This window comes from Saccostrea echinata, unplaced genomic scaffold (assembly GCF_033153115.1).
Source record: "Saccostrea echinata isolate AGI-Se365-2 ecotype Australia unplaced genomic scaffold, CSIRO_AGI_Sech_v1 ptg000010l, whole genome shotgun sequence".
Taxonomy (NCBI): Eukaryota; Metazoa; Mollusca; class Bivalvia; order Ostreida; family Ostreidae; genus Saccostrea; species Saccostrea echinata.
This window is the reverse complement of record NW_026889759.1, coordinates 6,770,619-6,842,707: the sequence shown is the minus strand read 5'-3', so window position 1 is coordinate 6,842,707 and position 72,089 is coordinate 6,770,619. Positions and strand designations below refer to the sequence as shown.

Here is a 72,089-nt window from a genome sequence, read left to right as displayed (position 1 = left end):
CAAAAGAATAAGTAGTTAATGAATGCCATTCCCCCTTAAGTTGTGGTGCTTATAAGCTTTGACAAAGTAACATGCAATATTTCTTGTACGTCACCCACCTATTCTTAAGCACTTAGAAATACAATGTAACCTGCTAATATTAAAGCAACTTGGTAAATAAAAATTTTGCTATCTTTAGAAAAATAAAACAGTACAAGTTTTGTACTTAATTTTTATATGAGAAAGGAAATGGACAAAGATCAAACAAAATTGATTATTTTAAGGTTTGTTAATTGCATATTTTACAGAACTACAAACAGTTTCCTCTTGCTGAGCGAAACTGGTGTTCGATAGATGTAGGATGTATTTCCCTCGAAAATTGATCCGGAGACTCGAAGAAAAAAAATCTCAACCCTCCTTAGAAACTTGAATTTAGGTATATGTATCTGATTAAAATTTTGATTTGATAGTCACCTAATATTCTTTTTTTTTTTTTTTTTTTTTTTTACGATTTTTACAGTCGGTATGGGAATTCCATGGGGTACAATTTTACAAAATATCTATATATATATATTTTATTCTGTTTTGAAACTAAAGACTGTTTTTAAAATATTTACACAATAGAGGACCATATTTGTAGGCTAACGGATAAATATTTCTTATCAAACTCGGCAGTGCTTAAATCTTTGATTCTCTTATCATATTTTAGTGGCAAAAGTGATAGATTGTCCTCAAATAGACAAGACTTTCAAGAAATCACAAAAAAGGTTGAGATTAAACGGGGGCTTTGCTGGACGCTGACATACGAGTGAGGGTAACGTACATCCCCTCGGAATTTTTTTTTACTTCGCTTTATTCATCATTAATAAATGCAGTCGAAGGTTTTCATTTCGATAATAACTTTTTGCTGTGGAAGATTTTTTAATGAAATGTTGAGAGGATGGTTACCTATCTGCTCTGAGGGTTGTGTTACAAATACTCTAACGCAATGCATAAAAAAGACAATTCATATGAATGGTTGGTGTAATAAGTAAAATTTCACATTCAAAAAAAAATAAAAAATAAAATAAAATAAAATAAAACCGTGTCCATTCAACAATAGTCGTCATTGAAAATTTAAAGTGATTCTTTCAACCTCGTCAAATTATGAATTACTTACGATATATATACCTAGAAATATATAAAGAATTAGCCAATCGCAAAATCACCTTGTTTGTCGTCACACTTGATCCATTTGTGGTCACTGAGCTGAAAGCGCCCTCTTTTGGTGTAGATCTCCACTCCGTCCGTGCTTTGGACCTCTTCCATGCTTTCCCTCAGCAGACGTTTAGTGAGGCTTGATTTTCCCGCGCCATGATGACCAACAACCATCACGCGTACATGATGATAGTTTTCAAACCCTTCCTCTAGTGCATCACGAAATATTTTGATAGCTGACTCATCCATTGTTTTAATGCTGTGTGGAAGATGGTGCTCCAAAACATCTATTTATCAATTATTAATTAACAATATTTTTTACGTATCATTCAATATTATGATGATTATTTTTATCATGTACATTATTTTATTTTTTTATACAATCATCTAAATCGTCCATACAGTATATAACTGGGCTTAAATTACTATCGTGGACGACAGAACTTTACACAGCGACACAGGTCCAAATGGTGGGAGTTGCAGGCCTTGTTAATTTTGTAATATAAGGGTACATCTTTATGTTTTATTTACTGATTAAGATGGAGCGCCTATGGGTAAACAGTTACTTTATACTATCTACTGACCTGTGTCAACACCATTGTATCCTTCTCTGTTCAGAACCTTAAAAAACAGTAAAAAACAAATACTGATGATATCTCTGACAGGTCATACATAAGAAATGATTAGACAGGTTTAGAGACTATATGAAAAGTACTACAGTGTATGTACTAACTGTAAAACACTCATTCTAATGTCAATCTTGAACTCTCTCGTCAAAAACGGAATTAATAATACATGACAATTGAGGATAATGGAACTGCTGGGCAAAAGTAACAATGTAAATACGAATATCATAGAAAATCTCGTTAATTGTACTGTGGTATTTTTACCTTAAGGTCCATTAAGTCTCCATGATTTCTATACTTTTCCTCGATGCTTTTTGCAAGGGCCATAAGTTTTGGTTCTTTACACTCCAAAGCCTCAAACATATTATTCTACAAGGAACAAAATTAATATTTAAACTTAAAGAAATAAAAGCCAGCTCCTAAGACATATCCAGAGAAAAAATCTTTGGAGCAGACTCTTATAGTGTAAAATGCTAAATGGCATTCGGAAAATTAGTGTTAAATACATGTCTGTGTATACGTTAAAAAGTCAACGAACACTCTTGGTAGCTTCTAAATTCATTTCATGATTCGATACTTTTTTGAAGAAGAAAAATATATAAAATATATTGAAACCTCATCATGATCGACAATGCATGCAAACACCCGAATTCAAACAATTCCTTTCATGCAGCATACCGTATATCCGGATTTTTTTTCGCGATGATCTATTTTTCGCATCTTTGCGATCATTTTTAATTCGCAAAAAATAAAACACGCAGAAATTATGTCGGTTATTGTGTGCCATAAAAACATTACCATTTTTTAATCGTAAAAATTGACTTACGGTAAATAAAAACTGTACAAATCTACCCTTTTTTCGCAAAATTTCAAACACGCGAAAAAAAACCGGCTATACGGTATTTGATGTTGCTGTTGTGACCTAAATCCTCTGGTCACCATTTTTTCACCAACCTTGAAGTCGATTAGCCTATGGTCGAATCTGTTGGTGCTGTCTGATTTTTTCACAAACATACTCGATATAATCAATGTTCCTGGTTGCGAATTACTATCTCTGATCAGGAAGGGACTGTAGCTATTCCTTTTCTGAAAACCCTCCCGAAGAACTCTCTCTGCATCGGTACGACCAAGCAATCCATGGTAACAACTAGTGAAGAGTAATTTGTGAATTATAAGATAAATCAAGAAGGGATAACTGATAAAGATCTCTTGCTAATAAAACGTCTTCCACCGACGATGATCACATAACTCTTGATAGAATATGCTAGGAAGTTAACTTCTAAAATATGTATATATCACATATTTAAAAATCCCCCTCCCCCTTAAAAAACGAACAAATGAACAAAAACAAAGAAAAACAAAACCAACCAACCAACAAAACGAACAAAATGAAATAAAATAAAACTAAACGAAACAAAGCAAAAAGGAACAAGCGAACAAACAAAGAACCGAACACGGACGAACAAAACAATGCTTCAAGCGTTGAGGGAACTTTTCTTACCAATAGTGATCCAAATGCATGGTTGACAATTGTTGATACTATTAAAGACTTTAGGTTACAGAAATTTACGAAATCTATGAATAGTTAGATCTTATTGACCACATGATAAAAAGCTTCTAAAAATGAATGTTACCGATCCTTGTACTTGCGGGGCCATGGTATGGGATACATAAGGTGGGAGAGGGCCGTCTCCTTAGTATATACGGATCTAATGCCGTCTTTCCCTACAGCCGTTAGTCGATACTGTTCTACGAGGTCCAGGAGACTGTTAGCCTTGGCACTTCGGACAGTGTATACTTCTTCATCCTCTTTATAGCGAACACGGTACTGGTATATTTCCATCTTCCACCTTTAATGTTAGCACAGTACGCAATATAAAAAAAGTAAAGGCAAAATATTTTAAGTAACCGTAGGTTCACGTAGAAGAATATGAACATTCGTTACCATTATCATCTGAATGGTTAAAAACAATACTTTTATACAAATATAGATTAACAATAACTAAAAAACAAGAGGTCCATAGGCCACATCGCTCACCCGAGCAAATTGGATAGGAAAAAGCAGAAATCAGTGTAGCATTGAAAAGATTCAATATAGAAGTAATATTAAATACCCCCTCCTCCCCCGAGGAAAAGGGGGCATGATTTGTTCACAAATGAATCTACACTAACTGAAGGTGCTTCAATAATTCTTTGACTAATCATGGCTTTAGAACTCTTTATGCCCCTGTATCGAAGATAGTTTTTGCCATGTGCGTCTATCTGTCTACAAAAACTTTGACATTGTCCATAACTTTTGATTGGTTGGAGCTATAGCTTTCATATTTCACATGTGTATTCCTTTCTTTGGGTACCGCAATATTTAACCTTTTGACCTTGACCTTGGTGTTTGACTCAGTTTTGCAAAATTTTACTGAACTTTAACCTTGGCCATAACTTTTGAACGGTTGGAGCTAGGGCTTTCATACTTCACATATGTAATCCTTGTGACAAAACCTTCCTTTGGATACCAACAACTCTGACCCTTTGACCTTGACCTTGGAGTTTGACCTACTTTTGGAAAACGTTAAGTCTTGGCCATAACTTTTGAACGGTTGGTGCTAGGGCTTTTATACTTCACATATGTAATTCTTGTGACAAGACCTTTCTTTGGAAACCAACAAACTTTACCCTTTGACCTTGACCTTGGAATTCGACCTACTTTTGAAAACCTTTAACCTTGGCCATAACTTTTGAACGGTTGGTGCTAGGGCTTTCATACTTCACATATGTAATTCTTGTGACAAGACCTTTCTTTGGATACCCAAAATTGTAATCCATTGACCTTGACTTTGACGTTTGACCTATTTTTGGAAAACTTTAACCTTGGCCATAACATTTGAACAGTTGGTGCTAAGGCTTTCATACTTAACATGTCCATTCCTTGTGACAAGATCTTCCTTTGGATGCCAACAATTGTAATCCATTGACCTTGACCTTGGATTTTGACCTACTTTTGGAAAACGTTAACCTTGGTCATAACTATTGAACGATTGGTGCTTCAGCTTTCATATTTCTCCTGTATATTTCTTGTGAAAAGGCCTTTTCTTACGCACTATTAATTTTGACCATTTTGAACTTTTGAACGATTTGTGCTACGGCTTTCATATTTCACATGTGTATTTCTTGTGAGAAGATCTTTCCTTGGGCACCATTAATTTTGACCATTTGACCTTGACCTTGATGTTTGACTTACTTTTGAAAAAACTTCAACTTTTTCCATATCTATTCAATGGTTGCTGCTAGGGCATTCATATTTCACAGGTATATTTCTCGAGAATTTACTTTGGGTGGCAACATGTTTTATTTGCATTTGAGAAAGTTTTGCCTTTGCTATAAGTTGTCTTACGGGGGCATCAGTGTTTCACAAACACATCTTGTTTTCTATATGTTTGATCTTCTATTGTGACCCTGCCTACCCCCGGGAAACATGATTTGAACAAACTTGAATCTACACTTCCCGAGGATGCTTCTGAATTAATATGACTAATCATGGATTTGCTGTTCTTGGGAAGAAGATTTTTAAAGATATTTCCTATATATTCCAATGTAAAAACCCCATTGTGGTCCCACCCTACATCCAGCAGTCATGATTTGAACAAACTTCAATCTACACTACCTTTCATACAGATATGACTATTCATGGCTTTGCTGTTCATGAGATGAAGATTTTAACGATTATCCTATGTATTCGCATGTAAAACCTTGATCACCCATTGTGGCCGCTCCCTTCCCCTGAGGGTCACGATATAAACAATTTGAATGTAAACTACCTTAGGATGCTTCATCATATAATAATATGACTAATCATGGCTTTGTTATTCTTGAGAAGATTTTTCCTATGTATACTTACAGAGGTATGTTAAACTTGATCGCCCATTGTAGCCCCTCCCTATTCCCTTGGGTCATGATTTGAACAAACTACTACTACTACTCTACCTGAGAATGTTTCTATATAAATATTACCAATCATGGCTTTGCTGTTCTTGAGAAGATGATTTTTAAAGATTTTTTATATACATTCCTAATTTAAACTTTGTTCGCCCATTGTGACACCACTCTAGTCCTAGGGATCATGATTTGAACAAACTTGAATCTACACTACCCAAGGATGCTTCCACATAAATATCACTAATCATGGCTTTGCTGTTTATCAAGACCTTAAACGATAACTTTCCATATTAAGATAATAATTCTATTTCTCGAGACAAGGAAATCCTGTCTATTCAGGGAATTCCTGTTATTGAAAAATTAAAAGCCAATAGATATAAAGAAAAAGTATAATCTGATAAATGTCATGATTTGAAACATTCCGTTTATTCATAGGATAAAAATACCCAACAGAGTAATACTATACAATTATTGCTGTTTTTGAGGCCAATATGAGGATTTAGCCACCTGAGGAGTACAATATTGTACTTCGAATCGTATTGACCTAAAAAACAGCAATCATTTTTTTTTAATTATATGATTCATTGATTATATGATACAGTCTCATTAAGTAATCCATTTTTAAATCTGTTTTAGATGCAATGTAAATAAATTAATGTCAGGCACATAAAAAGAATCGATTTTGAAAGGGGGCATTATAAGGAAAAAAATGCCAAGTTACCCGAAAAAAATCTTTGACCACACCCCCCCCCAAAAAAAAGAGGATAATTCTCCCAATTTATTTTACATTTTATTTCGGGGGAGGGGTATTTAGGTCCATTAGCAGGAGGGGGACCAGCCTTTCAATGAACATGTTTATACTAAACTAAAAGTAAAACAAGATGTGTTTGTGAAACACTGATGCCCCCATATGGCAGCTTATGGCAAAGGTTAAAGTTTCTCAAATGCAAGTCAAAATACAGGCCAAAAGATAAAAAAATATTGGTACCCAAAGAAAGGTCTTGTCTCGAGAAATATACCTGTGAAATTTGAAAGCCCTAGCTGCAACTGTTCAAAAGTTATGGCGAAGGTTAAAGGTTTTTAAAAGTAAGTAAAACGTCAAGGTCAAGGTCAAAGTTGTTGGTATTGAAAGAAAGGTCTTGTCACAAGGATTGCATATGTGAAGTATGAAAGCCCTAGCACCAACCATTCAAAAGTTATGACCAAGGTTAAAGTTTTCGAAAGTAGGTCAAACTCCTATGTCAAGGTCAAAGGGTGAAAGATGTTGGTATCCAAACGAAGGCCTTGTCACAAAGAATACACAAGTGAATTTTAAGACCCCAGGCATGAACTGTTCAGAAGTTATGGTCAAGATTAAAGTCTCATAAAATTTTGCAAAAGTGGGTCAAACTCCAAGGTCAAGGTCAAAAGGTCAAATATGATTGTACCCAAAGAAAGGTCTTGTCACAAGGAATATACATGTGAAATATGAATGTCATAGCTTCAACCAATCAAAAGTTATGGGCAAGGTTAAAGTTGACAACAGACAGACAGACAAACGGACAAACAGACAGGACAAAAACAACGATCTCGGGGGCATAAAAATATGTTCAGATAAAAAGTGTGGGAAGGGAGGCAGGCCCTCTGCCCCCCACACCCACCCCAGATTCTATATGCCTCAATGTTATGTTCGCCTAAGTGGAAGTCAGGTGCAAGTAAAATAACTTTCCAAAACTGTTTGTATCAATTTAGTATTTACAATCTTTTTTGGTCCAGTGTAGAAAAATAAATCCAAACGTTCATCTGGAAGGTCATGTGCAGGTGAACATAACGTATTACCTTTAAAAATTGTTTCCTATATAAATCTATACTAAACAAGATGTGTTTGAGAAACACTGATGCCCCCGTATGGCAGCTTATGGCGATGTTAAATTTGAAAGCCCTAGCTGCAACTGTTCAAAAGTTATGGCGAAGGTTAAAGTTTTTTTTAAAAGTAGGTCAAACTCCTAGGTCAAGGCCAAAGGGTCAAAGTGGTTGGTATCCAAAGGAAGGTCTTGTCACAAGGATTGCATATGTGAAGAATGAAAGCCCTAGCAAAAACCATTCAAAAATTATGGCCAAGGTTAAAGTTTTTCAAAAGTAGGTCAAACTCTTATTTCAAGGTCAAAGGGTCAAAGATGTTGGTATCCAAAGGAAGGTCCTGTCACAAGGATTACACATGTGAAGTATGATAGCCTTAGCTCTAACCGTTCAAAAGTTATGGCCAATGTTAAAGGTTTTCAAAAGTAGGCCAAACTCCTAGGTCAAGGTCAAAGGGTCAAAGAGGTTGATATCCAGAGGAAGGTCTTGTCACAAGAATACATATGTGAAGTTTGAAACCCCAATCACCAACTGTTCAAAAGTTATGGCCAAGGTTAAAGTTTTTCAAAAGTAGGTCGAACTCTAAGGTCAAGGTCAAAGTTGTTGGTATCTAAAGGAAGGCCTTGTCACAAAGAATACACAAGTGAAGTTTGTAACCCCAAGCACCAACTGTTCAGAAGTTATGGCCAAGGTTGAAGTCTCATAAAATTTTGCAAATGGGTCAAACTCCAAGGTCAAATATGATGGTACCCAAAGAAAGGTCTTGTCACAAGGAATACACATGTGAAATATGAAAGTCATAGCTCCAACCAATCAAAAGTTATGGGAAAGGTTAAAGTTGACAACAGACAGACAGACAAACAGATAAACAGACAAACAGGCAGGCAGGACAAAGACAATATACCCCCGGGATCTTTCGATCTGGGGGCATAAAAAGCTAACATTTCCAATGTTTAACTGATCGGTTTATAAAAAATCGATGATGTTTGACCGCAGAGTGAGATATTGGACCTGTCGATGAGATGTTGGATCGCTTACGTCACACGATGGGCGGGATCAGTTAAATCTTATTTGCATTCGTTGGTGTGCGAATGTGACAAAATTGACCAAGTTTTAGTGCAGGTAAGGGAAATTTACATCATGGAAGCCAACACAAGGTACATGTTTGTCAATAATAATAATAATAATAATAATAATAATAATAAAAGGTACATTTATTGACTGTTTTCTGGTTAAATGCTTTTTGTCGACCCCTCGAACCAAACTGTTGCGTGAGGCCGTTAGGCCGAAAGCAAACAGTTTGGATCTTGGGTCCGACAAAACGCATGTTGTCCACGAACTGAGTCATTAAATGTATGGTATTTTTTCTACAGTGTCGGATCTCAGCCAGTCAGAGAAATAAATATTACTAGTATTCAATCATACATTAAATGTATATTTTACATGTTTATATGGCATATGAACATATTTGCAAAGGAAGGCACTAATTGTGTTAATATTGATAAAATCACCAGATCCCCAGAAAGCGAATTCTGTTATAATATCAAAAAGTGTATCAGCTTCAGGAGTTGTTCCACCCTTACTTGCAGGAAATGACGTATTTGATGTCCTCCCTGTGCTTCCCGTACGGGTGCACCAAAAAGAGAGATCCACTATCCATTGGTTCGTATGGATACTCTTTCAGGAACGTCTTAGCTGAATCTTCTGTTTGGTCAGGATGATACCAGTCATAAATACTTATAAAAGGAGAATAAAGAAGTTAAATTCCTTCAATAAAATTGGGTAAAAAGCCATTTATTAGATATTCTGTTAAAAAAAATGTGAACACACAGGCACCTGACGGTACTTATTTTTCTTTTAAGAAAAAAAATATACCCCTACCTATATAATCAACAAGGGTTGATTATATAGGTAGGGGGTATATTTTTTATTTTAAGAAAAAATAAGTAACATAAGGTGTCTGTGTTTGAACACTATACAGAGTGGTCATTATCTTGAATTAATAAATAAAAACATCACCATTATTACATGTACATCTATCATAATGACACTTCAATAATAATAATAATAATTTTCATTTTCATTATTTTACTGCAAAGGAAATATTTAATGTTGTTGATCAGGACACTTTAAAAAATTAACAAGATTCTTTTTCAAACAGTTTTTGCATTAGATTAGACATACTGTAATTTGTTATGTTTGTTAGTTTTCTCAGACCAATAATGGCTTAATATTCATGTGGAAATTGAAAGTAAATCTAAACGCTGGAAGACAGATGAGCTTGTCAAACAGCAATGATATCTTTGACTGTATAGACATTGATTACCGTAATAATTTTTAAATTTAACAGATGCTTATTTATGGTATACACGACTGACATTGTTGATTCATGTATACATAGAAATGAAGTGGATAGCCTATTTTACTCTCACCGTTGGAAATGCGATGTTCATGTTCTTCATGGGCAAATCATCACAAATGGATATAAGTTTGCTTAAAATTCGTGTCCCTTTGAACTCGAAATAAAGACAGCAAAAAGACACATTTTTTTCATTTTTTTGGTTAAACTAAAAAATCCTTAGTTTGATGGCAAACTAACAAATGAACTTTATTATAAAAGTTATGACTTCAGCTTTTCTAGTCATATTCCCTTACTTATATAGTAATAAACCATTATCACCTGCATATGTTTTTTAGCCTACCAGTTGATTCGATACGCAAGACTGTGTTCTACTTTTGAACAATTTCTAACCCAAGGCAGGCTACTGATAATTACATTAATGATACAAGGATATCAACAATATCGTTTGAAGTCAACATTTCGCAAATTCTAGGGTAAACACAATGACCTGGTTTGCATACAATCTGTCGTTGGTCAAATGTTATCAGATGTTTTTAATACAAATTGTTAGGTCATAATTTTCATACTGAATTAACACAGGTTATTCCGTTTACCTGATCATGACAAGGAGTTCATGGTGGGAATGACCGGTCGACAGAGGATGCTTTCTCCTCCATGGTACTTGATTCCATCTATGATGTTTGCTCTGCTCTCAGGTCGTATTGTTTAATAGGACCTTTGAGCATGATTACCGTTTCTTAACCTTGCATTTCTTTCAAAAGCAAAATTCAAATTTATCCACCTTTTAAGGTAGGTTGCGGGGTTGGTGACCTTTTAAAATTGCTCGAAAACATACCATGGAAATTACATCTATGAATTTACTCGGCACTCATGCCCTGAGTCTTAGGGCCATTGAGCAGTGAGGGTTCTTTATCGTGCCAACGCCTACCGTGACATGGGGCCTCGGTTTTTAAAATCTCATCCGAAGGACCTGCAACTTTCACTTCAAAGTGCCGAGCGCTTGGAGAAGGAATAGTTGCTATTTATCGACTTAGGTCAGTCGCGGCCGTGATTCGAACACACGACCTTCCGATCACGAAGCGATATAATATTGATCACTGTTCGTAAGCTTCACATTTTCGTTCGATATTTTTTTCTCTCCATGTGGTGAGAAGATGATGTTTCATTTTTATTATTTCCCCCTTTATGTATATGCAGTTGAGAATACAAAAAGCAGGAAATGATTTAGGATGTCACAACTTTTTATTGACACGGAAATCAAATCCGGAGAAACTACACGTTTCTGTCATACACAAACATATCAATTATGCAAACATTCATATGTAGATTAAAGTTATTTCCTACATAATAATTTTCCTTTCAAGATTGAATTTGATGGGGAAAAGGTGTTTTTTATCAGCAGAAAAGGAACAGGATGAAAGTTTGTTCACCATGTATATATACCAAATATTTTTTTTCGGAAGAACTGAACTATCCCCGACTCTGGAAATTGTGTACATTCATTCTATTTACTCCTACATGTACCACCCATTGCCGTTGAATATTAAGATTAAATTTGTTTATAAAATACTAACATACCTTTGTATTTCCCTGTATTTCATTTTATCTTCTTCTTCATTACTGCCAGTCTTCGGTACGGTGCCTCCACGTTTTTTGTGGAAGGGAACGTATAAGTTTGACATCTTTACACAACTGCTGGAATGTTATCATTGAACGATATTATTATAAAATGAAGTGCCGGATATGTGATATGAAAGCTTAGAGGAAGTTTATTGAATGAGGAAGTTTTGGGAAAAACTTTTTTTTTCTTTTGGTTGTTAACAAATTTTAATATTTGAAATGTTCTGGGTGGAGGTACAAGTTGACATGATAACTTATAAACTTTATTTTTATCTCTGACTTAAGAAAATACAAAATTGACAAAATGATAATAGCATCATTTGTTTATATACAGGCCCGTGGCAACGGTTTCAAAAGGGGGGGGGGGCGACCTTCCAAAAATTCTGTCAAAATAGTGAAGGGGGGGGGATTCCAAAAATAATGATAATCTTACAATTTAAAGAAACAACCCCTTTACTGTCCAAATTCTGGAATTTGTCAGTTCTCGACCTTACAGCAACAAAAGAAGAAGGGGGGGGGGGGGGGAACCAGCATCTAACATCTAAATGAAAATTTACTAATTCAAAAATATTATACTCAGAAAAATGTGTGTACAGAAAAGCACTATACTACAAAAGTATTATAATACTTGCATTATAATACAAATCTTGCTGTGTGAACTAGGCTTTAAATTCTATTGTCAAAAGTCGGTACTCTCTAGTGTTTATCTCCAAAATTGTAGCATTCCTTAATCTAATTTAGCTCCTTAATTGCTATTATGTTATGATTATTTATACATGTATATACTCTTTCATCTCAAATATTTTCAAGAAAAGGTTTTTGTTTTCTGATCCTAGCTCCTTAATTACTATTATGGCCGCGACTATTATGCTATGACTTTATATATATATATATATATATATATATATATATATATATATATATATATATATATATATATATATATATATATATATATATATATATATATACTCTTTCCTCTCAAATAATTTAAAGAATGTTTAATGTTAGCAAAATAAAATCGAGATTTTCTGATCCAAGCCCACTAATCGATACTATATGTGTTATGATAATACATTGTATACACCAATTTCTCTCAAATATTATTAAGAAAACTTTATGTTTACTATGGTAAAAAAAAGTTTTCCTGATCCTGGTTCACTATTTGCACTTTGTTATAATCATATATATACTCTTTCAAATATTGTTAAGATTTTTTGTCTGATCCTAACTCACTCATTCAAATATAAATATTTAAACCAATTTTGTAATATTTCGATAAAATTGCTTTGAAATGTATAGTATCAAATGTGACGACTTTAGTTTCATTTTTGCTAAGAGAGAATTTGCGAATAAGCCCAGTTAGGTCTTACGGTTTTGCCAGACACAGTTGATATTAATGTTCTTGTTAAACCCTAGCAAGCAACATTGTTTTCATGATGCAGAACATTCTGTAATGTCAATAGACAAGGTTTTGAAATGGAAACTCCTCATAATAAATTAAGGTTAACTTTATAAATTACAATAATTATTTCTAATCACGGGAAGTTTGATTTATTCCTGATGTTAGGGTTATATTTAGTTTATTGACGACAATTATCTTTAGGATAGTCATTGGAAAGAAATACTTTATTCCAAAACCTTGTGTTTCCACTTCTGGCACGTTAATGATAAAGCAATGATTTGGACATATTCTCTCCCTTATTCTTATATGACAGTAAACGGCGTTAATGCTCAAGGGAAACATGATGAACAAACATAGTTTATAATGTTTCTTTAATATAGTGATAACAAAACAGATTTTTCATTTCTAACATGAAAATTTATCATTAAAATACAATATTTGTTTTAACAAGACGTGTTTGTGAAACACTGATGCCCCCGTATGGCAACTTATAGCAAACTTTAAACTTTCTCAAATACAAATCAAATATGTTGGTACCCAAAGTAAGGTCTTGTCTCGAGGAATATACCTGAGAAATATGAAAGCCCTAGAAGCAACCATTGAATAGATATGGAAAAGGTTAAAGTTTTTCAAAAGTAATTCAAACATCAAGGTCAAATGGTCAAAATTAATAGTGCGTAAGAAAAGGCCTTTTCACAAGAAATATACAGGTGAAATATGAAAGCTGAAGCACCAATCGTTCAATAGTTATGACCAAGGTTAAAGTGTTTCAAAAGTAGGTCAAACTCCAAGGTCAAGGTCAATGGATTACAATTGTTGGTATCCAAAGGAAGGTCTTGTCACAAGGAAAAACATCTTAAATATGAAAGCCCTAGCAACAACTTTTCAAAAGTTGTGTCCAAGGTTAAAGTTTTCTAAAAGTAGGTCAAAGTTCAAGGACAAAGGGTCAAAGTTGTTGGTATCCAAAGGAAGGTCTTGTCACAAGGATTATATATGTGAAGTATGAAAGTCCTAGCACCAACGGTTCAAAAGTTATGGCCAAGGTTAAAGTTTTCCAAAAGTAAGTCAAACTCCAAGGTCAAAGTTGTTGGTATCCAAAGAAAGGTCTTGTCACAAAGATTACATATGTGAAGTATGAAAGCCCTAGCATAAGCGATTCAAAAGTTATGGCCAACGTTAAAGTTTTTCAAAAGTAGGTCAAACTCAAAGGTCAAGGTCAAAGGATCCAAGTTGTTGGAATCCAAAGGATGGTCGTTTCACAAGGATTACATATGTGAAGTATGAAAGCCCTAGCACCAGCCGTTCAAAAGTTATGGCCAATGTTAACGTTTTACAAAAGTAAGTCAAACTCCAAGGTCAAGGTCAAAGGGGCAAAGTTGTTGGTATCCGAAGGAAGGTCTTGTCACAAGAATTACATATGCTAAGTATAAAAGCCTTAGCACTAAGCGTTCAAAAGTTATGGCCAATGTTAAAGTTTTTCAAAAGTAGGTCAAACCCCAAGGTCAAAGTCAAAAGGTCAAACATGGTGGTACCCAAAGAAAGGTCTTGTTACAAGGAATACACATGTGAAGTATGAAAGCCCTAGCACCAATCGTTCAGAAGTTATGGCCAAGGTTAAAGTTGGGAATTTTTTTTTCAAAACTGGGTCAAACTCCAAGGTAAAAAGGTCAAATATGGTGGTACCCAAAGAAAGGTCTTGTCACAAGGAATACACATGTGAATTACAAAAGCCATAGCTCCAACCAATCAAAAGTTATGGGCAATGTTAAAGTTTTTGCGGACAAACAGACAGACGGACAGACAGATGGATGGACAGGGCAAAAACTGTATACCCCCGAATCTTCGATACGGGGGCATAAAAAGAAAATAAGTACACTGTTGTTTGCATATATGAACAAGTATTTTAATCAAGTGATCAAAGAGTCAGAGAATTTTAAAAGTATCGTGTACAAATTTTTCAGGATAAATGTATATAATCATTTTACACCTTTATCAAGTTTTCAAAATAGTCTTGTTCCATTGTTATATTTTTGCCGTTATATATATATATATATATAGAGAGAGAGAGAGAGAGAGCAACTAACTGGATCTGTGAGAAAAAATATGAGCTACAAATTCAATAAATAAATGTCAGAATTTCTCTATAATTGTCAACTTCTATTTCGGCTAAAGCCTGAAGCAAATCTTTATATGTTGGGTTTTCTTTTCGGCGCCATTGGTTTATATACTCTCTACTTCGAGCGATGGATGTTCGGAAATTCTTCTGTATCTTTTCCATGTTCTCGGGAGTCAATTCTAACTCAATGGCGAGCTGGTCACTCTTTTTACCTAGTCTGTTGCAGATGACATCGATTCCTCGATTTGACACTTTTTTGTCAAGATACTTATTATCTAAGAGCAAAAGAATAGCTATTAAAATTCTAAAATTTTTGATAATGCTAAGACCTTTATGAAATATATCCTAAAGAAGAAAAGCAATAAAATTCAGTTTGAAATTAAGGCTCAATGATATCATAACCACTGCAGTGGACTTACCTCCACACTCAATTTCCATTGTGTTCAACTGAAAAAACAAAGGGAAAAGATGCATGTTACAATGTTTGGGCATTTTCATGAAGAGAAGAGATTTATATTGTATTCGTTGTTCATTACCAGACAGATGAGAGATTGTTGATTGCTATTTACCGTCTTCAAAATGTCTCTATCAATGTCAATCTTTGTGAACACATCCTCCAATGTTTTGAGCATTCCTCGTCCCTTCGGCGATTTGTCATACCACGTCCTTAACACGTGAAAGCAGCAATCCCATTCCAGATGACAGAATTCCCTCTTAGTGGTTTCCACAAAGCTATCATCAAAGTCAATACTATGTGCTATTTTCTCCCAGTAGTTAGAAACCCTTCTAGCAAGACGACCTAGGATTTTATATGACATCTTCACTGGCTTCTCCGGGTCTGACATTGTCACTTCCAAAATAAAAATTATCATGACTTTTACAATTTGAATTTAGTTGCACGCGTGGCGCAGTGGTTAGAGCGTCTGCTAGAGTCGTGGAGTTAGGAATTGATCCTTACGTCGCGGGTTCGAATCCACTATGTGACTCGAAGACCGGTTCTTAGGATGAGACCGAATAATCGAGGTCCCGTGTTGCAGTAGGTGCTGGGACAAAAAAGATCCCTCACTACCCAAAAGCCTTAAGTGCCGGGTACAGGTCTCTCCACCGACAACTCAATGCATGAGTGAAAGATTCTCGAAGGGACATTAAACAAACAAACAATTTAAAATTAATTTTTAGTATACTAAAAAAGCTATTTTCTGTACTTACACTCTAATGATTTCTTTGGATGAACTACCTGCAAATTGAAGTATACGGATTTGAACAAAAGAATTTTGAAAAATCTAAGAACAACATTCTCCAACAATACACTCTCATCATTAAATAATTTTTGCAATATCTCAGACATACTTTTGGGCATTCCCAGAAGGCAAGAATATCGGAGGACTCAATAACATGAACCTCGTCATGGTCAGAACAAACTACACTTTCGTTTGATTTCAAGTCTCCCCATAGATGGAGCCCTTTGAATGTTGTGTCAGGAGATATGCAATGGTTACACTGAAGAACAACTCTAAATGGAAAATTTGCATTGCATTTTCTACAGTTTGCACACTTTTTGGTGAGTTTATGGTCCGGGCAAGCACTACAGCTAGCATATATCTCCAAAATAACGGTAAGACTCTCCTCCAAAAACTTTTTGATAGTGAAGTGGATGGAAGACTTTTGGTATGTGGTGTTGGGAATTCTCAACACCCAAGCTCGAATGAGAAAGTCATCATGACCAAGTAGGAGAAAGTTGAATTTATCCAGTCGGAAGACTGCAGTGTTAGCAAATACGAGAGGGACATCATTCTGCTCTACTACTGGGAACTTAGCCATACACGCTGCCAACAAGCGATAAAACACAGCCGGTGGCATGAACTCATCCTTGAAGTAAAATCCCAGAGCTGGTATATTGTTTGCAGACTTCAACCACTTAGCTCTAACCGTGGGTGAATCTAAACCCATCATACAAGGAACAAGAAAAGTAGTCATTTCTTGAACTGCCTCTCCGTCTTTCATATAACGTTTAGGTCGTGCGATTATGTCCATCCTTTCCAGAATCTTGATGATATGTTCTTTATTTTCCAAAAAAGATTTGTCTTCTCTTTCGCTCCATAATGTTTCGATGTTTTCCATACTCAAATGTCCGGTTTTCTTCATATCTTCAAGAAGGGATTGTGAGGGGGATAATCCAAGAAACTTGTCGGAGGTAATTAAACATTTGAATGCATCCACTAGCCACTGAGGATTTAAAATAATGATATCATCTAGACCCTTTTCATCGTAGTACAACACGTTGCCGATTGCATGATGAAACTGCAGAAAAACTTTAATTTCCATTTCATCTTTCAAATGTAAAGCACAAAATCTGTTCAACTGTTTTACTTCCGAAAAGTTCAGCACCTTTTTCCCCTCTTTACGAAGATCCATGATTTTTCGCTCCAGATAGATCCAGCTGGTGGGAATTTGCTGTGAGAGGATTTCTTCGTTTTCTGCAATTTCTAGAATTTTAGATCGTATTTTGTCCAAATTCTCCTCATCAGGATCATTGCAGTCCACGCAAAACATTTCAGGAACCAGATGAGGTGAAAGCATTTTCTTTTTCACCACTCTTTTTATATTTCTGTGGTGTTCTTCTATCTCTGTCTCGGCGTTCTATTTAATCGAAATCAAGAAAAAATTTAAAATGGGAACATTGTTGTTTTTTATAACAAGATTATTGAATGTTAATTGATCATTTTACCTGCAATTTATCCTTGTGTGTCGACACAACAAGAACCTTAGGGGATCCTCGCTGGGATTCAGAGGAATACGTATGAATTGTATTCAACCAAAATTTTAGAAAATCTAAAAAGAAGTAATATGTATGTAACAAAACGATAACAATTAGATTTACGTGATAATCCTCATATTTGAGACCCTTTCGAAAACGTCCTTTTTATCGCTTATGGTAGAAAAATTATGAACAGTTATAAAACGAACAACAATGGTCATTTTACAAAAGGTATTCCATCACACTTACCTTCCACGGACTTATGCCTAGAGCTGCAGCGGCAGTCATCATCGTCCATGATGGGGTCATTCATCTGTAGAGACACATCTGTCACCAGAAGGTAAACAGCTTTGGAGGACATAAAGGCCTGGTGAGTGGATTGGAAAACAGTCGGTCCAGCAAAGTCCCAAAATGTGATGGATCCCGTCTCGTTTTGAAGAAAGTTGGAGGACATTTGAAGTAACTGTAATTAGAATGCATGATCAAAAAAAAATAAACAAATCAGAAGAATACATATAAATACATGTATAAACAATATATCCATACCTCCTCTAGGTCCTCTTTCAGTGCCTGTTGTTCCTTTTCAATAGAACTTCCTCTTTTTATACTATGTCTTTTTTCACCACTAACGTAATCGCTACCCTTTACTTCCTCATCCTCTGGGGTTGGAGGAGTTTGCGATTCATTTGAGGTAGCGAATTGAATTTTCAGGTCTTGGAGAACTCTGGTCAAGTGGGTGTTGTGAATTTCAAAATCGTCGTATTCATCTTCGCTATCATCAGAGGATAAACTCTTAGAGGTACTCACACGAGGATCAGGGAACGTTTTCGGTGATGTCTTGCTTATTCTCGGTTGTAATTCGGGAGATAGAAGAGATGTATTTGGCTTCATTCCGGATATTCTCGAAGCTGGGGAGGAATTTCTGTAGGGGACTCTGTTCACACATGTATAATGATCATTTTGTGATTCTCGGTAAAGCTCTGATTTTAGCTTAAATGGTGGAGGATGATTGCGTAAAAAATCAGTTTTTCTAGAATATCTCTGTGTGTTTTCATGTTTTACTTCATTCTGCTTTGGAAAAGTCGTGGGAAATTTAGTTTGCAGGTTTGCTACATTTGAATCATATGTATAATGACTTGTCTTCTCTTCCCCAGCATTTTTCTCCGTAATTTCTCTTATTGACAAGTATGTTGGAACACCCTCTGGAAATCGCTGTGTTAAATACCTAGCGATCCTTTCAAGTTTTTCGTTCTCATTCTCTGTATAAAGCGAAAGGTTTATTTTATTTTCCAAATTTTATTATGTATAAAAACGAAATAAGTAGAAACATTACCAATTCTAATGAATTTTCTCCCTTTTGTTTTAACGTTTCTAATCCTTACATTCAAAAAGTATCAAACAGAAAAATACGAACGATTACGACATATTAGCAATTGAAAAAATATAAACATTTACCTTTTATGCCGTCATACTTGATCCACTTGTGGTCACTGAGCTGAAAGCGCCCTCTTTTATTGTAAATCTCCACTCCCTCCGTGCTTTGGACCTCTTCCATGTTTTCCCTAAGCAGACGTTTAGTGAGGCTTGATTTTCCCGCGCCATGATGGCCAACAACCATTACACGGACGTGATGATACTTTTCGTGCCCCTCCTCTAGAGCCTCACGAAATATTTTTATGGCTGACGCATCCATCTTCTTTATGCTTGGTGGAAGATGGTGTTCTAGAACATCTTCAGTTAAAAAAAAACAATTTTCTCTTATGACTCTAAATATTGTTAAGCAAGTATGCAGTAATGGTTATAAGCCGAACACTGAACCAAGTTTAACAAAAGATGACGTCACAGATGCTGGAAAGATTGATGAAAAGCCAGATGCGAAAAAAGCATTCTAGATATGAAATGTATATATATATACATTGAATGAGAGAACCGCGTACGTTGTGTAATGAACCAGATTCAAATATGTATTTGTTCGCACACTGAAAAGCTGCTTCTTACATAAAATTTACTAAAGAAAAGAAAAACAAGTAATCCTTTTAAAGGTATTAATCAGAAAGTGTAGTATTCAGATGTCAAACTTGAGGCCTACGTATTAGCCAGCAGAGAATGTACAGAATACAGAACAGTCACGAATAAACTAAAGTACGGGCTAGGCTTCTTCGAAACACCAATGAACGAATAAATTTTTACTCTAAAGGGAACGGGTGTACTTCTCTTCTGGAAGTGAATGAAATGTAATATTGTTTAACAAGGAGACGTTGACTGTCTGGATACTAGTTTATGTATGTCTAATTGACAGAAATAATTAAACAATGGAAACAAACTTACGAAGATGGCAATATTATAATTGTGAATTAATATATGTATGTTATTTGAATAAAAGTTATGGCGAGTTCATGTTGCATTCCTACATTGGTCTTTACTTGTTATTGAAACTAAAGGGACATAAAACTTCATGCGAATTCACAACAAACCAAAACACTCTGATCCAGAAATGCAAAAATAATCTTGACCAAATAAATGCTTTATAAAGTTCGAATTTTTTGCTCGTTAAAATGATTTATTTTCTTCTATTTGTTTGTACAACCTGTGTCAACGCCATGGAATCCTTCTCTGTTAAGCGCCTTAAAAATAAAGATAATTGACGATGTCATACCGAATTTCACGAGGATGAAAGGTAGGGATAGAAAATAAAACAATTTTATTTTGAACTACCCATAACAAACTCACTTTTTCTTTTAATTTTAAACTCATAGGCTTTTTAAAAATACTACAATTTGTGAAAAGTTCAAAATTAGTATGAATAATAAAAGTCTGCATGGTGGTTGAAAGAAAATCAACTGATTTTTTTAAAGATAAGAGATGTTTTCAAATTTTTATTACAAACTAATAAAAGATATATTTAACAAGTAGATTTACCTTTAAGTCCATTAGCTCGCCGCGATTTTTGTACTTTTCTTCAATGCTTTTAGCCAGAGCTAGAAGACTGTCTTCCATGCAATCCAGAGACCCAAACTTGTTGTCCTACGAGGGCCAAATTGAACAGATATAAATACAGCACAGTGCTTTTAAATAACATATACCGGGTAGACGATTAAAATCTATATATATGTACGTGCATCAGTATCTAAAATTATTTGGAACTTCGGGTATAGTCATATTTTATTTCATGAACCAATAGAAATTTATAAATCTGCAATATGAAGAGAATAAGGATATCAATTTATAATTTTAATTAAGTTACCATTAAAGCTGTTTGCTGACCTTAAAGTCGATACGCCTATGGTCGAAGGTATGAGATTTGTCCGATTTTTTCACAAACATGCTCGATAGTATCAGAACCCCTGGTTCCGAGTTACTGTCTCTGATCAGGAAGGGACTGTTGATGTCCCTAGATTCAAACCCACTCAGTAGAACTTTCTCCGACTCCTCGCGACCCAACAATCCATGGTAGCACCTATTCGGAGGAAGAATCAAATAATTAGATGGTTCAGATACACTTCTAATTTGCTGACTGTGATAATTGTTAATAGTATCTAAACATCAGTAAGCTCTTTTGCTTTTTTTCATGTTCCTTGAAATATTTTACAATAGACATTCATGGATGATGCATGCTATGGCCAGTCGTGGATAAAGAGAGATAATCATCGTGAATGCGCGAGATTTCTTCTTCGAAAGACACACTTTTCCCTCTTTGATTGACATTTTAAGTTCACCTCAACGAAGTAAGCAGAACTTATATAATACCCTCCGCGTTGGCTCCCAGGTTAATAGTTTTGGAGAATTTTTTCTCCAAATACTTTTATGTCCTGTATTGACAGAGATTCATGAATGATGCATCTAGTATGTTTCATTGTACCAGTCAGATTTTTGATGCTGTATATGTATTTTCATCCAAAGAATGACCAGATAAATGTCTTAAGAGCAGGTTCAAGTTTTTGGAGCAGATCTCATTCCCAACGAAATACATGCCATATGTTGATTAAACTTGCATAGATGATACATCTAAGGATACACAATACCAGACTTGCTTCGGATGCTGGATCTGACCTATATCTAAATTTTCCAGATGAATGACCAGGTTTAAGAGTTTGAAGCAGGTTCATTCCAGTTTAGCTTTAAGACCTACCTAGACTTACATCTAAATGCACACTACCAGACTTGGTTTGGATGCTGGATCTGATCTACATGTTCCGGATGAGTGGCCAGGTTAATATTTTGGGATCAGGTTCATTTCTAAATAACTATAAGACTTTAGGTAACTAATATTACACGGACGATGCATCTAGGGATGCAACTACCAGACTTTCTCTGGATGCTGGATCTGACCTACATTTACTAGATGAGTGACCAGATTAACATTTTTAGAGCAGTTCTATTCTCAAGTGACCGTTAGCCCTACCTCGACAAACTGTAATGGATGATTCATTTTAGGGATGAAAGCTAGCAGGTTTGCTTCGGATACTGGATCATCCCTATAATTATTCATCCATGCAAATTTGTCGAGATAGGGTTTATGGTTACTTTAATGACAACCTACTTTTTTCTGATAAGTGGCCAAATTTAAGTTTTTGAAGAGGTCAATTCCCAGGTTACTAGAAGTCCTACGTATAGATGATGCATCTAAGTATGCACAATACTAGACTCTTTCAGATGCTGAATCTTACTTACATTTTCCGGATGATTGAACAGAAAAAGTTTCTTGAGCAAGTCCATTCCCAAGTAATAAAGAATGCTACCAAGACCAAACTTGCAAAACTGTTGCATATATAGTGATCCACACTACAACAATGTTTGTTAATTGTGGGACTTTGCCTTACTTAAATATAACATTTGTTGAGATGAGCTATGAAATCTTTGAATACCTATGTTTTACATCGCTCAGATGTTTGTCTTACCGATCCTTATACTTGTGGGGCCATGGTATAGGGTACATAAGATGGTTGAGCGCACTGTCTTTAGTATAAAAGGACAAGAGGCCATCTTGCCCCACTGCTGCTAGTCGATATTGTTCTACGAGGTCCAGAAGACTGTTAGCTTTGGCACTTCGGACAGAATACACATCTTCATCCTCTTTATAGCGAACACGGTACTGGTATATTTCCAACTTCCATCTGTACAGGCAAATATATGCTTGAACATGTATTTTAGTTCTAGGTTAGTACATCAAAGCTTAAGAGATATTACCTTTCTAAAGTAAAGTCAGAGTGATTTATCAATCATAACTCATGTCAGAAATTAAAGGAAGACAGATTTGGTTTTCTTCATAAAAAAGCACTCACATATTCGGCATCTGCAGTTTGATATACAAGTATAAGGTGATGATTAAATTGGAATAATAATAAAACTTTATAATGAAATACCCTACGATAAATGTCATCAAAAATCAAAAAACTAATGAATTTGGGATGGGGGAAGGTCGTTAACAATTTTGTGTTTTCTCTAACGTATTTTATCAAAAGAAAATTTTGTTTTATAAACATGATAAAATCTATCAAGAAAAAAAAAAACGGTCATTTTGAAATACATATAAACCACGCCTTCTCACAAATAAACAGCCTCTTTTAGAACGACGAAAATTAGTAATCAGTAGAAAATTAACCAAATATATAATGTATTTTTTCACAAAATACAATAGGAGTCTGTAATGTATAATTTTAGGTACGCATTTCATTTCCGTAAATGAGATGAATTGTCGTTTGATAGACAGTCCTTACTTGCAGGAAATGACGTATTTGATGTCCTCTCTTTCTTTCCCGTACGGGTGTACCAAGAACAGAGCTTCTGCGTCCATTGGATCATAAGGATATTTTTCCAGAAAGTCCTTTGCAGACGTTTCCGTTTGATCGGGATGATACCAATCATAAATACTGTTGAATAAATGAAATATGTATGTTTATGTATAAAGCTATATATAAACACACGTTGGAAAAATATAAGTATACTCCGCAGTATAATGTGCATTTAGTGAATGACTTTGAAGTCATGAATTATATAAATAAATCCACATTAACTGTTCATGATTTAAGATCAACTAAGGATACTTTCTATTTGTAATGAATTGTAATGAAGAAAACACTTACTCAAAAAATGAAAATGTTACAGTACATGTACTTGAATAGGTATATATTTTCAGGATTCAATGGCATACATGCAGAATAAGTATTTACATGTATATAAAACCAACATTCATTATATGTGTAAAATATTGATTCATACCATATTCTATGTTCTTTATAATGACCTTTATTGGAAATAAAACCTACCGTTTTTGTCTTATATTCTTATATTATTGTTTTTTTTTAAATACAATTTTCATTACAAATTACTCAATTTCCCTGATCAATACAGAGGCCTCACGGCGGGCGGGTGTGACGGGTTGGCAGGGGGTACTTTTCCTCCTAGGCACCTGATCCCATCTCTGGGGTTTACAGGGGTCCGGTTTCCCCCCTATTTATGATTCGTATTCGTTACCTGACTTATAAGTTTGGTTACTGCTTGCTATCTTCATCCTTTTCATTAAAACATATTTTCTATTATGCTAATTTTAGAACACAATGACAAATTTTCAGAGATTCGGCACTCATCATGTTAACATTCTGTATCGTTGTTGCTGTGCCTCTTGTAAACTTCGGTTTTATGTGCGTCTCTTACTCATCAAATGTTGAACTTCGTGGTAACAAAACAAGGTATACATGCATTTAATATTTGATCTCAAAAATTTCAGCATATACCTGTGTATTTGCCTATATTTTTTCTTTTCTTCTCCTTCACTCCTTGACTTTTGTACGGGGCCATTTTGTTTCCTCATCATTGGTATATATAGGTTTGCCATCTTGTTTTATCTGTCAAAACGACACAGTTTAACCCGATTTATAACATTTGCAAATGAATTGAAGTCCGGATGTGGTAATATAAGTGTTTTTCCACTGTTCAAACAGGAAGTTTACAATCAGTAAATCAACAAACTTCCCTTTATGAAAATAAGTCATTCAAATCGTTCGTCTCAAAAATTCATTTACTTTCATATCTCTGTTTCCGGTTATCAATTTCTGTCCGATCCGGGAAGAACTGATGTAAAACATGCAGAAGGAGAGTAAATACGTAATCAAAGAATTAAAAGTCTAAACAGAAGGATTTTCAATTCAGAATCGAAGAAGTATTTTACCAAAATATTATACAGTTGTCCTATATTTTTTTTGATCATGTGTACATATCTTTTGTAGAGTTGTTAGATCTATAAAGGATGCTCGATAACTATTGATTTTTATACGAAGAATTGATTTAAATCGACTAAAATTATGATAATTTTTCAAACAAGAGTGAATAAATTTGACACTTTCTATATAGTATTAATAGTTCGTTTGAGAAATACCGCATCATCTTCTAGATCCTACTTCATTGGTTGTACATACATACAAACAAACAAACAAACAAAAATAATAAATAAGGAAATTGCTCAAGTATTTTTCTCAAACATCGGATACTTAATAACAGGTTTTTTTTTCCTGGAATGTATGGATAAAAGAATAGGACTGGTATGTAATTGTTGAACACTGACAATGGACAAAAACTACTTATTTGAATTGGAAATTCCTACCAAACACTGACAAGTTAATCAAACAAAATATTTCTTATTCGAGGAAAAAGAAAAATATCTAACAAAAACTGCTATTGGTAGACACATTGGTTGACAAATATAGTTTTCATCATTATTGTTAAGAAAGAAAGAAAGAAAGCTTCTAACGGATTATAAACGGAAAAAAAATCTATCAAATGGGCCATTCGATCGTTGTTTTGAAATAAACTGCTGTATATAATATATTTATTCATATTTGATCAAAATACATGCATCCCCTGTAATGCTTTGGTTCTTTGATAGTCGGTATCAATTCATATTAGACACTCTAAAACAGAATTCCCCAGTATTGAATTTATTTTCTTCTTCTCTTTCTACACACATCTCACTTGATGGATGAGTATAATTCAAATATTTGTGAGTATTATTGTTTGAATCAAGTGAATATCAATAAGCTAATCTGGACGGACAGATTATTTCCGGACACATCCGATTATTCTTGTCCAGCCCGTTTTCCTCGGAAACAATTTTTCGCGGGAAGCGTGTGTGTTGTCAAGTCCCATGAGGGTCGTAAACCGGTCTAATCTGGGAGATAAACGACACTGACATTGCCGCAAATCACTCTTTATGGATACATGGAAACAAGAGAAGACTGGACGTCAAATTTTACGACATTTTAATAATGGGCAAGTAACATTAGGAAATGACAAGGAAATATGAGCAGTGATTTGGTCCGGCTTTCCGGTTTTACAAGACATAATTCCACGTGACATGTCTGTCCAGTTTATTAATTTCGCCATATTTGGAGTTTTTCTATCTGCCGAATTTTGATCCATTTTCAATTATTCTTGTGCTTTGATTACAATTTAATCCTGGGTTTGATCAAAATACTAGTAAATTAATTTGATGGTCTTTCATTTTGGGTACAGAAAAAGACATATTATTTTCAGTGGATTGCACATTGTTTTGGAATCATATTTATATAGTATTGTAAATAACCATGAATTGAAATCTCTTAATGGTTTATTTTGGGTACAGAAAAAGACATATTTTTTTCAGTGGCTTGCACATTGTTTTGGAATCATATTTATACAGTATTGTAAAAACCATGAATTGAAATCTCTTAATGGTTCATGTTTAGTCGAATGTGATCTCCTTGAATAAATTCCTCGACGAACAGTTTCGTACAAATGAGGAAATAGGTACCTCATCAATATCATCTTTGTGGTCAAATATGATGCATCTTTTAAAACAAAATTAAAAATAAATTATAAAACATGTTTTATTGTGAATATGAAAGCGGATAATGTTTGAGTCAGTTGCAAGACGTCATTTTGTACATACATAAGCCTGTTTATAGTAATTTGAAAGTACTGCTAGTGTTATGTGTACTTAAAACGTAGATGTTTCTAAATATTCACGTTAAATGAAATCGGAGAAAAGTCAGGCAGTAGAAATATTGTTTTTTCTTCGGTATTTATGTTTACTTTTAATGTATCCCCTGTTTTACTTTATTAAGATGTAAGTAGCAATAATAAAAGAGTCAATTACACCGTGGATCTATCTCTATGATGTTTCTCACAATATAGGCACGTGATGAAGGTAAAGTGAGACGTACATTAAGGTTCGAAACTTAGTGGGATTAAGCCCAGGACATATATAATTCACAAAGTTATATGAGGTAATGAAGATACGAGTCTCTAGAATTTGAAGAGGGGCTTTGTTTGTGCATTCATTTGGGACGCCACCAATTGCAAGTGGAAGGCTGCAAATTTAGATCTCTACCTGGAACTATATATAGCCATTGAGCGCATCTTTTTCGTGCCAGCATCTACTACAACACTGGACCTCAGTTAATACGGTCTCATCCGAAGGACCGGGTCTCCATGTCCTAAAATAGGATTCGATCTCGCAAAGTAAAGATCAACTCCTTACTCCGCGACTCCAAAACGAGTCGCTAAAAATCACTGCTTCTCGCGGTCAACGTGACGAATGTGAGTTTGACGACGATAATTTTGTACTTATTTCACAGAAGCCGAATGTATTTTTAAAAATCTATTCAAGTTAAAGGATGAAAAGATTAGTCAATCAGTTGGTCATCTTACTCGATAAGTTTGCATTTCCTTTAGATAGCAGGGACGTATTTCCTGACTTAAATATTCTAGGTCAGGAAAATCCGATTTTGATTCATTATATCTGGGATAAAGTATATGTTCTACATATTAAATATATATTTTTTACTCTTAAAATGGGTTCTGATCTGAATAACTGGGTTATTTTTTTCATATTGTATAAGTATATTTTTCTTTTTTTAAAAAATGGAGTGTGTATGTACACTTCAACAAATCTCTAACGTACACTTCAAGAAACCTCTAACTCTGGTCATCACGTGACCTCTAAGCAATCTCATTTTTGATTCGGTAAAAATATATTTCCTTTTTGAAATTTGACAAAATTATTGTGACAACAAATGTGAGCAACAAATTGAATCTTTTGTCCCTATTCAAAACCATCAAAACCAGGAATGAAATCTCGAGTATGTCAATAGATACTAAATGTTATATCAGCTTGCAGTTTGTATTTTAAAAACAGTCATATCTTAGATGTTTAACACGATTTTACCCTTTTCTTCTCCTTTTCGTATAGCTTTGAAAATTTGCAGATGTTCCCTGTTACTACCGGTAAACATTACTTGAATTTCAAAAACTCAGAACAACACACAAGCATGCAATCTTAGAACTCAGCAGAACAGAACGACCCTGTCACTTTGGCCTCAAATACAACACGGAAATTTAGAATGATTAGAAAACCATTCGTAGTTGCTCTATATATACAACCCGAAACCCGACCTTTATCAGTCTAAATTCCATTGTCGATTTTTCACATCCTCTGTTTTGAAAATATAAAATCATGAAATGAAGATCATATGTGTCACCGAATCTTGATTTGAATATTAAAAAAAAAATAAATGTATGTATCTCTGAGGAAAGTAAAACTATAAAAAACATAGAAAGAATAAATTTTTATAAATATATTGATGTCAGAAAACATAGTAGAAGATTAAAACAGCTAATGGCAGGTTCCTATCAACCAAAGTTGGAAAAGATGGGAAATTCAGCAAGACATTTGATGTGGAATGATGTATTTTTTATACTAACAATGTAGTACATACCTGCAGCTTTGTGCACCCAAGAATTTTCAATGGTGTTATTAATGAACGTGAGACAATTCGAGTTTATCAAATTGATATTATTTATTCTATAATAAATGTGTATTACTGTATTTGATTGTTATAATTAGTTGACCCCAAAGAAAACCAAAGCGACTCAAAGATTTGATAACCTCCTGAAATTCATGCATGGTATTCTGTAATTAATTCAATGTATCTCCTGTCTAACGTGCATTCATAGCAAATGCCTAATTTTTATTATCTGTCATCAAAAATTTTCCAAAACCTTAAAATATTTTTTTGGGGAAAAATACATATGAAAATCTGTTGTCCATGTGTTGTGTCGTCATCTGCAATATTCATAAGGAAGAAAAAGTAAACGATTCATCACAAAAGTCAAACAAGCGGAACAATTCCTGTCGCTTCAATTCCAAAACCAGTTCTGGAACAATTCCTGTCGCTTTAACTCCAAAACTACTGCTGAGCAATTCCTGTCGCTTCTACTCCGAAAAAAAATAGGCTTTCAAGAATGAGCAAGAAGTATAGCAGTACGTCATGTGCAGTATTATATATTTATTGACTTGGTTCGAGAGCAACATGCGTTTTGTCGGACCCAAGAACAAAACTGTTTGCCTTCGACTGAAGACAAAATTTGGTTCGAGGGGTCAACAAAATGCAATTTGCCCAAAAACACTGTCAATAAATGTTTTGTTATTCCTTTTACCTTTTATTTTGACATACATTGTAGTTGTATCTTGCGCTGGCTTCCATGTTTGCGATAATTGACAAGATATAACTGATTTCACATACAGAGTGACGTAAAAAAAAAAACCCAAAGCGGTCCAATATCTCATTGACAGGTCCAATGTCTCACTCAGCGGTCAAACATCATTTGGGGGGGGGGGGGGGCATCAGTAAAACATTGGAAATTTTTAGACTTTTTAAAGTATAGATTAATATACGGAAGAATTTTTAAAGGTATAACAAAAGCCTTTGAATATAAATTTCAAATAAGTGACACTTCCCTAAAAAATTTTGCACGTTAGTATACTAGTATAAGATATTACTCAAGGAAAAACATTTGTATCAACATTTCCTGCCCTATTTTCCCCCTTTATAAAGATTCTCATATAGAATCCATCTTAAGGCTTTTAAATACAATGTACATGTAGTATTATAAATTATGGTGTTACAAAATACATGTATTCAAAGCCTGTAATTCGAAAACAACAAAAGTAGTTTGTTTATTTTTTATATCTCATTTTTATAATAAGTAATGTACAATTTTACAATATATCAATTTGTCACAACTTTCATTTTTCACCTTCTATATCGTAACAACAGAAATGAAAGTACTGACACATAGCGTTTATACCTCCTCATAAAAACAAAACAAAAAATACAATATTACGTCAAGACATTCATTCATACTATTGGCACTGGTTAAAACTTCTTATGAAACATGACAGTGCAATCACTGATTTCTTAACACAAAGAAAAGCATTAGATCTTTGGCTGAACAGAAAGTGGCTTTTACAAAATTAAAAATAAAACTTTTGCTACCACGAGAGGCGTTCCTGTTGAATAATTGAATACTGAAAGTTTGTGTCATATTTGATTGCAAAATACAGTATATAGGATAAATTTGTTGGGGGGGGGGGGGGGGAGACTTTTTCTAATACTGCAAAAACCCCGTTTATTTTACAAAGGCCGAGCTAACTAAGGAGTACAAAAGGACGGTAGTAAAAAAAAGGACACGATTTTTTTAAAAAATAAAACAAAAATTATTAACATGAATATTTTATCTTTGTTAGAAACATTAAGCTTTCTTATTTTCAAATAATTCGAGTTAAAATAGCAAGATATCCGAATCTTCTAGAGTGAACGTAGAACTTTCATCGAAATTTTAAGAAGGATACAATTGAACACAATTAAAAAGAATGAAATGTTCACATGCACATACAGATAACATATTAATTAACAATCATCTCATATGATTAACACATCCACTCTATACATGTACTCTATCCCTGTCATCCGTCATGAACAAATCATGATAAACAGAATTAACTCAGGGTTCTTCGTTGCAAAAAATACATGTGATATAATAATAGTTACAGAACATAATCTACTGAAGTATTTAAAGTATTATGCTTTTGGTGTAGAATAACACATTTTTTTTTCTTGTATATGAATATAATGCACAATGTTTTGCTGCTTTCTATTGCACACAAAAAAAACCATTTCAATGTCAGTATATTGTTACATACGTACAGGAATGTTGAGGTGTCAAAAACACAAGGTTAATTAGCATTCCTTTCATACTTTCAGGGAATGTAGGCAATTTTTTTTTTTATCGTTGTGTGGCAAAATATCCAGAATTATTATTTTTGTTATCTATTCCCGAGTATTATTTCAGATGAGAATTTTACTTTTACTTATAATCTCATTTAATACTTTAAGCAAATATATAGTTATATTCCAGCAAACTACATTGATAATTATGACACTGAAATGTAACAATTTAGATTGATATGGTGGGAATGACAAAAGCAGCGCTTGCAATGAATTAAAATTTACAGATCTGTATCATATAATTAATAATGAGATCCAACAAAAATAATTTTAGCACCGCGTCTTAGTACCGCCATGACTGGGACTAAAAGCACGAAAAAAAAAATAAATATATCACAATCATGTTCTTCCTTTGGACACTCGGAAATGTTCCAAGGATTCCACTTCCGGTCTTGAACCGGTAGCACTATTGGCAAGTTAATGCGGCAAGTTTGTCCATTACTAGATCTCTTTTTTTAATCGAACCTTTGAAATATATTAGGTTTCTTGTAAAGATTATGCCATTTAGTTTGCTCTATGTCCTGCCAAGAGCTCAAGGATTATGCTGTTATACGAGTATTCCTTTCTAATGTTTGCGGCTTGGAACCGACATGAAGGTAGATGATGCTGATTGGTCTGATACTTTGTATCACGTGATTTGCAATGGAATGACGTCACATCTTGTTTAGCACTTGAGCAGGAGGCAATTTTACAGAATAAAAAGAGACTTTTTTTCTCTCAACTATCACCTGACCATGAAATATAGTGTCACAAAAGATAGAAATAAAACGACGAACGATAAGGAAAGATTTACACTGGAGTTATCGGCGTTAATGATGCCTTCAGATCCCTGAATGCGATTGGTCCCCCCTCTGTCGGGAGAAATTTTCGTTCGATCTGAAGTTATTCCACTTGGACTTTCAGTGATAGACGGGTGTGTGTTTGGATTGCACTCACCTACAATAATATATCCTCATTAGTTTATAATTCTAAATAAACCCAATAAGAAACTCGATAACATCTGAAAAGATCATTAACAAAATTAAAATTTAATATCGCCCACTAAGCATGCTTATTAAGAATGCTTTGACGTATTCATTAAATCTTGGAATAAACGCGTAGGATAGAGGACGTAAACTTCAATTAGAGAGAGTAGGACAAGGGGACTTGAAAAGGAATCGTTAACAAACCTTTTGGTGTAAACAACAAGTAATTGATGGACGATCTACTGACTGTTGTTTTTCTCATGCAGTATTCATCCTCCTGTACGTCTATCCCAGCGCTTGTGACTGTGAAAGACTGGAAAATCCGAAATAAAGCATTCCCTTTACTAATTAACTTTACAAAGAGCCCTAAGAAAAGCACAGTCTAAGTGAACAGCACTTTTTTTTTCAGTTTGAAAAACCAGCAGCAATAGCATATAGCATGACTAAATACATTAAAAAAAGATGTACTGGCCATATTTGATTACTTTATTAGAAGATTACCAAAACGAACTAAAACAAGGACTTGGGGGTATTTCTGTGTTTTGTTTTCCTGATATATTGGCTTTGAGATATGGCTTTAAATAAATCCAAACTTACGAGACACATGGCTGGCTTCAGTAGTTTCGGAGACTGAACGATAACGTAGTGAGTTCGACCATCTATCCAGTCGGACAAGCATCTCCATATGTTCACTACGAAATAAAACAGGTCAACTTACTTATTTTATAGAAAAGATAAATATTCAACATTCTAAAGTAAAATTCAATCTTTTTAATTTTTATAAGTTCAAGTTATGAAATGCATAAATACTTAAACTTTGTTTATAGTTCATATAGACGAATCATGCGAAGAGAACAAACCTGATTCAAGATTAACAGGACATTTTTTCTGGATAACAATTTCTTGAGGCGTGCTACACCCTATTATGAATTGACCCCCACAGTCTGAAGTCTTGTCCGTGAACTTAAAGCTACCAACTGCATCCGCCGGGCATTTCCTTGGTTTTACGTCATCGGCTGAAACGTCAATATTATTTAATATTTAGTTTTATCAGATTTTTTAACCAGTAAGTTTCCTTTACATTCGAGTTCAGGTAAACAATGGACAACAAGTAATAAACACATCTGTGTGGTATATATAAAATATGTTGCGTTTGTTACCTTGCAAAACACAATAGCAAGACAAAATATCACTCACCAATCAATATTCGTTTTTCTCCTGTTGTGAAAGTTTTGTCATCACAGGCATTGAATTCGTCATTAAATGGTTGTCCTTTAACAAATGAAAAAAAATAAATAAAACATGGAATACATTAATTTTCTTGACAGTTTTCATCTAAAACTGATGTCAACATTTTCTAATTGCTTAAAATTTTACTTTCGCATTTCAGAACATATTCACTTTATTTTTTACAGTATAAGTATCTACCTAGCTCCATTTCCAAAACTTTGCCATCGGAATCCCTCTGCTTTATTCGTAAACATCTGTATTTTGATTCACTGTAATATTACGAGAAGAGTTATTTTATGTGAGCATGTGGTTCTTCTGACATTTCAATTCCATTTTTTGCAAAGTTGGAACGTCCTAAAATATTAGTATATACGCCAGAAAACTGTTAATTTTATCATGAACACGTCAAAATCATAGATTTATTGCAGTTCGGGCTCCGTACATAAAATTGAGATAGCGGCAAAAAAGTTTCCATTATCCTCTATGTGCAATTTAATTCTTCTGTAAAATGTATGGATAAAGATATTCAAATTCAAAAATTACTTCATAAGTTTAGATTTGTATCACTGAACCTTAAGTATTTTTTAATCAACTTTGACCTTTTGGGCTAATTTACATATTGTTCGACTCTGTAAAAGTTTTACCATATTGAAATATTTCTATAAGAAAAAATAGTCCATTTTTGATAAGTACCATTCGCTAGTCGTTGTGTATACAACATATTTGTGAACATCTCCGATTCCACTATGAGATGTCCTACAGCGCATGACAAGTTTGACCTCGTTACTTCCGCTTTCGTCTGCGTTCAGCGAGTAGCTTGGGTATGTGTCCTTAATTCTGATCACTTGCATCTGATCATCTACAACTAACTGTGTCCTTCCTGATAGGTCTCTCCAAACTTTTCTAAACTCAAATATGGCTGGAAATCGACATTGCATGGGGGGAGTTGGGAATCGTTCTGTAAAAAGCAGATATCAGAGTATGTCGAGCTTTATGAAAGTGAAATGATGAAATGCAAATGAAAAGTTGGTAAAAATATTGAAATGTATGGATATGAATGTTTCAGAAAAAGTTAGCACGCAACGTTACAATATTTTACAAAAAAATCCCTCAGTTATGTATGAACTTGGCTCCAATGCGACAAAACCATAAAGAAAACGTTTAGCGATGCTTCCATTTGAATATCGCCATCGGAGGAATCTAGACAAAAACATTTATTTTCCTCTACGAGATAGAGGTCCCGCATGGCGTGGCATGCGTAGCATAAAACAGATGCAGCATCAGAAAGCATCAAACGGTTAAGGCAAAAAGAAGAGTCCCTCCCAAATTGATGTGGTAATATATCACGGGAATATTTACTAGGTAATATACACAGCTGGAGAGGGTTATGTAATCAACACGTTTGTAGAATGCCTATCAAACATATCACTGCAGGTATCAATCAGGGGGCGATATAAACAAAGACATATTCTCTCAACACACACTTGAAGTAATACTTTTTTATGAGACTCTCAGTAGGTTTAATACCGTGTGCAGTGTCAGATTGTTGCCCAACGATTTCAGTGTTATTTGTTCATAGATTTCTTCATTTAATATAAATAAACTTGAATTATTTGTTGATTACATTTGTAATCGTTTTCAACATAAGAGCTTCGTTTATAAGCAATGGGCTGCTACCTTGCAAAGTAAAACAAAGCTTGACTGTATATGCGAATGAACTAACCTAGAGTCATTGTAGATGTCCCCACGGTGGGGCTTTGAAGCCCTTGGCAGGAAGCATCAGCTGACATAGACATATCCCCTCCGTACCCAAATAAGCTGTGCATCTGAAAATATGTTTATGTACACATAACATTATTCATATATTTATTAGAACATAAACGCCGTACCTATGTCGTTAATTCTTAATGAGAACTGAAAATTGCTCTGCAATATAATGAGAAAAGAATGCATAGTGCACTTTTAACTAATTACATAAGTTCAAGATGTGCTCTTTAGAATGCATTATCGACACGGAAAACCCTTGAAGCATAAGTATTGTTAATGCACTGCTCTGGAAAATGTACTCACAAAACATCGGTACATATCGGCTCTGTCTGAAAGCTCCTCAGAACCACTAAATCTTCCATACAAATACTTTTCCCCATTCTCCCAAGTGGCTAAACATTGGAAATAAACCTCTGAAATGATACAATTCCTTCGTGTTTGGTAAGATTTTCCAGACATCCATGGGTAGCACTATTTGAGATACATTTATACTTAAAAACTCACGAGACAAGAATCCTTTCATGAAAATGGTCTTTTTGAAATATTCATTAAAAAAAACAACAAAATTGATACCTCCACCCCAAAATGTGAAAATATTCATTGTGAATGATGTTTGAAATATGCACCTTTTTCTTCGGTATCTGGAATGCCTTGACATTCTTTGTAAACGAATTTAAATTTGGACTCATCAGCGCATGCGTGAATTTCAGACTGAGGATTGCTGCATGGCCCCCTTCCGTTTTTAGTATAGGAAAAGGAGTATCTTCCCTGAAAAGGACATTTGACGGGACTTCCAGGCACTAGAAGTAAAAGAAAAAATGTTTACATCAAAGTTTACTGGGTGTAGCAAATTCTATTTATCAAATATCTGATCAGTAAAGAGCAAATGCAGAACTATCATTTTACCTTTGACTATGGTATGGAGAGGATAGTCTCCGTTAATACTACGGCATGCTACTTCTAAAGATTTCTCCCTTTGACAGTAGCCTACAAATACAAAGATTGAATACTTTCATGAATGTAGTTCGTTTCATACACATGTTTGTCGTACAGAATAATCATTTTTGGTATGTTGTATAAATTGAGTAAAGAAAGAAACAAATGTATCACTGCTAACGACCAAAAGTATACTATGTCTCTGACAAAAATATTCCTGACACGATTATTATAAATTGAATGAAAAAAAACTTAACTTTTATAAAAAATATAGTGATATGAATCTAAGGATACAGTATTCAATGTTGAGGTTATATGATGTATGCAAAAATCTACATCGAACTAATTCCAGTGGGCGGAAGAATATTTTTGATGAAGGAGGGGAAGTGGTGTGGTACTTCAAAGATGAAAGAAACCATTCATTGAACGGTCTATAATAAGTCTGTATTCATTAAGGGAGATTTTTAGAATCGTTCGACATTTTACATTTGCAATAACCGTTTCCATTGAAATTCCTGAAAACGCACAGGAACATGGTAATAAAATTCATCCGCCTTCCGCTGCCAAAAAAAAAAAATCTTCTAAAAAGTATGATTTCTTTTTTCGGATCATTAAATAAATTTCTCGTCTTTAATAAAGGTCTCAACAATCCGTTGTTGCCTCATTATTGATGACATATATTAGAGGATAACAAAGATAATTTCTTATATCTTCGTGACGTACATTAGTCTACGACATCAAACATCTTAAGGGTAATTATTTCTCTCATTTTCCTTGTTTATTTCGAATTTATCATCTTGTATTGGTGAAATACACTGCCTGGAAAAAAGTAATTATGGTATAACATTGGATCGAGGGGGAAACACTGCCATCCGAAAGTGTTTTCTGCTGTGCAGGTTTTATCGTAGACGATAATTTGATCTTACATACAAATCAATGGCCATGAATCTCCGCTTACTACTTTATGGACCATTATTGATTTTTGAGGAAATCAGTCCCCGATCTTGATGTATAACACTCATTTCTTTCACCAGATTTATGCTCAATGCTACTTAATAAATACAAAAAACCAGTAATATGCAAAGTGTACGGACAGATGACGGACAGCTGCCAGCGAGCCCACAAAATCATTAGACCCTCAGAACTCGCTAGAGGCTTTATGAACAAAACAAAAATAGAGAAGATCTCTCTAACATGGAAGCTTAATTTCATCGCTTTATTGGGCACAATTATTTTGTCTTTTTCTGAGCAGCGTACGGTTTTAAGTTTTAGTCCTCTGGGCATAGAAAGCACTATGCTCTGTCCTTTTTTTTTCTCACATCTAGTCACGTGCTGATGGCAAAAAGATGGACTGGAAATCTAAGTCGGTCAAACGCTTGACGAAACGTGTAAATGAATTAAAGAACAAACATCACATGTAAAACGACACGAATGACCCTTCGAGAGCGTGCACGAGACTTGCCGAGAGTGTCTAACTGGACATGGTCCGATGTACAAGACGTATATGATGACTTGACCCGTATTTATGCTTCATTTGCAGTAATTGACAATTTTTGCAGCTAATGTGCAAAGGCCCAGTGACCCAAATTCACATTTTTCAAACTTGATTTCTTTTAGTTGCAAAAATCGAAGTTGAAGAGACGTATCTCACATAGCCTATAATTTGTTTTGAGAATGTCTGTTGAAAGGGCAATTACGATCTCATTGAAAAAAAATCATAAAAATAACTTGAAATAATTTCTACATTGATGGCGAATGCAAATTATGACCCATTCATCCGGTTAGAAAGCGATAGATAACATATGGTACTTAGAAATCGGTCGAACTACGGACTGATGACAAAAATAGGGAAGAACCACGCACAGTCTCATTACAGTATCTCAAGCAACACATGTAAGAGTATGAAGATCTACTTATATTATTAGAATGTCTGCTGCACAAACACAATCTGCCCTTAAAAGACAGAAAATGTCTCTCTGTATCAAGCATAATAGTTCCATTTATTGTCTACAGTATATTTATGGAATTGCATATAATAGGGTTTCTATCAGCAAAAGGAGGATAAGTAGACGATTTCAATTATTCCAGTGAATCGAAAACATATTGCCTTCGAAATGTATCACTCCATTTCTTAATTTGATGTTCAAAATCTAACCTGAGTTTAATACAAACTTTCAAATGTACGCCATTTCCCCCTCAGGCCTTTGTTCATTTTTAATTATTTATGGCATCGCCATGTAAAAAGCATAGTATTCCCCCGAGTTTTCTCTGTCGCAGCTTACATTTTGAAGACAAAAAAACTTTGACTGCCATTCGGGATATTACTCAATTATCGAGAACCAAGTGTTAATCCCGTCTTTGTTTCTGTATATGTATGCGAAATCTTTTTTTGTTAGCTCGCTACACCCCAGAGACTTTCCGAGTATTATAAATGTCCTTAGACAGAGAAATGGGTAACTCAATTAGAACCTTTTAAAAACGCCTAACGATTTATTGGAAACATGCTGCACAAATGCCGAGTGGAAGTGCGCTATACGATCCTGGAAAAAACATTTTTTGTTTAAAGACTGTCTATCCCTCTGGGTGGTATGGGCTGCTAATTATTGGCAGGGGTTTTAAACTTCTTAAAATTCTTTTAATTTCGACACTTATTATTGTTCGTGAAATAAATTGCTTAACATTAAGTGACAATTAACCAATATTTTTCTTATTTTTTTATATATCAGGTAAATTTTTATTTTCATATCACGTGGAAAGAAGTCAGACATTTTGCAAACTTTACTTAAATACAGCTGGCATGGAAGGATATCTGTAAATTAATTAAAGTGATGGCAAGCCCGACGAACAAAGAGATTTTTAAAAATATTTTTAGATGGAATTAACTATGAATATCATAATTTATATTGTAAGTCTCAGTCTTTCAGTAATGTACAACCGTCTTTCTCCAAGAAATTATGCAACTGTTTTCTAACTAAGTAATGGGTTATTTGAAAACTTTGTGATTCGTCATTCAGCGCACGGTAGCCATATACATGCATATAACTATTGTTATTGCATTTAAAGTTGGAACCCAAAACCCTTCATAAAATGAAACCAAAAGAAAAACAGAAAATCTACTCACTTTCTTTATATTGAATTACATTCTGGTGCCAAGCGTTGATAACAAGACACCTATAACATTCCTGGTCCCTGAAAATAATTAATAATACAAAAAATAAAAACCTGCCAAGATTTTTAGATTGACCAATAAGATAAAGCTACAAAGCAATAAGATAAGAAAAAGAGGGAAAAAAACTATTTTGGCATTTACGAGATTTTGTTGATCATAAAACAGTTATCGAAAGCGAGATGCCGTTAAAAAAAAACTGCAAACCGCTTAACATTTATTTTACACTTGGTAGTAAGCGATAGCATTTTTTGGGGGAAACTAATAAGTGAGTGTGTTTTCTGGTCAGTTTCAATTGTATTGACATAAATGTCAAAAATTTAGAATAAATCCATCGAAAATACAACAGATCATCTTAGTTTGTCTCTCAAATCTACATCTCTCTTTATTTTTAGATACAGAAATAACTATACAATTGTTGATTGGATATCTAAAGTGCTTCTCGTAAAAAAAATATTATCTAAATGGTGTGGTAATAAAACTACATAGCGTCGTACCATTATAACTCTAAGCCACATACTCAAAATTCAATATAACAAAAGCTATGATAACAAATGGTTCTCTGGCGCGAACTTTCTCAAGGAATATTACTTTGCACGTGCAAGAATGAAAAATGCCAACGAGAAATATTTGTTTATCAAATAACATCAAATTTCATACTTCAGTTGGGAAAAAAATTATTTACAAGTCTTGAGTTCAGACAATTCATCTGAAGTGCAACACCAGTAACAATTTCAATACGCTAACGTTCTTGAAATTTTATCTTAACGTATTCTTTCAAAGTGACCAATTGTCTACTCAGTTGACTTCTTTATTATGTCTAGAAAAAACAGATTGATCCCAAAAAACAATAAATGAAAGCTATGTATATTCCTTTTCGAAAATTCAATTACTGGTTCTTATTCAATTTCCGACCTTTGGGGACCAGCTAACTAACTTAATAGACGCAGACGACATGATTTGGACGAAGCAGACGTTGATTAATACCTGTTTGAAACCACGAATTTATTTCCCACGTTCTCAATGCAAACACCCTTTCTGGAGATTTCTCTTTCCGATATGGACAGCTCTCCAAAAACGTTCTGGTACCAGGAACCATGCCACTCCCTTGGAAATGTGCAAGCAAACACTACAAAACACAAGAAATAAGTCATTAATACTAAAAGACATGGAGAATTCAATTTGCTCCCAGACCAAGGAATTACAAGAATAATATCTGTGAAGGAGACAAAGAAAATGCATTCATAACAATTAAAATGTAATACACAAGGACATCTAAACTTGACGAAAGATTAAGTAAGGCGACGAGTGATAAAACGGCCACCATCTTGCTCGTAATTGGAAGTCAGACGGCTTCCGTTTTTTTCTCAGTAACAGATGTTGAAATGACTTTTATATCAAAGTTGTTATATTGTTACGTTTATATGAGCGGATGTTAATGAAAATCAAGTCCAGGAACAGTTTGTTTTCCCCTTGTGTCACAATTACAGATGTTCTTAACACCAACGAAAACTCAAAATTTGTACATTGGCTGGGATAGGACATGGTATGAGAATTGTATTTCGTGGCCACAAATTAATTTTTATAAAAAAAAAAAAATCGTGCCATGTTCTTTACCAGTCACCGTAAAATTGGGCGAGTTTGATCATTTTCAAGGAGTTTTTCTTTTTAAAGAAAACATTAAACGCATGGTTATATTGCTTCAACGTTTTTAGTGTAGGTGTCTCATTCAAAACTATGTGGACCATTCTGAGTTCAGCGATATGAACAACAAAAAATTCTTTAAAAATGTCATGAAGTGCATGACGTTCTGCAAATTCATTAAGAACATGTCACCGGATGACAGCAGACGTGATCTGATTTTTGAAACAACCCGGCCTTCGTCTTTGATATTTGATCTATTTATTGAATTCTAAAATTCATTATATTTGTGGTATTCAGATATGCAAAGTGTGTACCTCGACTCGAATGGGCCTTTAAATAGAATAGACTTTTATACATATTCTTTAAATTTTCTAAAGCTATTTTTCTGAAATTACGAACTCGTTACTCTAATGTTACCTTGTAAGATAATATAGGAAACCACATTTCTACAATAGAGTCTTATGAGAAATAATATATTTTTGAGGCGGTTTGCTGCAGTATAACTGATGCTGGTGTCAGAAATCTTGGTTTTGATGAATCGAGAATCTCTACCACATCACTTCAAAAGATGCTCGAGTTTCTCATTGACAATATCTATGTAGTTTTTGGAGACCAGGTCTTCCAACAATCTGTTGGAATTCCCAAGGGTACTATCCCATCATTAACAAACATGTTTTTTTTTTATTAATATGAAGCAGAATTTATTCAAAAACGTGAAAAGAAGTTTCTTGCTGTGGCCTTCAATTCTGCATTTAGATATATCGATGACGTTATATATAGCATTTTCATTCCTACTTTGATTCGATATGTCCCATTGAACTCGAAATAAAAGACACCACAGAGTCTGACACATCTGTTTCAATTATTTATTTAGAGAACAACATTGATGGCAAACTAACAACTAAACTTTATGATATACGTGACGACTTCAACTTTTCTACCGTCTACTTCCCTTATTTATGTAGCAATATACCACTATCACCTGAATATGGAGTTTATGTCTCCCAGTTGATTCGATACGCAGAGCATGTTCTATGTCCGAACAATATCTGACGCGAGACAGGCTATTGAGGAATAAGTTGATGATATAAGGATATCAACATCGATTAAAGTCAGCATTTCGCAAATTCTATGGTCAATTCAATGACCTTGTTAGCAAATAATATATATGTCTTTCATACGAATTGTTAGGTCATTATTTTTACATTGTATTGTCTGCAGATTTTTCTGTTTACCCAATTATGACTAGGAGCACACAGCAGGTGTGACCAGTCGAGAGGGGCTGTTTACTCCTCCAGGGCACCTATCCCATCTCTGTTTTCAGAGGACGGGGCATCCGTGTTGGCTCTGCTCACAATCTGCATTGTTTCAATGGATTCTTGAACATGATCACTATTCGCTATCTTCACATTTCATTCATCTAACGAACGATATAAACCATTAAGGTCTCTCTTTCCCCTGACAGAAATGTTTAAAATAAAAAAATTCTATTCTCTTGAAGTATTCATTATGGTTTACGTAATACAAATATTCGAGAAGCATTTGACAGACGTTTATTAGACGTGGCACAGAAAATCATTTTATGACTTCGCCACTAAAAGTCACATCTTCGTATTCTAAGGATGAGTGACTTGAATAAAAACTGACGGAAGCAGGTGCTTCGTTTTCCCGCCATAGACATCCGATCTTCTGCAAACAACTGGGCTGGTTTCCGAATTTTTTAAAAAGTTTTTTCCCTATAATTGTTCAGAGACGTGTAGGATTTCGACCTGAATACAGACTGATAGAAAAGTTTGAAATCCAGTATTTTTTATTTTTGGTTTTTATGCGGTCTTAACATCATGGTGGAAGAGAAATAAATCACAGAATGACAGCTAATGTTTTTTACTGAATGAGTGCAACAATTTGGTCATTTAAAACGAAGAAGAAACCATGGAGAAGGGTTATTTATTTACTTATTAATGCATAAATTATGCAAGATTTGAAACAAAATCGGCTTACTGCACAAAAAATGCATATGATTTGAAATGTATTCCTGTATATTCGTGCACACACATGCAACGAGGGGTAATGGATTCACAAACACTGGCACCTTTGACTGGATGTAGCAGATGCTTAATAATATACTCTGAAGTAATTCTCTTTATCCGATAACTCGATTTACATAGAAGTCAATTTAACGAATTTTATTTTCAAACTTTGCCACCTTCTGAAGAAAGGGGTGTTTTAAAATTATGATTGGCTCTACAGTAAACCTCTTAAGTGAATAAAATACTTTTGTAATTATTAAACTTAATTATTAACCTTCTTTAAAAAGAAATATTATTGTCATCTCAGAAAATCTTAACAATATGCAGAATTACAGACGACAAACATAATAATTACAATACTTTATATGAATGTTATAAAAACTGTATGAAGTTACACCGTGCATCTATTATATTTCATTATGGACACGTGTGTTCGTTCTTTTCTTCTCAGTTTATAGAAAAAAGGATACATTACTCAAGCATTATAAATACCAGTGTGATAAACCTTTTTGCCATCGACGATACAAAGGGTTTTGATAAGGCGTTTTGATTGAAATTATGTTTACTTAGAGGAACGGGGATCGATTCCTATAGTAATCAAAGTAATTATGTGATTTGATATTGACCAATCGGGTGTTGATTGAGCAATAATTGGATCATACCAGAAATGTGTATTTGCAATTCCGCAGCAAATGAAATCGATTAATATTGCAGTGGTCGCATTCTCATAATTCGCATTTTTTGCGCGATTCTGGCGAGCGGTAATGACAATGTGACGACAGGTCGACATCTTGGGAGAATTACTCGGTTTGTTTTAGATATTACTCTCGGTAAGAGAACTTCCGCCCGTGCACGTGAGAATAGCGTCCAGTAGAGACGAAATAATGAAATATTTAGTGTCCGTGTCAATTTGACTTCTACTTGATTGTGAACCCTTCCTGTCGTAGTGGCGATGCGGATTGATTGGGGGGAAATCACGAAAGCTACCTGGGTCCCGATCGGCAAATCCAATAAATAAATCATATTAAAGAAAATCAGAGTCTACCAAGAGATGAAAAAATGCTTATTCTTCCAACACAAGAGCATGTAGATGTTCTTAATGAAGTGATATTTTTTTGAATTATATATTCCACATGCAAGAAAGCGATGAAAAGTTGATGAATACTAGTACTACTTCTGACATCAGGTATGAATACTATGAACACAAGAGAGTCGAAACACATCAGGATCCTTAAATAATTTCATATGGGGGTCAAGTATTCCTAAATAAAATTTTAGAAGAAAAGAGGTTAGAGGAATAGCTTGCATTCACAATTTTAGTTAATAACCACCTTTTTCTCTCTCCCCCCTCCATTCCAATTATACCAATGTTCGTTACAAAATTGATTCACGTTTTATGCAATACTATTAAATCATTCATCGAATTTCAATAAATATATTTACTCAAGGACAAAAACGACACTCTAGATACTCATTGACGAAATACACTTTCCCTTCCTTTCATCCCTACCATATATTTGAATATATCTAACCATTAATAGAATAGTAGTATGTACTTTCATTCAGTGATTTGGCACATGCAACCCAGAGAAAGCCGTAGCAGGCGTTCAAAGTTTCATTAAGTTTCTAATTTTCAAGCGAAAAAGTCAATTAAAAATCATTTATAACGGCACAGTGTGTGACATAATCAATAAAATGATTAAAAGTTTCAAGGAAGCGGAAAATTCGAGCTACGTTTCGCCGTGATTAAGAGAGGGTCTGCGCCCCATGATGACACAGTAGTGGCTTCCCCAAGGCAAACTTTGTCATTGATTGGGAGCAAACTCACATCCTTACTTTCACATGCAGACAAAAACTGCTGCTGTAACATTTTTTAGACGGATACACGTGTTTTAACGCGAATCGCAAATACTTTTGCATGGTGGATTGAGGCCTTGTTGTATCAATGCCATATAAAGCGAGCGTGTTGGCGGAAAAAAAAATCTTTGTACATGCACTCTTATGAGGAAAGCTTGGAGATATTCATGTTATTGCCATTTACAATTAAAACAAAGCACGTGCTCACATGTTAACAAATGTTCGCAAAGCTAATTGCACTCTGCACATGGGATTGTGGTTTTTCAAGTTTTCTCCATGTCCGTCTGTTTTTCAAAACCCATAATTGAATATTGCACATTGTCACGAAAACGATCTTCTTTTTAGCAGAGTACTGATTGTTAACAATCTTTATAAATTAACTACAATACTGTCACACCCAAGTATGAGTTGAAAAAGAGCAAAGCTCTCAAATCATGCATTAAATTTGGACCTATGCAGTCTGTGACACGAAACTCAGCTGTTTATGCATGTTTCTTTTTAAGTCTACTCGAGAAAACGGCACCAGCTGTCGAAACTAAACGTTTAATATAATTCTTTTCGACCATACATTAGAAAACGAAAAAAAAAATTGTTTGCAAATGGCTAAAAATTGTTATATTGCAATATCATTAAAAAGATACACGGAACATGCATATTGTTGTTCACCGCAAAAATCGGATAAACGGGGATGGAAACACTTTACCAACTAGAATCTCAAGAGAGGCCTAAAATGAATTATTATGTTTCCCGTTGAATTATCATAGAATACGTGTCCATTAAACGGCTCTATGCTATCTAGGAAATAAACATTATATGACAAATATTGCATAACCATCTTAAGTCTGCAACGATAACTATTAAAAAGTCAAATAAAGATAGGAAGTTCAAGAACAGTACAGCTATAGACATTACGATGTAATTATGGTAATATTTTTCTTCTTCACAAGAAATAACAGGCACCGACATTTTATTTCTGTTCAATAAAACTATGCAGATACCATTGAAATGCTTACATTGAAACGAGTATCTGTTTTCACTATATTGACGCCGGTTCCTATACTGATAGAGCCCAAACTGTATAGGTGAAAAGAAATCTAGATTAACTTGCAGGCAATTAGCACGGCTGGATAATTAAGTAGATTGTAAAGGACTTTTTTGTGAAGAAAATCTCTTTTTCAATATTCAATCCTTCATTTGATTATTTTACCAGACATGAAATATATGTTCAGAGGCTGTGCATGAAAAATGTTGTAATTTTGCTGAAGGCCGTTTTCCAATTTGTCATTTTGTGCCAATCAATTCTATGTATCGAAGCAAAAAAACTCGGTTCTGAGAGGGATTCGCCGCTGATAAATTACTCCTGCAAATGACGATCGCTGCCCTAATGTTTAATTCGCATCCATCATCGGCAAGCCTCGTCAAAGTATCATCAAAAATATCTTTTCTGCTTTAGAACAATTATGTCACGAATAATATCAGATTTGGGTCCATTACTTGTCGTCTGCTTTCGATGATAGCAGCGCTACCTGATGCATGCTTTATTGATTAGGAAAATGCGCGTGAATCATGCTGAAAACTCTGAGACACGCCATAGTAATCACAATCCTGCTTTCTATCTATTTCCGATGAAACAAGGGTTTGGAGAGGTCATTATAATAATTAGAAACTCTTATTTGCTTCACCGGTTGGAAAGTTGAGTCTACCGGTGAGCGCGTGAGTAACATTCCATTTCACTTTGACGATTGCTTGCAGGAGAAGAGACATTTTCCCCCCTCATACATCATGTATATTTCAATAACTGGTATTTAAATCATAAGAAAAAAATAACCCCTAGAATATCAAAGAAATATTTGCATTAAGCAAGGATTTGTTTAGATGTTTATCTCCTGAGCTATGAATATGATTCTTCATTTGTCAAGACATACCATGTAAACTTTATTATATTAATAAATCATAAAGCAAGACATAATACTTTTGACAAGATTTTCATCATAAGAATTAATGACGCGCCTCGCATTGCACGTATACTGGAATTCATGACAAAGTGTCTAAAATAAGACTCAAACCAGTTCTGAGACGGATAACACATGTTAACCTCGAACGGGTGGTTCATAACATGAACAAAATTGTCGGCATGTAATTAACAGTATACATTGTTCCAAAATGTTGGGCATTGTATCTTTTAATGATGCATTTGTTTCCAAAGAGCATAAAATCAAAGCTTGTTGAAATAATGGGTTGCTTTGGTTAGGACAAATGTACATTTTAATTGATAGCTGGAACCTTCTTGACGAGGAAATCGTGGCTTTGATGCGGAGAAAAACATACCAGAAAACATTTCACAACTACTCTATAGAGAGGAGATCAAGGAAAAAGACTCGACTCAGACGCCCTGTCTTATCAGAATCCTATTTGACGGTAATAAGCAAAAAAATTAATAGAACATAGCACTTGCTCCAATGGGAATACTTCCCGATGCGTAAACACATCCGCTTAAAAATCACTTATCCATTCCTCTTTTTGATTCCAACACAACTCTATCTACGCTGAAACAATTCTTAAAAGGGCAAGATAAGATAAATTGAAAAAGTTTTTGGCAAATACGCGAATGCAATGGACTTCTGATCAATACTTATCCCAAGAGCCAATCAATGCGCGGTCGCAATGTACGTCTTTTGTGATAAATAAGATAAAGACAAGCGAATGAGCATTTTTGGTGCTGAGAACACTGCTTCTGTCAGATATTGTATCTTTGTGGTAGCCAGGTTATCACGAGCGTGACAAACCCGGACTAACGTTGATTGATCTACACAAATGAATCCCTGGATTTCATTGGAGATGTATCGTCGAAGCTTAAATCTGGGGAATTTGGGCCTCGCTAACAAAAAGATTTTATTAAACGTTAAGACATTCGGTCGTGCTTTTGTAATGAATGCTCATTGTTCGATCTAATGCCGATTTAAAATTCAGCAAGTTATAATAAACTAATAACGTTGAAAACTCTGCAAATGGGGATCTAACGGTAGCCATCAATCAGCGAATCACGGGGATTCAGAGAGCGTTCAAATGAACGTCTGAATCCTACGATAGTCGTAAAAACAAAATGGGAGAAAAGATTGTTATCCGCAAGATTACTGTAGGCCCAGGATAAATATAAAGAAAATAGTCACCACCATAAAATAACTGAGAAAGTCCCATCATCTGTTTTATTTTATGTCTTAAAAAATACCAGTCAATATCCATTGCTATATTGAGATGTATGGCAACAACCGCTTCGCTCATTGTCTCATTTCAAGAAATTTAGCTATAAAGGTACACTGTGCCCTTCTTCTTCAATTCACAAAAATAATTTCAGGGAATTTAGGTTAATAATTTCATAACTGGTAGGTGGTACACGTTTAGTTCTCCTAAACTCAATTAGTTTGCTAAATCCGCTTACATCTGTTTAAAAATGTTACAACTTCTTTGTCAGTTTCAAAAATTACGTCATGCTGTTTTTCAGGATGCCAATGGTAAGCTATAGTTATGAAGCACGGGGACTGACATGAACCATGCGGGCTTGCTAACTTGCTTGTCAAAAACACTACGCCTTAAAAAGTCGCTTCCGATGTTTCATTAAAAAACATAAAAGCTTCCAAATTCAAAGATTCCGTTCTTGAAAAATTAATAAAGAAGGCAGCGTCTGTTAATCTTCCTTTCATTAGGAAAAATTTCAATAAAGTTCAAATATATGACGTCAACGCCTTTGGAAATAACAATGCTTGTTAGTTTTTTTTCTCCTGAATTATGAAAGGCCAGATTGAATGGCAAAAAAAAAAAAAAAAAAAAATCTGCATTAAAAAGCCACCGGTAATGTTGGATAGAATATACATAGCTGAAAAACTAACAAAATCCGATTAATTTGCATTTGTAAATCTACTTTGTTCAGGACTTTCTTGTGTTGCTAATGCAGAGTCTCGTCTTATTTCAATATCAAATAACATGCGGATATAATACACAGAATATAATGAATGTTTTATGTGCTTCGCCACAAAGATGTCCGTGCTGGAATCAGAAAATAAGAAGTCTAAAATTATCCTGGTTGACTATTGGAGATTTTCCTTTGTGTGTCTTTCATCAGTTCTTACTTAGGTTTCAACAGCAATGATGTCTCTCTCGCAGAAGCCATAATTAGGAAAAACCTTAATCAGGGAGTTAATGAAATGCAGTGACGTCATGACGAAAGGAAATCTGAATTGTAGACCAAGTGTACTGTTAAAAACGACAGCAAACTTATTGCCTCTCAGGAGAAAATCCCCCCGAGATTGATTTATTTAAATAGAACTGTACATTTTCCTTCAGTGATTATATGTATTTAAAGAGAAAACAATCTATTTTAGGTAGAAAAAACAAAACAACATCGTCGGTCCTCCGGGGTATTTTTGCTTTCTTACAGCAAATTTAATAACCCTTCTTACACATAATACCAAATAAATACAGTTTAAAAGAAAATTGCCAAGTGCAGTATTACTAAAATTTAAAATACACTTCGTACATGTGTCTAATATTTTTTCTAATTCTGAAAAAATATGAATGATTCACAATGCGCAACAAAATAGAGAAAATACATGAAAAAGATAATAAGTGTTTAGATGGTTTCCAATTACCCGTGGTCTGTCCTTAATTTTGCTTATTTATGGAGGTTAAATAGGGGCTAGAGGTGTCAGAGCGCCAACATATTATTTTGACAACAACAAAAAAATACATGGGTGACAAATGTATATTTATTGTATAAACTACTTTATCAGAAATTTCTCTCATCCAAAGAAAGAATAAATAATAATTAAAATTATGCATTGAAAGAATGACGCATTTGGCAGTCTGGCTTTGTGTATGGATATCGTAGAATGTATCATCTTGTTCCATTTTATTACTCAGACTAGATTACGGTACATTTGTCGTAAAATGCACTAACTTATAACATTTATTGCCAAAACTGTTGTTCTTAATTATGAGCACAAATGTCGACAACGAAGATTATCATAATTTCGAGTATCTGGATGAAATTTATGAATATATGTCCTTCAAACATATGGCATAAACCCCCACACTGTAGTATTTATGGATGCCATCGTAAAAAAAAACAAAAAAAAAACATATATCCCACTGATGGCAATTGCCGTTTTGTATCTAACATTCTCACATGATGAATCTACCATTTTCAATAAAGTTTCTACGATCTCTTAATTTTATAAAGTTCCCGTGGAAATTCTTCAATGAAGCCATAACTTTGTACTTCTCTCCCATATTAAGACCGGCATAGTAATAAAAATTGACAAAAAAGCCACAAGTAATCATACTTATATACCCGCATTTATCCCGAATTTCTTCTGAATACGTTTTGTTTATGGACCATTTAAACCAATTAAAGATGCTGTACGTTGTGGATGCAGCATTGATTGGCTAGGGGCTAGGGGCCTCCGAGGAAACGCAAGGGAAGTTCAAGACAGATGGTGCCATTGGGCTTATTAAAGGATATTATACAACTCCATATCGATTGATGGTAAACCTAATTAGCTGAGACTAATAGTAAACCACAGGTACAATCTAATTAGTCCCAATTTTACTTCGGTGACAGTAGACAGATGGTGGAGATGACCCCGTGTGTCCATCTTTCATCACCAAGTCTGCGTAACAAATTGTTGTTTAGTCTAGAAATGAATATTAGCACCCTACCATTTGCTAGTCTTATTATTTTTTGTTTAAAATGTTTTTAGCTGCACAGAGGTTTATCAAACGACTTCTGAACGCTCAAAGCTTAGAATACAGATTTGTCGTTGTTAGTTTTTCTCACATCTTCGACTTTCTCCGACTAAATAGAGAAAAAAAATGCCTTTTTATTATTTTCTTTCTCTCTAATACCAAAAATCCTATTTGGAAATCTGTCAACACAACAAGGGATTTATTCGAAATGATGTACATTTCACAGTTTTCCTTTCAAGTAAATATTGATTACGCTTTTTTCTATGTGGTAGCATAATAGTAGATAAAAGCTTTGATTGAATGAAACTAATGACTTATGATAACAGATTTTGAATCTTTTCACTGCTCGGTCTATGTATTACCACTCTCCACATCACATCTGCGTTAACATTGTCTGGGGCCACTAAGCGTTTTTATCAACATAAGCGCATCGTTATCTCAATCATCAGTGCATGGCAGCTATATTTTCAATTTTAAAGCAATGATAAAAATCAGAATTGAAGAAAATTAAAAGGTTTATCTGAATTTGAATGTAGCGTTGAATATTATCGTAAAGAAAATAGATTTAAATGTTGTAAAACACGACTGAAGCTTCAAAATGGTGAACAAAAATAAGATGAACATCTATGTAAGTGGGGTTTTTTTTTGCTGATGTTGTTGGCCAAGAATTGAAATGAACAGAATGTTTTCGTTGGAGGTAGGTAAAACATTTCTGTATGACCGAGGTCTCACAGGGGTTATAATAACACCATTTATATTATCAAAATTACAAGTACAGATCAACTGGAGACATATCAAAGATTCGATAATGCTGCAGTGATTGATCCTTCAAGGACTATGTCCAGCAAGAAATCTGTTGCATTACCTACAGGATGTAGGAGTGAATCATGAAACCTAAGCTAGCATAAAGTGACTCTTATACCCAATAAATCTTCGCTTAATTCCCTGTCACAAAATCCTGACAGTAATATCTGCTGAAACTACGTGGCTTAATCTTCCTTTCTATTGTCACAATAACCGAACGACATCATCCATTTGACAATCGACATCTACGGCTTTAGGAAAGTAAGGGTTGAAGCTTTTAGCCTGCAATAATTCCCCTTATATGGGAGGACTTTTTATCCCCGAAACTATACCACGAGCTGTCAATTGCTTTCTTTGCAGGAGTACAATAGGTACTGATATCGGATTGAACTATCCTGGGATTTTGTGCAGCGAGGGAAAAATCTTAATCAAATTCGCATTAGAGGGGATTTGATCAGGTATAGGAAGACGTGTCTTCATAATGGCGGTCCTTAACGTCTGCTTCTTTGGTTGACAAGAGAAGTCCGTGCAAGAATCCCACACAAAGCAATGTTGTATTAAATTTATTGATTAAATGTAAGGAGCTTCCCTCCAAAAATAAAAAAAAAATAAAAAAAAAAATGGAGAATTGATACATCACTGGTTAAGACAATGTATACTTTCAAACAAACTGCACAAAAGAATTAGATGAGTATCGAGGAGAATCAATAAATCTAGTAGGTAAATCTCGGGGAAGACTCATAAAAAAACTGATTAAACAACATCCATTAGAGAAAACCAGTCGGTTTTATGAACGTCTTGTTGACAAGAAGCCCTACAAAAATCAGATAGCGCACATTGATGTGTATTGATCAGTTTGATGGCTTCGCGTAATTTATTCTGTAACTGACCCCTTCCTATTAAAGGATTTTCGTGGTCTGTGGCTATTTTTAAACAATTGATACTTACAAGAAAAATAAATTTAAAACAAAAATAGTTAAAAAAATTATGAGTTATTTTTTTCTCTTAATGTAATATTTATTTTGTAATACTATGCTGGTATGTTCTTTTCTGTCTTTCCAGTAGCATTACTGTCTAACATAGTTAGAACTTCAACATTTATTTTTTCTGATTTATTTTTTATTCTTCCCACGTCTTTTTTTCTCTTTCAATTTTAGAAGAAATATTTCAAATGCTTTTCAAGCTGTCTTGTGTTACATGCGTTAGATTCACACACCACTGAGAAAAGCTCTCTCTTTGTTACACAACTTCTTGGGCCCAGATTGAAAGAATTTTTTTTTTGTTTTCCACGTATTAAGTTTCACGTAACATTGAACAGCGGGGTATGTGTCGAAATTCTAAGCCGATTATTGACTTCTAATGAGAGACTCATCCCGATCAAGAATTCCACGAGTTTTGAAACGTGTGTGTTTACATTTCTCCTTCAATCACCTCTTAATCGTTTAGCCAAATATTAAGAGCTAAATGTTACTACATCTCTTTGTTTGTTTTGACATATTAAACTTGTCTTATCAGAAATAAGGAGAATGATTCTTTAAGCTAACATAAATACGACCATCGTGTGCAGTAAATTTGGAGGGTACAATAATAATGTGTGCCTTACATCACGCGCATAGTGCTACTGTGTACGAAACTTAGAGAAATCCTGATCCATGTTTTCGTACAAGAAACAGGAGATGTAAAATAAACTTTGGGAAACTGGGAGAAATTTTCAGCGTCCCTAATAAATTCCAGCTGTGGTAATAAGAAAAGCCATTTATGTTTGCCCAGAAATATACATGGTAAATAAAAGATTGTTGTTTCAACAGAGGCAACATCATGGCCGATGACATGTTTTCCCTTTTGCAAACTTATTACTAATGCCTTAACTTTGGTGAGAGATCCAGATAACTAAATAAAAAAGAACTGTACAAATTAGTATGGCAAAAAAATTCCCTTTTACCTTCACATATTTCGTTTTTAATGAACAAAACAAACAGGATTTCTTCGAGGTTAGTGTATCTTGGCAGCGATAGAAACTATGCATGAGAGAAGTGAAAAGAGTGCTTTTTGACATGAGGCTGGAAAAGGCAAGAAATCCAAGTAACTAGATGATAATCACGGACATTGTAATTGAAAAACAAGTAAAGAACAAAATCTAGTGCGATTAAAGGTTAATCTTGGTGGTTTCAGGTCGATTAAAGCATTGTTCTGGAAGTCGGAAATTGATTTTTTGTGCGTGCACCCGATCAGAATGGTCACTTAGCACGAGAGAGTTTCGTTAAAAAAAGAAGAAACTTTAGGACATAGAATCTTATCGTGATTGAGCAATACAGGTAACTCTCGATACCTCGAAGTCCGCGGGACCGAGGGAAAACTTCGAGAGATCAAGAGTTCGAGTTTTCAAGAGTCCGGAATTTTCCGGGTTTGTTGACAAGTTTTAAAATTAGTCTTACCGGATGTAATGATTTTCATGCAGCGCTAACCTTTTGCACGTGGTTTTTATAAAACAACCATATTTTTTCGTAATTCAGATGAATATTTCATTAAACTGAGTAAAGCAAAAAATGTATATCGTCATTACATGTATATTTATTTATTCTTCGTAATATGGACATCATACATGCATTCGTTACATGAAAACGGCATTTTACAGCGTCGTACATAGCTTTGACTATTCCAAAAATGATCATTGAACGCAGTTCTGTAAGTATTTGTCCAATAATGGTCGACATATCGACATTGAGGCTCTTTCTGCTTTTTTCATATTTCGTTTAACTTTGACTCTGATTCGAAATAAAAATTAAATTAGTGTTTTGTCTTTTAATCAATCACTACTTTTCAATGACACTGCGTCTTTAAATTATCGCAAGACAGTCGATGATAATTATTTTAATAGCATATAGGCAAAATATGATTATTTATAAATTAATTATCACCTTGAAGCATAAGTGTCACCTGAATAAACATAACGTTCCTCGAGACCCGCGTCTTCTACCTGGGGCCATTTAAATGTCCAGGTAAAGGTGCTAATTATATAATCTTGTATACATAAAGCTACTTCGAGGTATCGAGGGTAAATTCTAATAGAATATGCATAACGGGACTGCATTTTGACTTCGAGGGATCAAGGGTTTCGAGAGATCAAGAGTTCGAGAAATCAAGAGTAAATCGGTCCTACTAAACAGAGTACGCTAGTACGATAGAGTACTTTAGAGTACGCTAGTAAAATTTAATAATTTAATGCAATTTAACTACTTTTTCTATGTTTTTCTACTTTAGTTAAACATAATGAATATATATTTTAAATTAGATCTGTATGTTTTCCTTATTTTAGGAGTTGTTTCAAATTCTGATTTCAGGTGACGGTTTATCGTTTGATCCCGATCTAATTTAACTTGAACATGTTGAAATGTTTCATTGTTAATGTAAAAACTATTTATATAGGGCAATAAATTTAATTTTTGATAAAATTTAGTTGAAGTTAGTAAGTCTGAAACAAAATATTAATCGAGATCAGTGTTAATTATCTTTAACAGTTTAATGCATTGAATCATGAATGTTATTTTCTTGTCAAAATAGCGCTAAAAACAAATATTTTGAAATAAATATTGCAATATTAGTTTATAATAATGTTTAATCGAGTTATATTTACATAAATAAACAATTTAATTGCATTAGACTACACATTTTTTCTAGCGTACTCTAAAGTACTCTATCGTACTCTGTTTAGTAGTACCCAGAGTAAATTTGCTTAGTTATATAGTGGAAAAATTCGGGACCGGAGACTCACTTCGAGCGATCAAGAACTTCGAGAGATCGAAGTTCGAGCCATCAAGGGTTACCTGTACATACAATAAGTCTGAAAGATCTTTGCATTGAAATTTTTCCTGACTGAATGCACATAAAGCAAAATTGTCGACAGAATTCCGAAAGCATACAGTGAATGATAATCCACAAAGACCCGAATGTTTAGTGACTAATGACGGCAATTGCTTTTAACAAGCATATCTGTCCATCTTTGTTCATGGTTGGCAAAACCTGTCCAGTGACAACATTGTTACCTGTTAGGTGTGAAATCAACAAGCATACTGTGGCCACAGATATTCAATTAGCCGATCTGACACGATAATTAGCGAAAACACCATAAACCATACTGTTTATGTCTAACGCTATCTATCCCTCTCCCACGGGATTCCACAAACGTGTATAGAGGGTCAAATCCCCTCCCTAGAATCTGCTCCCTTTTGCTTTAGCTATAATAAGTTTCTTTGAGAAGAAAGATTTTATTTCAGGTCAATTTTCTCATCAATCCCATTGTTCGAGTTATTAGACCGACCAAGAGGCTACTCGATGTTTTGGTCGCACTAATTACACAAGAGGATACTTAAAGGCCTATCTCATGCTGGCCTTTCTTTTACGGCAAATGAAGATAGAAAATGACAACGAATTTACTCAATGTAATGTAACTTCATTTGTGAAATGGTCTCTCTCCGAGCAGTAGTCATGCTACAACTGTCTAGAGATTTCCCTAGCTGGGTAATACTAGAACTGGTATCTGTTTGGCCATTTATTTCATATTTCAGATAAATTATTTTCTTGCATGATGGGCTTATCTTTTTACTTTATCAATTATTACAATGTTCACTTTTAAGGCTTTGAATAATGACGGGGTTGATTTCAATTTGTTAGAATTGTACATCCGAAATTTAATTCCTCCCCATTTGCGAAATCTGAAGTCTCTTCAATTTCTTTTTCAGCAAGTCATATTTCATATGAATTATTGCTATTGTTGGAAATAAACACATTCGGTGATCAATGCTTTCTGGCTATATTACGTTTTGTTAAGTGGCTAAAAGAGATTTTCTACAGATTGGAGAATGGTAGCAGCAGGAATTGGCCATCTAAACCGAGAGAAAAATCGATCACTCACAACAAAAATTATTCTTAGTAGAATATGTATTGGAACCATTATTAATTGATTAACCTGTCACTACTACACGCGATAGAACCGACCAAAATAAAGACAAGGTCCGAATTACCCGAGGATTCACTTGATTATATTTTTTCTAGAAATAGATTCATGATAGGAATTTTTGCACACTCCTATTGTCGTGACGAAGTAAAGATTCCAAATATCCTACATCCTAAAGAGTAAAACAATAAAAGTAAAGACTTTATATTTGAAATCAGTTGCTATTCAGTTCGCGGTTTTGTATTTTTTCCAAGTGTAAATCATGACTCTCTAAGTCAAGCAGTTTAAAGGTGTCACTGTTCTGGGGGTGCCCTTTGTAATTCAGTGTCTTTGAAGTCCCTATGGAGGAATAATTAGGAAAATACTACTTCATTGTAGGAGTCCTTGTTGTAGGTCCTCATTTTCATACACAATCGTGTCCTGACATAAACAGGAATTTATAATTTAGCCCTTCTTCCCTAGAAAAATATCCTTTCATTTACATATTCATGGCTTGTGAGAGAAGTTTTTGATGACATAATTGGAATATACGTGCATATAATGTGGATCTTTTATACAATCCCATAACTTAATTAGCATAAATAGTTGATGAGTTCCGATGTCACTGCTGACAGGTTTCATCATTACGCACAAATCACAAAAAAAGAAAACAATAGATAAAACGCGTTTCTGACATAATGGCCATTTTCGTAATACCCGATGTTGATTGTCGTAATACCCGCTGCAGTCTCCGGTGATTCTACCTGGGTTTATTGGCATTTCTAGTCAGATACATATCGACTTTTAAGTGGCAGTATTGAATTAACACTTGTGTCAAGGGGCTCAGGATTCTCATAGTACTGTCTTTGCTATTTAGAGTTTCTAATGAAGGTCTGTTTCTCGTGTGTTTGTGTGCTTTTTCTGAGAGATCATTAAACCTCGATTAAACCCTGGTCTCATAGAACCTTGATAAAGAGGTTTACAGTACGGGCTCATTTAACACATACTTCTAAAGATAATCCGTTTTGATATTTTTTTAGTTGTTGTGCACGGTTACAATTTTTCTGATTAATTTAATCTTCAATCGCTGAAATAACATTGAAAGGCTTTATCTTCCTTCTTTATCACTGATAATTCGTTATCATTTCCGGCATCATCATGTTCTTACTCTAAGTTCTTTTTTTTTTCATTTGGCTCAATATTTATTATCCCTTATATTTCATTAATATATCAAGACAGTAAACGCATTAGTTCTGGCTGGCATTCACTCTCTACAGCTTTTAGATAATTTTAGATTGTGCTTGATGATTCGAAATGATACAAAAATGTTGCGTTTCAAATGTTCAAACAGCGTCGTGTGTGATAGCTATGTAATTCATGATAGGAGTAAACACCATTAATCTGGAATCATTGTTTAATTGAGAGATAACCCATGATAATAAAAACAATTAACCTACGAAGATAACATTCTCGTGAACTCGGAACCTACCTGAAGTGATGGACATCAGCACTGAAAAAATAAACATCCATGGTGGAGCTTCCATGTTTTTTCACTGTACTTTCTGTTCACAGACAACACACGTAGAATTGTAAAGAAGAAACAAAAACTAACAACATATACATATATCCTGGAATGAAATATACACGTCTAGATTCTGTCACACATTTAGAGGTGTGTGCCACATTTTTGTTTAAGCCGCCACACACCAGCGCACAAGAAAGAAATGTCTTTAAACCATGCGACAAAACTACGGCTTTTATACCCAACAATACGATGAATCGAGGATCTTCTTGCCACACTGCAATGACACACAAACGCCTCGTCCCCTCTCACATTCGTTTACAAATGAAGTTCAAGCGACACAGCAAAAATATTTCATTGAAAAATCGCCCCCGGGCAGAAAGTGCAAATTGGCAGAGTCCGCTCTCTTCGTTGTGATTGGACGGGAAATATACAGCCTCATCGGGAATAACCAAGGCAGTTATTGTCCATTGCATAAACAATAACACATTTAGCGATATAGGTATCTGATACACGGTCTGGATTGATAAGATGCTGAATTTAGCGGCAATAAAACGCGACTAAACGGCCAAATTACTTTTTCCTTCTATATCGATGAGAAGAGTGGCGTAGCACAAAATTTCATCCAACCGCGCGCGCTGCGATGCGCTGGTATCGGGAACCTGGACGATTGTGAAGGCCGAGCCAACCAACCAAGCGACGCTTCCAATGGATGTGAAAATTCAATCAAGTATTTTTTCTCACCGTGATTGCAAGTGATTCTTTTACTTCTTTTTCTAATCTTTGTTCCCTAACCATTGGGTTTATTGTTGATATATATCAAAACATAAACACATGCAAGTACTACACATATTGTTAGTTTTAAAGAGTACTTCTTTTTGCAACAATTCTGAATATCTGTTTTTTTTAAAAAAGAAAAGTAGAGAAGAGAAAATCTAGAATTTCTATATTTTTAAAGGCATACCATTTTCACAGCTACACAAATTAATTTTTACTATTATGTAAAATAAAAAAAAGTATGCAAATTATTGTCAGCAAATCGATTGCAAATACAAAAGACCTAAGAAAATCAATGCAAGCATAAATATATTTTATTTCGCGAAATGACAGCCTATCTTTGTGTATATCAAAATGTCATTACACGATGATCAATGCATTAAGTTCATTATGCAAATTAAGTACATAAATCTGGCATATTAATGTGCTTAAAATGTAGACAGATGTTCAATTTACCAAATATTTGATTAAACCATTTTTTGACAAATGAATAAATAAATTAAAAAAGCACGCTCCGGTGGAACAAAAAACCTGATGTAGAAAATATATTTTAGAGCTAGAATATTTAATGCGTCCCTGAAGATTATTACTTTTAGATTTTGAAAGAAAACACAAAAGCATCGAATGAAGGAATTCATAATACCCCTACTAGTGTCTCGTAAATCAACATTAGATGAGTGAAATAATTTTCATTTGGAAATGAGTTATTATTGTGTAAAAGAACACATTGGACTTGGTACAACACTCGTAAATTATTATAAAAGCTAACAGAGCGCAACCGAGAGCAGATGAGGAAAAAATCAGAATGAGCGGACATGGCACAGAATTCATAACTCAGCACCAGAGCAGATCGCATCACAGAATTGAGAGAAAAAATAATTTTCTTTGTCACCCTTAAAAGCCGAAAAAATATTGTTACATCAGGGGAAAAGATTGCAGTGATTTGTGGAGATATTCCATTGTTAAACAAGGAACGTGAAGTTCGGTAAAGTGGAAGTCAATGATGAATTTATGGTTCAATATCTGAGAAAAAGTGATAAACGTTGGTGATAAAGACATCATTTCGTCAATTAGCATGACCCTGAAAAAAAGATCGCAATCCATGGCGACGCAACCGTCGTGGCGACCAGAAAAAAAATCTCTTTAATTGATCAAACGAGTCACTGGAAGTGAGAATTCAGAGTATTTTCATAGCATATAGTTTCATATGTTTAATTTTCAAAAGTTAATTACGTACTACTTTGTATATCAACCATATACTAAACAGTGAAAGCAAAAGCTACATTATGCCTCAGATTTTAATAAGCAATATACAAAAGTTAAAAAAAAAGTCTATTATATTTAGATCATTGATAATTATTGAAAGGTCCTTTTTGAAATAATTCTATATCACCAAAATCAATAAGTAACTGCACTAAACCTACACACCTGAAACGCTGACTGTAAATAGAATCACGTAATTGCTGCGACAGATGCAAAGTAAAAGTGAGTCTTTGTAATATCAATAATTGAACAGAAAAGCCAGACTTTTCCGCGTGAAAATTTCTCTTACTAGTCCTCTTAAATTTCAAAATTAGCATGGTCAGTTAATACCGAGAAAAGGCCTTGTCTATAATTAGAGGAGATTCGAATTACGGGTTACTAACGAAGATGTGATTTATACGAACTAAGCCATTATCATGTTTGACTGGATTTAAAACATGGTGAATTTACGAGATTTTGGATACACCATGCATGGCCGTAGGAACCGGGGGGGGGGGGGGCACGGATAATTTTGCCGATATATAGATTACTATAGTAAACATAGATACTATAAGCCCCCTCATGTGCCCCCTCAATAAAACCGCCTGATGACCTTTTTTTTTTTTTTTTTTTTGCTTGTCAAGGAATATTTGGTAGTTGACGACCTTTTTTTTTTTTTTTTTTTTTTTTGCTTGTCAGAAAATTTTTAGTAGTGCCCCCTCAACTGTCAACTGAAAAATGTTTGGCTGTGCCCCCCCCCCCCCCCCCAAACTGAAATTGCTTCCTACGGGCCTGGCATGTCTACATAATATATTTCAGTCGCCATCTTTCTTTTGTTCATAGGAAGTCTAGCACCACTTAAATGTGAAATAGATTTTCACAATACCTTGAGGTCTTTTGGAGAAAATCAAATTTTTTGTATCAAAATTGAAGGAGTGAGAGACTAAAGAAATATCAAAGTAAATCGGAGCTGAAATGTCAAAATCTGATCTCTCTCTCTCTCTCTCTCTCTCCCCCCCCCCTCATAATAAGCGATATGGTTACTTCATTGTGTATTTTAAGGAAGCGATAAACACTAATGGAAATGTTTTGGGACTTTGAGATAATCATATCAAAGAAAGAACTACATATTAAGTTTAATTAGCTCATTTTCAGCATAGGGTACCTGCCATATTTCCCAAGGAAAAAAAAAGTTCAATTAATGATGTATTAATGAACAGAACCACTGTTGTTTCTTTACATGTGCATTGTGAAAACATATAAAATGATGTACATGTATTTGTTTGTTTTATCTATAATGTTTAGAATACTATTGTGACCTTAACAGTAGATTCCCATAAAACTATCCTACAAATAAAAATTTCTAGTGCGCAGTGTTTAGAGAGTTTTCGGCTGACCGCATATAAAACGTTCAAATGACCAGGATGATCTGCACTACAGAACTCATGGCTGCTGCAAAGCACCGATTTGATCTTGACAACTTGACGTTTTTTTCTTTTGTACGTTGTTTTCACACATTTTTTGGAACATCCATTCCTGATTACTGTCATTCACTGCGGGGAAATATTTCACTTTTCTTTTTGAAGGGGAACACTTGATACTGATTAATTGTTTTTGAACAACTTTGAATTCAGACCGTGAAGTCAACACTCTGGGAAAAGGTCCTTAACCTTACCCTGCATTGTCTAAACACAGAACTTCAAATATGTTCAATATAAACACAGAACTTCAAATATGTTCAATATCATATATATATATGTTTAAGCATTCCTTGAAGAAAATTTTGCAATCTTGTTAAAAAAAATGAACACAGGGTCACATTTAGCGCATTTTCTCTTAGACAATTCTTTCTTGATGAAAAGAATTTGTTGGGAATATATCAATAAAAGTTAAAAGCAAATTGCAGTGTCTTTCTATATGTAAATAAAAAAAGCTGAATCAGGATACTGGTTGGTTTTTGGTGTCGGGAAATTTTAAAGTCTCATTTTCGCATAACCCTGGGGGCACAGTAACAGATACTGCAGATCCAACTTTTTAAATCAAATTTATTGAAGCTTGATGCCGTTCTTGTAAAAGTTTTAATCCAAAAGGAAGTTAAACAGTTATTTATTTCAGCAAATACTATCTTTAAAAAGCGTATGTTTTGGCAGTAAAGAAACTTAAGTTGATTTCTAAAGAGGACAGGTGCAAGCCAAATGAAATCAGCAATTTCAAACTCGCGATGTAAATCAAGCTTGCAATTGGGTTTCCGATATTTGTGGTCATCAAGCTAGGCCATAAGAAAGCCAAATGGACTTCCAATTTGGGAAGAAATCTGAAATAATACGATTTGATGTTCAAGTCTCTTTCACTTGGAGGATCGGACGTCAGAACGGAAGTATAGAGAGCTAAGTCCCATTGATCGGCACTTATATGTTTGCATCCTAAATAAAATGGTTTTTAGACTTTTTATCAGTGGTCGTGAATTTCGTACCTTAAAATGAAACGCCATAAGTTTTATTGTAAGATGTGTTGAACATCAACAAAAATATGCGAAATTAATTCATCTGAGTCATTCTGTTGATGTATATGAATAATTAACTATGATTTATTGGACAATGTTTAACTCTCCTTGTTATTGTGAAAAAGAAAGGTCATTATTAATGAATTTTCTCTCATTCTTGTGAGGGAGGGTGCAAAACGAATGAAACCACAATAATTTCTATTTTACTAAAAAGTGATGTCACACGGTTACAAACCAAAGAATCCACATGCAGGGCAGAACAAAGAGATTAAAGGTAATATATTCGACAACATGATCACTCGACACAAGAGCTGCCTAAAAAGCCGACAGAAGGATTGTCCTAGCTCCCTCTACCTGGTCACACTATCCCAGGTAAAGAAAAATAAAGATAGTACTCTTGGCAGGTGTTTTTTGTCACTCACAGCAAGGAACCAGAATGATTTGTCCAGCTTTCATAGTGAAGCACCAATTATCCATCCCCGCTGAAAAGGCCCATACTCGACTTCACGTAATTCAAAACCGGGGAACTCAATTGGAACCACCCAAAACATGCTCTTGTTTAAAATGCAATTAACACTGCATGGGGACACTTTGATAATTATTATATTTCTTGGCAGTAAATCATGTCGTTAACAAACCGTTCGGCAGGTTAGCTGTTCATCAGGAAATAAAAGGTAAATTATAACCCAGGGAAGAGGTAAAAATACCCCCCAAACAAGGTTGACCCCTTTCCCTTGGTGCATATGCGGTTGACAGGTTTGTATAGGAGATGCTGTACCACACACACCTTTCATCACTTCGTACATATTAATTTCCCACATACCGAACCCGCTAACATCATTAACCCTATTTATAAACAGTCACGTAACAAAATGTGTCAAACTATGTCGAAAAATACTTCAGTCGTTGCGTCTAATCTAATGTCAGATGTTTTCAAGTTTTCGGGGTTTTAGTCCCCTCCAGATGCGCGTACAGCTGTAGCTGATGAGGCGTTTAAAGACATCGATATCTAAACAGATTCCCTCCTTTCCCTAATAATAAATCGACCTTAAAAAACGCAAGCTAACTTTTATCATCAATAATGAAAAATTTGAGATATTTTTTTTTTTTAGAATTTTTATCATCAACGTCATCGTTTTGCTCTTTTGACAGAATTATTCAACATCTGACAAACAAGCGGCATTGTGTCATCAAATCCAGTAAACATTAGCAAACAAACTTATTGTCATAACAATCATTACAAACGATTTGAAAAATTGAAAAATTTTCTGCTACATTAAATTGTCGTGTTCGAGCTAATTGTGATGTATCACTATTCACTAGCTCTCTTCTCTGCGAGTAATTTTGCGGTAGGTTAACGACAAACTACCAGCCATTGTGGGGGTTCAAACATTTGATCTTCTGTTGCCCATCAGAATTAAAGTGCAAAAGGTGTCTTGTACAATGTTCAAGATAGATTGGCCCAAGAATAGTTGTGAATCAAGTTTTGGATATTGACATCAAATTTTACTTTCATAGTTTAGTAGTTTACGTGCGCTCGTTTTTGTGCCTCATTTTCAGTATAAGTCATACAAAGAGAAAATTTTGGTCATGGTAATGATGCAAAGCGCTTTTATTTAAAAATAATCATATATAACATTAAGGAAATAGAAGAAAGTGAAAAGTCGAAATTTCTACCATGACTGCTGAAAAAAGGAGCTCATTTCAACATATAAAATTCCTCGAAGTAGTCTTTCTGCATAATAAACTCCATGGACTTGTTTTGCCATAAAAATATCAGAGAAAGGCTAAAAGCAGCCGACATTATCACTTCAAATTGACCATTTCAAGAACTTCGCTAGAACAACTCCCAGTATGGTCTGGTCTCTTCGATATCAGTGAAAACTCCGGCATCGTCTGAAAGCGTTACTTAGCAAATAAGAGGCCTGTCCCTTCGAGAGACCTTTCAGTTGTCATTTTTTGTGATTTAAATAACATTTATAAATTTTTCTCTGCGCAAGTGAGAAAAAGTAACTCATAAAATAGACTTTTATGTTTTCACTGTTGAAGATATTATTAATATTGTGGTAATTTCTTGTTTTCTAGCAGGTAAATCAATTAGACAATTGTTGGAATGACTCATGAACACTATCGTTATTAGTAATCTGAATCATACGATAAATCTCAACCCCTGAAAACAAATCAAATCGGAAGTGAATATTATGCTATTGTTTAAGGTCCGACCCGTGATTTAGCCCTACAAGACTAATTGGTAACCTCAAAACGTACCTATTTTTTTCTCTATTGATAAAGATAAAATCTACACGAGTTGGGGTTTATCCGTGAAACACTCTAATGAGGCAGAGAGTAACAGCATTGGGTTTATGGATGTCCTTCTATAATGGATACCTTGCACGTGCTATGCCGGAAGCATAGAGTCGAAACTTGCAGGAACAGTGTAGTTAAAAATATCCATGCTACTTCAATGGATATTTTCCAGGGGGAACTTGTTTAAATGTTTGGAAAAGTAATTATCCACATACTGTCCTTAATTGTTCTATACTTAATTTGGTAAAGCAGATAAAGATTAAGGCATATACTAGTATGTAGTTATCCTGAGTGGCAATTCAGCCTATTCGTACCTCATGATGGTAACTGAATCATCCGAGGCAACAACTGCTGGCTTAGTATAGCAAAATGCATTGAAATGTCCCTTGATCTCACCTTAACAGGCAACACAAGGGGCACGGTCAGGTTTTACACCAACGACCCTTGGCATGGTATTTTGCATGTACAGGGAAACAATGTACATGAATGAATAAAAAATAACAGGCCATTTTCTAGCTTTCGTTAATTAATAAACTGTCTGGATAAATTTGCTTTTTAAAAAATCAGAAACGCGTGATTTTATTCCCAAAACGATAGTAAAAACTTACACCATTGTTATGTGTTAAAGCTTGATTAAAAAAAATGTCTGTCTGTCGAGAATTACTGCAGAATATTATTACAGAAACATTATCAATTTAGTCTCAAGACAGCAGGAAAAAATATTCTGGTGTTAAATAGGTGTACTGACATTTACGTGCGTTTAAATGAAAGCATCATATCAGATCAGATCTCAAAAAACTAAAATGATACGGATTCTGTCTAAGTGTTGGAGTTTCCATGGAAACCGGAAGATATAGGTAGGAATGAAAAATCTATCATTACCCGAGGTTATCAACGTTGCAAAAAGTAATATCCTATTTTATACATTTTTAAATGGTTATACGAAAGCAATTAAACTGAAATTGGATAACTTTTCCGTTTGAAGCTGAGGGCTAGTGAGTTTGAGTATCTAATTACAATTTTTTCCCACTCACTTCATTTATAATTTTTTTCTCCTAGAAATCCTGGTGAAGGAGAATTATACTTTGAATCCATCTTATCTTTAATAACGTATCCACTGCTAATTCTAGCACATAACAAGTCCCAGTTCAAAAAGAGCGCTTCAATTAAGGACTTAATCGTGAAAGTAGAATTTTTCTATTGAAATAAACATTTTTCAGAATTTTACATTGTTACTGCTTTTCAAAGTAATTTCCTACAGATGCACACAAAGATTAAATATATAAATGAATTAGGTTGGATTACATTCCGCTCTGAAATTTCCAGTTGCACTGAATGTAGCACAAAATTCCATGTTTTTTGGAAAGCGTTTTGGTGCAAACCGATACGCAAAATAAAAAAAAATACGAGAGAGCAAAATTTATTTAGACAGTAATTCACACATTTCTTGCTTCTAAATAGCATACATCAAATCCATTCTGACCAAATATCAATAACAACACGTCTACATTTACACAACTCAGTGACTGACAAAGATTTATTTACGGCTTTTTGGTATTGTATGAGTGATGTTCAATAACAATTCATTTTTTTCGGACTAGTTTGTTGTGATGTTCCCTCCGCATAGATCTAACTTTCGTGTCAGCGGCCAGTAAATCTCCATCCTTTCTCAGTGGCCCGAAATTGGTTGCCCAATATCAATAAATGTGAGATGGATGTTATATATCTCTTCTCCAATGTTGCAACCAATTTCTACGGTAGACTGGAAGTTCCTCTTGTACTATAAATAGTCGTGCTAATTCTTTATTTCGCTGATTTCTATTTTACCTAATTTTGGCATTCATTTGAAATAAACATTTTATTGTTAAAGATGATTTGGTTTTTTTTTTGGTCTATTTTATATTATTTTATTTATTTTTTGGGAATACAATACTTCCTGGTATACTTTATTTTAGCGAATAAAATATACATGACTCAGATAGTCATATTGTATATAGTCATATTGTATATAGTCATATTGTATATAGTCATATTGTATATTTTATTTGCTAATATAAAGTATATCAGGAAGTACAATACGAATAAAAATTGAGACAAGTTAGACCAACATATCAAAGCAATTATTTCACTATTGATACAGGTACATGTACCATACTGCAAGCAGTTCTCAATTTCCAATACACATTCTCATTAACTTGAATTTTTGACAGACCTTTCTTCTTTTACCTCATTAAAAAAGAAAAAAAAATTGTCCTGTAGACATACGTCATAAATGTCATTGTTCGAAAAATTCTCTTGTGTTCTTTGTTTCTTTGGTAGTAAAAATGGACAGGAAAAAATAAAACATATTTTTTAATATTGGACTCCAACAGTTTTTATGGCTAATAAGGACGAAATCAGAAACTGAATAAAGCTCTTGTGATAGATTTAGCAGACTAGAAGAAAACTATATAGAAAAATGATTGCAGAACCACAAGGCTTGTGGAAGAAAACAGTTAATTAACCGCAATTATTACCTGGTAGAATTGGTCATTTTATGAAGCGGCAAGGATCAAATTACATTCCAGGTTTCCTCTTTGGTAGATAAAATCGTCATATAAAAAAGTGATAATGTTGTATTAATTCCGCTATACTAACTTAATTAAGGGGAAAAAGTATTAAAAAAATTGATTCAATGATTGTTCCCTCTTAAGAAGTGAATTTCTTGGTTCTTATCACAATATATAGACTTTTTTTCTTTTGTGATCAAAGAGAAAGCAATTTTGTTAAATAAAAAGGATATTTGATAGACACTTTGATACACTATGCATTTGAAAAATAAATTTTTTGTTGCATCGTTTCAAGAAGGTCGAAACAACACAGGTATATTACAGTGTTTCCAAGGGGAACATCATTTCAAGAAATGGTTTGCCTCGATGATAAGACTAAGAGGGTAACTTATCGATAATTATATTCTAAAACAATTTAATTTTTAATATGGAACAATCAATAACATTTTATTTACTTTTTTTAAAAGTAAAAACGAAGATCATGAATATATTCAGATACTGTTTTGCAAAGCACTCAAAGAATCATCTAGAGAAACCAAATCTAGGTTTTAATGACGAAATTTTACGACAATTTCAGTACCTCCCAGATTCGATTGCACTGTACTTGGATATCTGCCCTATCTCTGACACGAGTTCATAGCGTTTTTATCAGATAATTTTATCGACACATCTCAGAAAATAATGAATTTATCTTTTACAAATCCATCAGTTTTTCACACGTCTTTTGGAGTGTGATAAATGGATTTTGAAGAGGATATATATCGTATCATTTCATGGGAAGATCTCTAATATCATAGCACTCGTGATTGTTTTATTTGTGAATTTCCAATATTTTCCCTTTTTATCTGTACCTTCCACTCATATATTTGAATTCATTCATCAATAGATATGACAACTATCATATAAATCACCGATATACTCGCCACGAATCAATAAGGAGTTATTACTGAAGAAATACACTTGAAAAAAAGAAGTAAATTTATACAATTGGTACTCATTTAAAAAGAAGACACACTTGAACTCTCTATGAAAGACATGGATGGTTAGTTTAAATGAATTTAAAGGCTTTAAACCGAGTTAAGAAACAAGCCTTAAGTGTTACTTTCCCACCTGAAGGATCCGATCTCTAATTGTACTTTAACGCTTTGAAGGGGTCAAGTGTTTACATTTTGATTTTTCAGTATTGATATTTCTGACGAACGACTACTTGATGAAGTAGTAATCCTCATTAACTTCTATTCAGATTGCGCAACTTTCCCTTATTTCCGACATTCTTTTATCATCATATTTTGAAATTAACATGATTTTACGTCTGGGTCAAAGAATCAAGGATAAGAATCCAAAAAACACTAGAAATCGCCCAAGAAGATCCTGTTTTGAGATTCAATATGTCAAGATGATGTTTTATTTGCATGTCACACAGTAATTTACTTTAATTAGCTGAAAAGGTATTCATTTAAAGATTTCTTGAGATCTTATGACAGATAAGAATCATTTGAAGGCATTGGCTTCATGACATTTGAGTTCCAAAAAGATTTCTGTTACATAATTCAAAGAGCATTTAATGAATGTTCGTGCAAATATTCTATGTAATGTAGTAACAAGGACATTGAAGTCCCAGAATATTTTTTAATCAAGAATGAAGAGGTTGGTACGTTATATACAAAGATCTGCCATAAATGCCGTACCATGTTTCTTTTTGAAATGCTTACTGTATTTCTTCTGGGTGATTTCTTTTCAAGGCATTTACGTAACTCAAAGACCAAACGTTGCACTTCCTGATCAATTGCATTATTTCCATTATTCCAATAAAGACACAAATGATTATACAAGACGTTACCATGGGCGTGGAAGCAAAGGCGAATGTTGTGTTAATTTAGAACATTTCATCGTGGTAGTTTGACGTTGTCTGTCCTGAGCACAGAAGGGGGTTTGTATAGCATCAAAAGGAACCTCCAAAAAACTATTCAACAAAACCAGCGTGATTAAGTCAACATTTGATTACATCATCATATTGAGAAGACAACATAAAACAAACAGAGCAAAACAATTCAAAGCAGGATAGAGAAGGCAACTGAATACAAACACAGAGATCATCGAAGAAGTGGGTCTGCAACCAGACACTCCATACGGGCAGCAAAACTTCACAGGAATGAGCAAATATTGACATTCGGCAGATAAAAATGTTCTTTCATAACCAATGTTTGCTCAAGAGCAGATAATTATAAACTACAGGAAAGCGGACGCAGAATTATTAAAGACATTATTTTTTGATACAGTTCTGAGGAATCAATTCGTAATCAAGTTGTATGTTTGTTATATTTGCTTTGATTGTAACTCTTTTGCAGTTCAAAGAAGTTAATGTTGGCAAATTTGCTATTAAATGTTTTGACTTGCATTATTGCACAAAGCGGGTATTACATGTATGTGAGGCACCCAAATGTTGGATTCGCTCTTTCTCATATAAAAATTTAAAAAGGACAAAAATTTTCTAATGGTTAAATAAAACTATAGTAAACTATAGACTATCATTGTATATATACATACTTCAAATACTTTGATTTACTATGAAACTCTGATCAATACATATACACATATACTAGTACTTTGCTTTGTAACTTTGAATTATTGTGACACGGTATACTATGGGACTTTGATTTGCTAGGAAATATCAATGATGGTGACTTCGGATATAATATTCGAATATTCAAATAAATTAATAAAATTGTATTGGAGAATTGGAATAATAGTATATAATACTTCGAGTTTCAAATAGTTAATTTAATTAAGACACTTTGGTTTATTATAACAAAACATTTGTAGCTTTACTATACAATGTAGATATTTTTAGTGATATCGTGACCTTGTCAATTGATATACTTTATGCTATATTCATACTAAATTAAAAAAATATATATTTACCACTAAGAACTGCGATATATATACAAAGTACTCGTACATGTATATATCACATTGTTTGGCAATACCTGGTCATAATTGCATTAGACACATATACCAGGTATATATGGTTATCTTGATCCAGTGTTATACATAGAGAATTCGCGATAAATGGCCCAAAATTCTAAAGTTAATGAACACACAAATGCTATCGTTAAAAGAATTCATTAGAATTCAAAACTATGCAAATACTTCTGTGCCGGGTTTAACATGACAAGTAATAGGAAATTACTCACTAAGCATTAACCTTACAATACACGACGGTCAAGTTCTAAATTACAAAGTATATGCTAAATTTTACACCCCTACGTGCCAACCCTTTTCAAAAGTCCCTTTTAAAGACCGACTCATCTCTTTGTAAGGTAGCTTTACATAATGAGTATGAAATTCAATATTTCATTTTGTTATAGCAAGTGTAATATCATTATCTCTGCTGAAATCGATGGTAAGAATAATTATTAAAGGTTAATGCATGGGGATAGAATTACCTGTTCCACCTATTCTGTCAGTTTATTGAAATGGGGTCTATTATGCGCATCCTTGTTTTAATGCCGGTTAATGTCCCTTTATAACCCTTAACTAAATAGAAAAATATTTATTAAATCATTAAAACCATACACACAAAGATGCGTGTAATTTCCATTCAATCTTGTGGTGTTTTTTAAAACCTTATCAAAGAGGTAACACAATATTATTTCGGTAAGTCATGCTTTGATTGACAAGGGTTGAAAAATTCTTAAGATGTGACGTTTGGTGACATTAGAAAGTAAATATATATATATTTTATAAAATAATAAAGATGATTCACTGACAGACTTTGTGAGAGTGTCACACGGGACAAAACTGACACTTTATTATCAACCGAGAGGTTATAAAAGCTAAATGATCACTTAATTATATATCTTTTTGAAAAACGCAGGTGAAAAATAAATATGCATGTATATATTTTCTGAGAGATTATGGCTGACATGTCATTAAAAAGGGCAATGTCTTTAATGTTCGTTGCCTTATTTACGCCATTTTACAGTTATAATAATTTTGCCCAAAGAGGATGTTAAGATTAACATTGCTGTACCTAACGATTATGAAATTGAACAAAGTACAGTCTTAATTTATTAAGTTCTTGTGCTTTTTCTTTTTAAATAAAAAAAGGTGAGGATAACAAACAGTGATCGATTTTAAAAAATCTTCAAACAATACAAATCTGTGAACATGCATAAAACATGGACTCCCCGGAATTTCCAGAGGTGGGATCAAGTGCCCAGGAGGAGTAAGCATCCCCTGTTGACCGATTTTAACAGATGTTTCGACTAATTCTTAAGGTCAACTTTGACTTACCATTACACACGACTGTATACTTATAATTGAACTCATTTGATTTACCGGTGGCAATTGCCAGTATCTATAAATAGATAAGCAGAACTATTAACATTAGTACATCTTTCTGCGACAGTCAGATATGTATTAACATTTTATTTTGAATACCTCCCATACCGTTTGACATTGCCAAAAATTCATTTTCAAAAGTACCTTAGGGCCTTGCATTCATGTCATACTAGAATAAAAGACGTAATGAACTCAAGTCTAGATACACGTTTTCAACCCTGAAATGAAGTGACCTTTTACTTTCACCTTTGAGTATTCAAAATAATATTGCACTATCTTTTTCTTTTTTCATTTGGACTTGTTGAAGTTTTCAACTTTCTTTTACGAAATTGAATCTTATCAGCATATATAATCAATAGTCTTTTATTTAAAAAAAATCATTATTTTGTAGAAAGTTTTGGAGAATCTCATCTAATCATTCTGAAATCGGATATGGGTACAATAGGCGAAACAGAGGCTCAAGTTCAACAAAGCTGATTAGTTTCCGGTCAGAGATGGACCATGTTCTTGTCCAGTGTAGGCTTCTTATTCTCCACCAATCATCATCAATCATTCAGGTATTATGTCCCCTCTAGATCTTTACTTTGCCACCGCTGTGTTGCTATGTTATATTCTTATCTTTTTGATGGTTCATTTCTTTGGACAATGTTTAAAAATTCCGTACCGAATATATAGCATTTTTGCAAAATTTTAAACACCTGTATCATATGTCGATTTGTGTTCAACATTACTAGAGAGTCTTTATCTTGGAAAATGGTTGAATTGTTTTTTACTGTTGTTAATTAATTTATCTTCATCAATCAAATGGCATATTACAGTGATAATCTTATGTATGG

The 72,089-nt window shown here is 34.2% G+C and overlaps 3 protein-coding genes across 3 annotated transcripts in view; all 3 read right to left on the bottom strand.

The window, feature by feature from the left end:
* Nucleotides 1–11,572, bottom strand: part of LOC133184524 (uncharacterized) — an 18,372-nt gene extending 6,800 nt beyond the window's left edge. Inside the window, exons 1-7 of the mRNA XM_061319613.1 lie at nucleotides 11,512–11,572; nucleotides 9,155–9,307; nucleotides 3,437–3,652; nucleotides 2,757–2,949; nucleotides 2,067–2,171; nucleotides 1,761–1,797; nucleotides 1,188–1,463 (exon numbers count right to left, since the gene is read on the bottom strand). Coding sequence (XP_061175597.1) covers nucleotides 1,188–1,463; nucleotides 1,761–1,797; nucleotides 2,067–2,171; nucleotides 2,757–2,949; nucleotides 3,437–3,652; nucleotides 9,155–9,307; nucleotides 11,512–11,534 — 1,003 coding nt within the window. The 5' untranslated portion in view covers nucleotides 11,535–11,572. The remainder of the gene's footprint in view (nucleotides 1–1,187; nucleotides 1,464–1,760; nucleotides 1,798–2,066; nucleotides 2,172–2,756; nucleotides 2,950–3,436; nucleotides 3,653–9,154; nucleotides 9,308–11,511) is intronic.
* Nucleotides 11,573–13,314: 1,742 nt separating this feature from the next.
* On the bottom strand, nucleotides 13,315–24,728 carry LOC133184263 (uncharacterized). The gene is made up of 14 exons (XM_061319237.1): nucleotides 24,567–24,728; nucleotides 23,550–23,702; nucleotides 22,731–22,946; nucleotides 21,097–21,289; nucleotides 20,752–20,856; nucleotides 20,420–20,456; nucleotides 19,288–19,563; nucleotides 18,379–19,091; nucleotides 18,082–18,295; nucleotides 17,803–17,906; nucleotides 16,379–17,714; nucleotides 15,644–15,924; nucleotides 15,494–15,521; nucleotides 13,315–15,349 (listed from the first exon to the last, which is right to left on the bottom strand). Exons 1-14 carry the CDS (start codon nucleotides 24,665–24,667, stop codon nucleotides 15,075–15,077), a joined length of 4,032 nt encoding a protein of 1,343 aa, XP_061175221.1. The 5' UTR covers nucleotides 24,668–24,728; the 3' UTR covers nucleotides 13,315–15,074.
* A 5,090-nt stretch (nucleotides 24,729–29,818) lies between these two features.
* LOC133184261 (uncharacterized) lies at nucleotides 29,819–58,172 on the bottom strand. Its single transcript, XM_061319235.1, has 14 exons — nucleotides 57,499–58,172; nucleotides 39,987–40,128; nucleotides 38,955–39,022; nucleotides 35,804–35,884; nucleotides 35,524–35,697; nucleotides 35,201–35,310; nucleotides 34,854–34,956; nucleotides 33,824–34,088; nucleotides 33,329–33,399; nucleotides 33,098–33,172; nucleotides 32,761–32,916; nucleotides 32,498–32,592; nucleotides 32,105–32,213; nucleotides 29,819–31,871 (listed from the first exon to the last, which is right to left on the bottom strand). Exons 1-14 carry the CDS (start codon nucleotides 57,551–57,553, stop codon nucleotides 31,660–31,662), a joined length of 1,716 nt encoding a protein of 571 aa, XP_061175219.1. The 5' UTR covers nucleotides 57,554–58,172; the 3' UTR covers nucleotides 29,819–31,659.
* Nucleotides 58,173–72,089: the final 13,917 nt, after the last annotated feature.

What these genes read in the sequence shown, in the direction of transcription:
- LOC133184263 (XM_061319237.1), bottom strand. Translation starts at nt 24,667, where the DNA reads ATGGCAAACCTATATATACCAATGATGAGGAAACAAAATGGCCCCGTA. An exon ending in AAATATAGGCAAATACACAG is followed by an intron (nt 23,703 to 24,566) that starts GTATATGCTGAA and finishes TTTATTCAACAG; the next exon opens with TATTTATGATTGGTATCATC. An exon ending in TAGGCATAAGTCCGTGGAAG is followed by an intron (nt 17,907 to 18,081) that starts GTAAGTGTGATG and finishes ACTTCTTTTTAG; the next exon opens with ATTTTCTAAAATTTTGGTTG.
- LOC133184261 (XM_061319235.1), bottom strand. Translation starts at nt 57,553, where the DNA reads ATGGAAGCTCCACCATGGATGTTTATTTTTTCAGTGCTGATGTCCATC. An exon ending in CCGATATGTACCGATGTTTT is followed by an intron (nt 34,957 to 35,200) that starts GTGAGTACATTT and finishes ACATATTTTCAG; the next exon opens with ATGCACAGCTTATTTGGGTA. An exon ending in AGAAAAACGAATATTGATTG is followed by an intron (nt 32,917 to 33,097) that starts GTGAGTGATATT and finishes TTGACGTTTCAG; the next exon opens with CCGATGACGTAAAACCAAGG.